The sequence below is a fragment of the Rutilus rutilus genome, assembly GCF_951802725.1.
Source record: "Rutilus rutilus genome assembly, chromosome: 4".
In the NCBI taxonomy this organism is placed as follows: domain Eukaryota; kingdom Metazoa; phylum Chordata; class Actinopteri; order Cypriniformes; family Leuciscidae; genus Rutilus; species Rutilus rutilus.
Window position 1 is genome coordinate 26,262,882 of NC_140212.1, and position 72,089 is coordinate 26,334,970.

The 72,089-nt window shown below is 39.4% G+C and overlaps 4 protein-coding genes and 1 long non-coding RNA gene across 6 annotated transcripts; 2 read left to right on the forward strand and 3 right to left on the reverse strand.

Annotated features, from left to right (window-relative positions):
- Positions 1–22,851: 22,851 nt before the first annotated feature.
- LOC311290079 (uncharacterized protein) lies at positions 22,852–36,322 on the forward strand. Its single transcript, XM_084408373.1, has 7 exons — positions 22,852–22,940; positions 34,521–34,718; positions 34,806–34,892; positions 35,096–35,349; positions 35,450–35,578; positions 35,980–36,120; positions 36,306–36,322. The coding sequence occupies exons 1-6, from the start codon at positions 22,922–22,924 to the stop codon at positions 36,058–36,060; spliced, it is 768 nt and encodes a 255-aa protein (XP_084264499.1). The 5' UTR covers positions 22,852–22,921; the 3' UTR covers positions 36,061–36,120; positions 36,306–36,322.
- Positions 36,323–37,409: 1,087 nt separating this feature from the next.
- On the forward strand, positions 37,410–39,104 carry LOC311289800 (putative nuclease HARBI1; the record flags this gene model as incomplete). The annotated part of the gene is made up of 3 exons (XM_084408046.1): positions 37,410–37,478; positions 37,977–38,810; positions 38,901–39,104. 3 exons carry the CDS (start codon positions 37,410–37,412, stop codon positions 39,102–39,104), a joined length of 1,107 nt encoding a protein of 368 aa, XP_084264172.1.
- A 152-nt stretch (positions 39,105–39,256) lies between these two features.
- On the reverse strand, positions 39,257–41,251 carry LOC311288677 (uncharacterized protein). Of its 2 annotated transcripts, XM_084406190.1 has the most exons (3): positions 40,833–41,251; positions 40,417–40,504; positions 39,257–40,332 (listed from the first exon to the last, which is right to left on the reverse strand). In XM_084406190.1, the coding sequence occupies exons 2-3, from the start codon at positions 40,486–40,488 to the stop codon at positions 39,907–39,909; spliced, it is 498 nt and encodes a 165-aa protein (XP_084262316.1). In that variant the 5' UTR covers positions 40,489–40,504; positions 40,833–41,251; the 3' UTR covers positions 39,257–39,906. The 2 variants fall into 2 exon arrangements, with proteins under 2 accessions (XP_084262316.1, XP_084262317.1); XM_084406191.1 differs by lacking the exon at positions 40,833–41,251 and having other exon boundaries at positions 40,417–40,599.
- Positions 41,252–43,560: 2,309 nt separating this feature from the next.
- LOC311289636 lies at positions 43,561–46,026 on the reverse strand. The gene is made up of 5 exons (XR_014627182.1): positions 45,859–46,026; positions 45,179–45,312; positions 44,601–44,748; positions 44,247–44,495; positions 43,561–43,806 (listed from the first exon to the last, which is right to left on the reverse strand). It is a non-coding gene; the product is annotated as an uncharacterized lncRNA (long non-coding RNA).
- Positions 46,027–49,967: 3,941 nt separating this feature from the next.
- LOC311289968 (membrane-spanning 4-domains subfamily A member 4A-like) lies at positions 49,968–52,953 on the reverse strand. Its single transcript, XM_084408241.1, has 7 exons — positions 52,916–52,953; positions 52,025–52,205; positions 51,663–51,788; positions 51,502–51,558; positions 50,743–50,880; positions 50,211–50,348; positions 49,968–50,018 (listed from the first exon to the last, which is right to left on the reverse strand). Exons 2-7 carry the CDS (start codon positions 52,190–52,192, stop codon positions 50,010–50,012), a joined length of 636 nt encoding a protein of 211 aa, XP_084264367.1. The 5' UTR covers positions 52,193–52,205; positions 52,916–52,953; the 3' UTR covers positions 49,968–50,009.
- Between the last annotated feature and the right edge of the window lie 19,136 nt (positions 52,954–72,089).

The following is a 72,089-nucleotide window of genomic DNA, read 5'->3' on the forward strand; positions in this document are numbered from 1 at the left end:
CACTGGAAATATTGTTAAAATTCTAATTGTTGTAATTGTATAACCTTTTTAATAAAATAGCTCAAATATATACAAGGATAGATGTAAACAAAATCTTAAAAGGTCAATATAAGCCTTCTCTTTAAATAATTTTTTATTGTGTTTTATTAGTGACACATTTGGATAGAGAATATATTCCAAAACTTTCTGAAAATACAGCATGAGAATTAACTGCACAATTACTAGAAATGTTTACCTTGAATATTATACAATTTGCAAGCACAATTTGTGAAAACAACAACAACAACAACTGCGTTTCCAACTGTGAACCAACTATATATAGGGTAAGTGTACCCATTAAGCCCACCAAAATCTAAGTCTAGGTTTTTTTCATAGATATTGACATAGTTTATAAGAAAAATTATTTGTTAAAATGCAAGATTAATCTCTCATTTGAAATTGTATTAATTAGTTGATGAACATTTTCGAATATAAAATTAAGATAATTTAGGAATAAAGTCAGAAGTCTGGCATGGGCTTAATTGGTACTTTTGGCACCATTTAAGCCCGCATGTGTTCCAAATAAGCCCACATCATCACTGATTCACAAAATATAAAAAAATGTAATGATTTTAAAGAAGTAAAACATCAATATATTTATTTAGTGACAGGGAAGTATTAAAAAAAATCATTTTGCTAATGTTTGATTAGAGCCCTGGGTATGATGGGTTGGTGTTAGTGGCCGGTGGTCTGGAGCTTTAAGTCGGCTTGACTGGAGTTGTAGCTGGAGTCAAGCTGGAAGTTTGACCGGGTGTATCTCGGGAGCCAAGCCGAGTAAGGGCACCATACTCTGGGCTTAGGGGGGCCTCCTAGTGGGCACCCCACACAGGGAGTCTGGAGCCTTAAGCCGGCTTGGGTCCCGAGTTATGCCTGGTAAAAGGTGGAAGTTAAACATGGTGTATCTCGGGAAGGAAGCTGAGTTGGGGCTCCAGACTCTGGGGTTTCAGAGGGTCTCCTAGTGGGCCCCCCACACCGGGAGTATGCAGCCTTAGGTCGGCTTGACTCCGAGGACTGTGGGGAATATAGGGTCCCTCTGGGAGCTCTCCATGCCCGGAATATCAAGCCTTAACTCAGCTTGGCTCCCGAATTATGCCCAGTTATACATAAAGGACTTTAGGACAAAACGGGCTCTATCTCATTTGAATGAATGTGTGTAATTTGTGTGTAAGTAAGGTAAGGGTAAAAGGTTGGTAAGATAAAAGCACACAAAGACACGTTATCATTAAACACTTTCAGAAAATGAATCAGTTTGCAATTAGAGGGATTCCTCATTGAAACGCATAAGGTGGGCTTAAATGGCTCCACAGTGAGTAATGGTGAAAAAAGACAATGTTTTCCTTTAAAAATGTAAGATATGTTTACAAATACATGCATGGAGCTTAAATATACTGTGGACTAAGTATCATAGTAATTTTCATTGTGCCCACATTGAGAAATGTTAAGTTTTTTTCATTCAAGGTTAGCTTGTGTTGGCTCTAGTTTGCATGCGTTTTGTGGCACTGTACCATTTAAGCCCATCTTTAAAAAAAGTTAATTTATAAAAGAAATCTTCTCTACAAAACAACTTATGATGTATTTATTAGTAAATTAATGTAAAATGAATCACAAAACATTTATTGTTTGCAGTTCACATGCTTAATTCTTTGGCAGTCTATCTTTCTGTAAGGCTAATGGTTTGACCTAGAGATTAGCTTTGAACGCAAGCTAATAAAACTCATCTTTCAATTTAAAAGAAAATGATATAAAATGATGAAGTACTATTTGTTCATACACAAAAAACAATACATTTATCTCTTATTTTACATAATATCAATGTAATTTCCAAAGAAATGGCTGAAAATTGCAGAAATGTGTTGATTTCTGAAGGGTCCAGAAACACCAAAGTTTTGGGGTGACTTTGTGTGAGGTCACCTGAGACAGCATGCACATGGGTGGGGCTAACTCAACATTGCCAAATGTGATTGGTATGCAATAAAAAATGTCAGGGAAGTAACAAATCACTGGATTGGTTAAAATAATAAGCAGCATAAAATATTATTTTCTCTTTTTTTTATTTGACTTCAGAGTTGAAAGTGGGCTTAAAGGGTACATGGGCTTAATGGGTACACTTACCCTATATATATATATATATATATATATATATATATATATATATATATATATATATATATATATGTATATATGTATGTATGTATGTATGTATATATATATATATATATATATATATATACATATACAGTACATATATATATACACATACATACATACATGTATACATATATATATATGTATGTATACATGTATGTATGTATGTATGTATGTATGTATGTGTATATATATATATATAGTCCTTGCAATCTTTCCTGTGGCTCAGTGACACACCTGAATGAAAGGCTCATTATGGGTGTGAACTTCTCAGGTGTGAACCACTAAATATTCATGATGGTGTTGGATCATTTACGCCCATCCGCATATTGCCTTTCCAAACTAAAAGTGTTTCACAAAATTTAAATCAATGTAGTGTTTTATGTGAATGATTAGGCAGGATGATTTTCACATCATTTTGAAGAAAAAACTCTAGGCGACGACATCCATTAGTCAAAAGTCTTGTTGAAACATATTTAGTATGTGTTTTGTGGCCTTATTTCAGAAACTTTCATTTTTAGTTTTTTCAATAACCATGCATAAACATTATTCTCTCAAAAATGAAACCATGTACATACATGTTGCTCACATATTATGGTAGCCCTGTTTGTGCTAAATAGAGTGTAATTACACCTTTGCCATTCATATGTTTATAAGCAACTGAAAAAGCACAAATGTCAGGGCATGTCAGAACATCTCAAGGACCCCAAAAACACCTAAACGCGCCCGCGCGTTTTGCTCGTTTTTTTTTTTTTAGCAATGCAAAATAAACACTTAATGCTCTGTTAATTTTGATCTTTCATTTTCATGTTATACATCAAAGATCCTGTTCAGTTTCTATTTTTTTTCTGTATACTCACAATAAAAATAATTTATTTTGCTTTTTGCCAAATAAAGAAAAATTACCATGATGCGATTTCTGCACTCTCTCTGTCAGTAAACTCCAATTTGAAACGCGTTCGAAAATGATCTATAACTCCGCGAAAATTCAGTCAAACAGGCAAACATACCCACGGGCATAAAGCTTGAGATCGCATCTTTTAAATGAAGTAATTTATATAAAAAACAAATATTCTCAGCTTGTGAAATCTGTATTAAAAGAGAGCGATACCAGTCGAGCTCATTTGAGTAATGTGACCACGCCCAGGAGAGCGCGCGCTATTCAAACGCAAATTCTGAGACCCATTTCAGACCTGTGAAACTCCCACATCAACTGTAAACACAGCGCGTCGCGAGTGAGGCATAATATAGCCTACCTTATGGAGAAAAGTTTCCTCAGAACAGTGCTGATATGAGGAGCAATAGATCCCGCTGGGGAGTGAGGTAGGCTGTTATCTTTTCTCAAGTGTTAATGTGGAATAACGTTATGGAATAACGTTAGTGTAGGCCTATGTAAACCGCAAAAAGATGAATCGCGTTTCTATAATATGAATCGCGTTTCTGTGAGATGAATGAAGGGTACATATTTGTAAAGACTGTTTAGCCTAAATATGAATCGCTTGTCTGTGTGTGAAAGAATAAACCGCTTTAAGGGTGAGGTTCCAGACTAAGTGCGATCCAAATGGGCCTTAGCTGAATAAAATTATATTTTGAGTATAATTACTTGATTTTGTCTTTCTTGATCCTTTTATAACGATAAAATATTGTGTGGCCATTACATGCAAAATGATCCATTAGAAAAATCTGCCGGACAAACATATATATTCTATTATTGTCTAATAAATTGACAAATTACCTACCATGGTAATGAAATATGAATCACAATCACATTGCTCAAAAATACATAATGCAGATACAAATGTGCATATTATTTTTCTTTGTACTTCAGTATAGATTTTCATACTATGGAAACATGTATCTAAAAAGCTCAATAGCATTCAGTTAGACACAAACATTTAAAAAGCTCAAGAGCATTCTAGATAAGAAATAATAGAAAAAGAGATTAGAAATATTAGATAATTTAGATTAGATAGATTAGAAATGATAGATTATAAATCATAGATAGCAGTTTGATTGTGTCTAGGGCTTCAAGGAGTTCAGATTTTAATTTTTGACAGTTGGGGAGTTTGATCTGAACATTCTGTCAATGCAAGTCAATGGGAGATTTTCCGAGTTTTAATAAGGGTAAACATAAGTCCAATCAGTTAGAAAAGATAGCATACTGAGTCAGAACAGTCTGAAGGTCTGAGCCGAGTTTGGAGTTTGTACAGTTAACCCTTCAAGGTCTAAGGGGTTTTAAGTCCGCCAGGCACTATGTTAATATTTTGGCTTCTGGAAGGGTCAATTTTCATGGCAGAGTGAAGAGAGTCATATTTCTGGATTCTATAGACTCTCAGCTATAAGGTGCATGCATTTTCAATACACTTCTTGAGACACTTGTATGGGTTCTGATGTGATATATCATCAAGAAATACAAAAACGGAAGTTCAATTTTTTGTTTTTTATTATATAAAAATAGCTAACCATAATGAATAAGGGATTTTACATCAAATATTGATTATTCAAAGGGTTTAGAACACCTGTAAAAAATTGGGTGAAAAAATATAAAGAAACAAAATAAATATTTACATTTCTGTGACTGTAGTCACCATACGTTTTTTGGGAAAAAACACAGAATATTAGGTTAGGTTAGGTTAGGTTAGGTATACTTTATTGTCCCAACGGGACATTTTTTTGGGGCTCACGAACACAGCCACTGCATTGCCAAACATATAAAACAAACACATTACATAATGACAGAGTAGAAAGATACACTTTTACAATCAAGTAATTGGCCTCACGCTACTGTATACACTGGAAAGTAATTGACATCAAGCCACTCTGTACACTGGAAAGTAATTGACATCAAGCCATTCTGTACACTGGAAAGTAATTGGCATCACGCCACTCTATACACTGGAAAGTAATTGGCATCACGCCACTCTATACACTGGAAAGTAATTGGCATCACGCCACTCTATACACTGGAAAGTAATTGGCATCACGCCACTCTGTACACTGGAAAGTAATTGGCATCACGCCACTCTGTACATAATTGCACTGTATTAGATCATTATTCTTACATGTTGTGCCACATGTGAAAGCAGTTACGCTCTGGCTGTAGGCAGAGTGGCACATCACACTCATTACATTTCCATGAAGTGTCCTTTCTTGGGACCCCATCTGCCTTACATTTCTCACACCTCAGCCTTGCAATTGGTTTTGAGATTGGCACAGGTGTATGTCCAGTTCTCCTCTGTACAGGCACGGCCCCGACTGTGACACCACACAGCTCAGCCACAAGCTGCTCCACGTAGGCCCTGTGGGTGATGAGGTGGGTGGCTGGTGTGTTCCTCAGCTTTTGTATTTCTTTGAACATTATAAAGCCATTGGTCACAGCAATGTCAATAAAATGAAAGAACATTGTTCTGTACCATCTTCTGGTTGTGTGATGAACTGAGTAGTACTGTATCAGCTGGTCTGATAAGTCCACTCCCCCCATGTACATGTTGTAATCCACAATAGGCTTTGGTACTGGTATGTTTGTTTTCTCCCAGGATCCATCCCTATTTTTCTGCTTCCTCTTGACAGTGTCCCCATCATAAGCAACATGGACACTGCTGCACATTGCCACCTCCCTGTTGTCCATCCACTTGGTGAAGACAAGGTTATCTTCTCTTATCCACCTGAGAGATCCTCTGGGGGATTTCTTGGTCAGTTTATTTATTTTTGTTTTTGGCGCCTCCTTCCTCCCTTCACGAATGGTAGCACAGGCTCCAAATTTGAGGGACAGCAGGTGCCTGAAGAGTTTTGGGCTGGTGTAAAAGTTGTCACAGTAGAGGTGATAACCACTGCCTAGGAAAGATGGCCTCATCAATTTCACCACAGAGTCAAATGAAAGCCCTAGCCCAGAGGCCAACCTGCTTTTACCTGTGTATATGTTGAAGTCACAGGTATAGCCATTGCTGGAGTCTGCCAGCACAAACAGCTTTATCCCCCACTTGGTGGGTTTGGCTTTCATGTACTGGGTCATCCCAGTTCTTGCCTTGGTGGCCACCATCCTCTCATCAATGGAAATCTGCTTCCTGGGATGGTAGGCAGACTGACAAGCGGCCTTTATCTCAGTCATCAGTGGCTTCAAACGAAAGAGTGTGTCATACTCATCTGGCTGAGTCTGCTTCTTTCTGTCATTTACCACATCTTCCTCTGGGTCACTCATATGGATATTCCAAGATATGGTACGGAACCTATCTCGTGTCATGACTGTGTTTGGAAAATTCACAGAAAACATATTTTTTTCTCTTCCAATAGTCATTTACTGCTGGCAGCTTTAGAACTCCCATGTACAAAACTAATCCAATGAATTGGAACATCTCTGCAGGGTTGATGGTGGTCCACTTGTACTTTTTCCCAGCAGCAATGTTTCTCTCTGCCAGCTTGTTTGTGTTGGCACACAATGTCCTGATTGAATCAGCACTAAAAAAGTGCTTGAAAAGGCCGAGGGGGCTTTGCTCTACAGACGTGTCCAATTGCACTCCAGGTTCCAGTCTGGGGCAAAATCTTTGTGGAATGGGAGCCACATCAGGATCCTTTTCTGTCTTCCATCCTTGTTCTGGCTGGTCTGGTGGTGCTGGACATCTGACAGGTGAAAGTGACTGGCTGCATCCTACAGGGGAGCCAAACTGACTCTGTGACACAGAGGGCCTCCTTCCTCTACGACGTAACCTCAAGGTAGGGGTCGCAAACCGTCCTCTTGGTGGCTCTGTGGCAGTGCTGGAGGAGCCGGGTCGAGGAGTAGAAATGGATCTGTGGGCTGCAGGAGGAGACCTGGATCTGTGGGCTGCAGGAGGATAAATGGATCTGTGGGCTGCAGGAGGATAAATGGATCTGTGGGCTGCAGAAGGAGACCTGGATCTGTGGGCTGCAGAAGGATAAATGGATCTGTGGGCTGCAGGAGGAGAAATGGATCTGTGGGCTGCAGGAGGAGACCTGGATCTGTGGGCTGCAGGAGGATAAATGGATATGTGGGCTGCAGGAGGTGAAATGGATCTGTGGGCTGCAGGAGAATAAATGGATCTGTGGGCTGCAGGAGGATAAATGGATCTGTGGGCTGCAGAAGGACACCTGGATCTGTGGGCTGCAGGAGGATAAATGGATCTGTGGGCTGCAGGAGGATAAATGGATCTGTGGGCTGCAGGAGGAGACCTGGATCTGTGGGCTGCAGGAGGATAAATGGATCTGTGGGCTGCAGAAGGAGACCTGGATCTGTGGGCTGCAGGAGGATAAATGGATCTGTGGGCTGCAGGAGGAGAAATGGATCTGTGGGCTGCAGGAGGAGACCTGGATCTGTGGGCTGCAGGAGGATAAATGGAAATGTGGGCTGCAGGAGGTGAAATGGATCTGTGGGCTGCAGGAGGATAAATGGATCTGTGGGCTGCAGGAGGAGAAATGGATCTGTGGGCTGCAGGAGGAGACCTGGATATGTGGGCTGCAGGAGGATAAATGGATATGTGGGCTGCAGGAGGTGAAATGGATCTGTGGGCTGCAGGAGGAGAAATGGATCTGTGGGCTGCAGGAGGAGAAATGGATCTGTGGGCTGCAGGAGGAGACCTGGATCTGTGGGCTGCAGGAGGATAAATGGATATGTGGGCTGCAGGAGGTGAAATGGATCTGTGGGCTGCAGGAGAATAAATGGATCTGTGGGCTGCAGGAGGAGACCTTGATCTGTGGGCTGCAGGAGGATAAATGGATCTGTGGGCTGCAGGAGGAGACCTGGATCTGTGGGCTGCAGGAGGAGACCTGGATCTCTGGGCTGCAGGAGGAGACCTGGATCTGTGGGCTGCAGGAGGTGAAATGGATCTGTGGGCTGCAGGAGGTGAAATGGATCTGTGGGCTGCAGGAGGAGACCTGGATCTTTGGGCTGCAGGAGGAGACCTGGATCTGTGGACTGCAGGAGGTGAAATGGATCTGTGGGCTGCAGGAGGAGACCTGGATCTGTGGGCTGCAGGAGGTGAAATGGATCTGTGGGCTGCAGGAGGAGACCTGGATCTGTGGGCTGCAGGAGGAGACCTGGATCTGTGGGCTGCAGGAGGATAAATGGATCTGTGGGCTGCAGGAGGATAAATGGATCTGTGGGCTGCAGAAGGAGACCTGGATCTGTGGGCTGCAGAAGGATAAATGGATCTGTGGGCTGCAGGAGGATAAATGGATCTGTGGGCTGCAGAAGGAGACCTGGATCTGTGGGCTGCAGAAGGATAAATGGATCTGTGGGCTGCAGGAGGAGAAATGGATCTGTGGGCTGCAGGAGGAGACCTGGATCTGTGGGCTGCAGGAGGTGAAATGGATCTGTGGGCTGCAGGAGGAGACCTGGATCTGTGGGCTGCAGGAGGATAAATGGATCTGTGGGCTGCAGGAGGAGACCTGGATCTGTGGGCTGCAGGAGGATAAATGGATCTGTGGGCTGCAGGAGGAGACCTGGATCTGTGGGCTGCAGGAGGATAAATGGATTTGTGGGCTGCAGGAGGATAAATGGATCTGTGGGCTGCAGAAGGAGACCTGGATCTGTGGGCTGCAGAAGGATAAATGGATCTGTGGGCTGCAGGAGGAGAAATGGATCTGTGGGCTGCAGGAGGAGACCTGGATCTGTGGGCTGCAGGAGGTGAAATGGATCTGTGGGCTGCAGGAGGAGACCTGGATCTGTGGGCTGCAGGAGGTGAAATGGATCTGTGGGCTGCAGGAGGCGAAATGGATCTGTGGGCTGCAGGAGGCGAAATGGATCTGTGGGCTGCAGGAGGAGCAGAAGCGGTGCTGTGTAGAAAAGGGCGAGCAGTCTGGGTCCTGGGTTCAGCAGAAGATGTACTCGGCTGCTCTGGGGTTTCCTGATTTAGACTAAAACACACAGATTTTTTAATTAGTTTACATTCCCACATATCAAAAGTTGTACAGCCTTTATTTCAATGTGGTAAATAAAGATTAGCTATTCATCATCATGTGTGTATTTTTTACATCAAGTAAAGAGTCATAGAACTTCTAACTACAAAATTACTATTATCATAGTAATGATGTAAAGTGTGATATTAGTATCATGTAAATGATACTACTTTATCATAGTAAATATGATGTAAATAAGAAAATATGAGTAAATACAATGTCTAAACCAAACCCCCTCCCCATTTCATCTTTATGTAGACAAATAGTATAGGCCTTAGATAAGGCTTACTGCACCATTATTTCTGAAAAGCTACAATAAAATTTCCCTAAAAGCAATACAATAAAATAGACAAGTAAAGTAAACGAAATATAGCTTATTACTATGCAAAAAATGAAGATGGACTATGTTACATGCGACCTAATCTGCAATCTCATTTTAGCAATAGGTTACGTACTACCGTTTATGTAGCAGACAAAGGCCCATGAATTTTTAACTTACTAATATAGAAATGGCACACATTATTTGATTACTGCACCGTTATTTCTGACAATAAAATAATTTTACAAAAAAAAAATGACACAATACATATTAGACAATATATTATCAGCAATATATTGCCTTCATACTTACTCCTCAAATGGATCGATTCCGTCCAGAATTTGATCCTCTTCATCCGAATCAAATCGGTCTGGATCAGATCCGTTATCACTCTCGTCGCTCTCCAAAAAAATCATTGCAGTAGCTTGCTCGGCAGTGAATTTTCGTTTGGCCATGTTGAGTTTATGTACAAAACCAGTGCAAAAACGTCTATCTCCACAGTAACGTAGTACAAAAACGTCTATCTCCGCCTATAATTTATCGTGTCCAAAGACCGTAAATATAAAAGATTGTGTCTGAGGAGAAGACGCGCGAAATGTATTCATAACCCCTCCCTTTTTTACGTTCCTAGGACACCTGATAATGTCCCTGTTTGTTTTATATTGGTCTGTGATTGGTTCACACACCAACAGCATTATATATCATTTGATGGGGTAAAGTACCAGCTCTCTGTTTTGCGGTAAAATGCTACAGATTTGCACTCAAATACGGAAGGCTTTTTTTTTTTTTTTTTTTTTTTACTAAATGCTTGTAGAAGATCGGAAGGCTTATCATTCGCGGAAGCCAACACAGTCTACTCATTATTACACAGACGAATGTCAGCTTTTTCATAGAAAAAAAAGTAAGTTAATACCTTAATCCATTCCAAAGCTATTAATAGATATGTCAGACATGCACACTTTGACGCTCTAGAGCGTCAGTCGACTTTGAAGGGTTAAAGCTAGGAGGAGATAGAGTTCTAAATTTAGGGTCAAAATAATAATAATAAAGATAGTAAAGTATTACTTTTCAAGAAAGAAAGACAGATAGATAGATTAGTTAGAAATAAAGAAATATAGATTAGTTAGAAAGATAGATAGATTAGATAGATCAATTAGTTTGAAAGAAAGATAGATTAGGCAGAAAGAAAATATAAAAAAGAAATATATAGTTTGAAAATGGATAGATGGATATATAGAAAGAAAGATGGATCAGTTAGAAAGAAAGAAAGATTGGTTCGAAAGAAAGAAGGATTAGTTAGAAAGAAAGATGGATCAGTTAGAAAGAAAGATGGATCAGTTAGAAAGAAAGATAGATTAGTTAAAGACAAATATAGATTAGTAAGAAAGAAAGATGTGTTGGTTAGAAAGAAAGAAAGATAGATTAGTTAGTTAGTTAGTTAGAAAGAAAGATGGATTAGTTAGAAAGAAAGAAAGATGGATTAGTTAGAAAGAAAGATTAGTTAGAAAGAAAGAGATGGATTACTTAGTTAGAAAGAAAGAAATATTAGTTAGAAAGAAAGAAAAAAGATAAGTTAGAAAGAAAGATAAGAAAGAAAGAAAAAAGAAAGATTAGAAAGAAAGAAAGAAAAATATTAGTTAGAAAGAAAGATGGATTAGTTAGAAAGATATAGATTAGTTAGAAAGAAAGAAAAATTAGTTAGAAAGAAAGAAATATGGGCTAGTTAGAAAGAAAGAAAGAAGATTAGTTAGAAAGAAAGAAAAAAAGATTAGTTAGAAAGAAAGATTAGTTAGAAAAAAGAAAGAAAAAGAAAAAAGAAAGATTAGTTAGAAAGATGGATTAGTTAGAAAGAAAGAAATATAGATTATTTAGAAAGAATAATTCGTTTGAAAGAAAAAGAAAAAAGAAAGATTAGTTAGAAAGACAGAAAGATTAGTTCGAAAGAAAGAAAAAAAGATTAGTTAGAAAGAAAGATTAGTTCGAAAGAAAGAAAGAAAAGATTAGTTAGAAAGAAAGAAAGATTCATTAGTTAGAAAGAATAGATAGATAGATAGATAAAGGTTTGAAGATAGATAGATAGATAGATAGATAGATAGATAGGTTTTGAAGATAGATAGATAGGTTTTGAAGATAGATAGATAGGTTTTGAAGATAGATAGATAGATAGGTTTTGAAGATAGATAGATAGATTAGTTATTAGTTAGAAAGAACATATATAGCTTAAAACTTAATTGAGTATCAATGGCTTCTAGCAGTTTACATTAAACATAGTTCAAACAGACATGGACTTTTGGGATTTAAGTCTATGGGATTTTTATGATATTTAATATTAATTTTTAAGAAAACCGTAACTCAAACCAGTCTGAAAAGATATAGCACACTAAGTCAGAACAGTATGAAGGTCTGACCCGAGTTTGGAGTATGTAGCTTGAACGGTCCAGGAGGAGTTAGTGTCTAAAAATTTGCGGTCAGAAAAAGAAGAAGAAGAAGTTTAAGTACAATATCAGTAAGTTGGCTTTCTCAAGCCAACTTAATCAAAGCCTATAATGCATTATAAAATAACATTTAACATTATCAGGAACAAACAAATATTCTCAGAAAGAATTGGACATTATTCATTATTATACAGTATTTTAATGTAGCCTACTACAATTATACCTCTAGACATTCATTGTCTCTCGCGCAGACAAATACTGCTCCTGAAAGCTTATGCTGACATAGTAGAAAATAAATATAGATACAATTAAAAACAAAACTCCTAACTTTAACAAAATTAAATGGGAAGCCGCTTACATACACTCATGTGTAAACACAACACTGACGTCTTCACTTCCAGGTCAATCATCTATCAATCAAAAACTCAGTAGCCAATGAGAACACACCGCTGATAGCCCCGCCCCCACGAGAGTTATGTGCCTGAATGGCGAACGAAAACTCAGGGAGTGTAAACGAAAACTTCAGAAGCGTAAATGAAAACTCTGGAAGTGCATTTGTATGTGGGTCAATGACATGACATGTATTTTTTGTGTCCAAATTCATTATTTTCCTAAAAACAATTTGAATAAATACATGTCATATATCAAATGGATCTACAATATGTCCTTTATAAGAAACCCTTTTCATTTTATTGAAATTCAATAGGTTTTTTGAGCTTTGGTGTTTGAAAGACCAAAAATGTCAGGTGGTGCGACCGTCCGAACATACAAGCAGAGAACAAAACTGAGATATAAATGTTAATTTTCTCAATAAAATTCTTAATCAAATATTTTGGCATGATTTTATGTTAAATTCCTTATAAATGAGGGGAAATAGTGTATCTGTCCTATTTCAAAACTATTCTATTACTTAAAAAACTTTTGTCCGAAAAATTTACTTCTACTAATGTCAGGGAGGGCGACCGACATAAAAATGCAATTTTATGCAATGTTCCTTTAAGAAAACCATGTGACAGCATATGACATCACACAGAAGACTCCAGAGGACCCCTTTGATGCAGTAACAAGGTTAGTCACCCTCCCATAAATATTAGATAATTTGACATTTTTGAGTAATGATGAGGTTGATTCAACTTATCATGTCAGGTGGTATGACCCCTGGAAAACTTTGAAAATGTGTTGTTATTATAAAAATGTGTATTTGATTTAAAAAATGTATGTATAACCTTGAGCACATGGTCAAACATTTGTATAGGCGTCCAAGTTAATAGCCTGTTAGATTTGAATTGAGTTTGAAATGTCAGGTGGTGCGACCAATATGTCAGGTGTCGCGACCAGAGTTACAGTTAAACCAACTAAAAAAAGTCATGTTAATTCATGTTTTTCAAAATATTAAATACATTTTAATAAATATATAAAGCGTTTAAGTTGTTTAAAGGTGCAATCTACATATGTATATATATTTTTATTTTATTTTATTATGGTATGAGTGACAATTTAAAGAGCACATTGTCCAATCGTTCATTGTTTAAAGGTGCAATCTACATATGTATATATATTTATTTATTTATTTATTTATTTTATTATGGTATGAGTGACAATTTAAAGAGCATATTGTCCATCTTAAAGTCCTATTCTTCAAGAATATAGGACTGTATAATCAACATTGATACTAAAACAATTGCATCTTTAAATTAATCTATTTTAGATTTAGATTAATTTTTTAATTAATCTATCTTGTTTTTTTTGTAGATGCCATTATCAAGCAAGGAGAAAACAGCACGACATAGAGCTCGTTTAAAAAGTGATCCAGTTGCAAGGGCAGAGTACCTTGCCAAAAGAAAAGCAAGGTATTGTGTTCATTATGTATATCTAGATACATTACAACTTGAGTTAATATGGTGTTCTAATTTTTTTTTTTTTTTTTGGTAATTACAGTTATTACATGTTAATAATACATACTTGATAGCAGTGTCATACAGCATTACAGAAAAGCATAATTATTAGTCATGAATTCAAATGATTAACAAACCATTACCCATTCTATTAAATATTTAAACTAAAATAATTTATTTTACAAGTGATATAGTACAGGTGAAACTCAAAAAAATTGAATATCATGCAAAAGTTAATTTATTTCAGTAATTCAAGTTAAAAGGTGAAACTAATATATTATAAAGACTCATTACATGCGAAGCAAGATATTTCAAGATATTTCATTTGTTATAATTTTGATAATTATAGGTTACAGCTTAAGAAAATTAAAATTCCCGAATTCAAAATTAGAATATTGTGAAAAGGTTTTCATAGCTTGAAATATCTCACTTTGCATGTAATGAGTCTATATAATATATTAGTTTCACCTTTTAACTTGAATTACTGAAATAAATGAACTTTTGCACGATACTCAAATTCTTTGAGTTTCACCTGCATGTCCCATATATTTTCATTTAATTAAAATAGAAGGGGTCTGAAACCATGTATCTTTTATAGAGATAGGTATGTTGTACATTGCCATTAGTAAGCTTGTTTACATCTTAATCACCCACTCATTCTTCTTTTTTTTAGTTATGAAAAAAAGAAAAATGATGGAAAAATAATGAAAAAAACAATAAGTCAGCTTTCCAAAGCACAACAAGAAAAAACGAGGCAGCAATGGAGGGACTACCAAAAAAAGCACAGGGAAGGGACAAGGACACTGGACAAAATAATGAACTTTACACCTGAATCTATGAATTCATCAGCAGCAGATGATCCAGTCGATCTTCCAGTAGAGGCTCAGCCTAACCCTCCTGATCAGGAGTATGCAAACATGTTTGTGCAGGATGGGAAGCAACCACAAGCATCCTCAACACCAGAGAAAGAAATAAGGGTGAAAAAACGCTGCAGAATTTTGCAAAAAGAGAAGGCAAGCTTACGGAAGGAAATGCTAAAACTAAAAAGGCAATTGGCAGCTACAAAACAAACTTCTGAGAAATTGCGGAAGAGCTTGGAAAGGTTTAAGAAAGGCAAAAAAACAGTCAGCGAAAGAAACAAGCCAAGGGGTACAAAGAAACTTGCCCTGGAGAGAAAAGAAGAAGTGGTTAAATTTCTCTGTCGGGATGAGAACAGTCGCCTGCTACCCGGGAAAAAGGACACAATAACCAAAAAAAAACAAAAACAACAGAGGCGAATCTTAACGAAATCCCTGACTGAACTTCATGTTCAATATAATTCTGAAATAAAGAAGCCTTTATCGCTATCATACAGACAGTTTGTTCGCCACTGTCCCTTTTATGTAACACCACCCAAAGCATCAGATCGGAACACATGCGCATGCTTGGACCACGAAAATGTCAAGCTTTTAGTAGACAAGCTGCACCAGAAAGGTCTTCTGCAAACTGCCAGAATTTCAGAGCTGCTGACTTCAATTGTGTGTGATCCACAAAGCAAAGACTGCATGTATCGGATTTGTACGAAGTGCTGTTACAATGAGATAGAGGTGGCAGTACCTCAGGAGGAAGTACCTGTTACATGGCAGCAGTGGTCACGAGAGAAAAAATCAGATGGACAGAAGACATTCACAAATTTTGCTAAGACGACTCAAAGTGGAACATGGTCTAACCTATTCGAGCTGTTCAGCCAGAAACTTGATTCTCTGGCAAAGCATCACTTCAATTGGTTGCACCAAGCCAAAGAATTCAGAGCATTAAAAGAAACCCTGACAGAGGATGAAGTTTGCCTTCATGTAGACTTCTCAGAAAATTTTTCATGCAAGCTGAACAGCGAAGTCCAAGCTTTTCATTTCGGAGGAAGCAGGAAACAGGCCACAGTTCACACATGTGTGGCCTATACAGCACATGGATGCCAGTCATATGCCACCATCTCTTCATCCCTTCGGCATGATGAACGTGCTATATGGGCCCACTTAGAACCGGTGCTGAAGGATGTGAGGGAGAGGTGCAATCCTCCACCAACAACTTTACATGTCATGAGTGATGGGCCTGTCACTCAGTACAGGAATAAAAAAAACTTTTATCTCCTTAGCACAGTACCATTTCTCTCTGGCATCAAGCGCGTGACATGGAACTTCGCCGAAAAGTCCCATGGCAAAGGGGCTCCTGATGGAGTTGGTGGGGCTGTGAAACGTGTTGCAGACTCCGCTGTTCAAGGAGGAGCAGATGTGCAGACCCCAGAGCATCTCTACAAGCTGTTAAAGGAAAAGGAGTCAAGCATCAAGTACTACTGGATCTCTGATGAAGACATTGAGAGATATGACGAGGCTCTTCCAGACAGTGTTCTAGCTGTGAAAGGAACACTAAAAATCCATCAGGTGACCACTGCACAACCTGGCAAAATCCAGCACAGGGAGATCTCCTGTTTCTGTAGCAGACCAGACATCTGCCAGTGTCACAATCCCTCAGAAGTGGACTTCCAGAATACTACCAAGGTCCCTCCCACAAGTCCCCAAGCCAAAGAAAACCCCAAAGATATGAATGGGAAATTCGTACTTGTGGAGTATGATGGCCAACCTTTTGTGGGGCAAGTTCTCAAGGTGGTGGGCAATGAGATTGAGGTGAGCTGCATGCAGCAGTCAGGAGGGAAGAATGTGTTCATTTGGCCTCACCCTCTTGACATTGTATTTTATTACATCTCAGATGTGCTGGAAGTGATTTCTAAGCCAGAGCGCCTCAATACACGCCATTCAAAGCTGAAAAGTACAGATTGGGACAGTTTGTGCTTTCTGAAAGCATGATTTTGAATTATATTTGAAAAGAGTTGTTTTTTTATCTTGACTTACTGTTACTACTGAATCTATTGAACAGTAGATTGAATTCTGCCCTTAATGTTTGTGGGCCCAATATTTGCACTAATTCACTGTTTCATGATGTGATATTTTATAAAAGATGTTCTCGGTTTTGAAATGTGTTCCCAGAGATGTTTGAAATTTCTAGATTTATTGAAGCGATGATCAAATGTTTTTTTTTTTTTTTTTTCATGACTTACTGTTACTACTGAATCTATTGAACAGTAGATTGAATTCTGCCCTTTATGTTTGTGGGCCCAATATTTGCACTAATTTACTGATTCATGATATGACATTTTATAAAAGATGTTCTCGGTTTTTAAATGTGTTCCTGGAGATGTTTTAAATTTCTAGATTTATAGAAGCGATGATCAAATGTTTTTTTTTTTTTTTTTTTATCTTGACTTACTGTTACTACTGAATCTAATTGCATGAGCAGTAGATTGAATTCTGCCCTTAATGTTTTTGGGCCCAAAATTTGCACTAATTCACTGTTCCATATAAAAGATGTTCTCATTTATTAAATGTGTTCCTTGAGGTTTCAAAGTTATATTTTTAAAGAAGCGATGATCAAATGTTATCTTAACATGCAGTATTCTTTTGCACTTTCTTGTTAATGAAACTTAATTATATGATTGAGATAAATAAATTGGTCAGAAGATTAAAATAAAAAAGCCAATTGAAACCTGAATAAAATTCATTGACATATCTTTCTTTTTATTTTGTGAATATCAATCATTATTGATCACAACGTCAGGTGGTGCGACCGGTCATGGTCAGGTGGTGCAACCAGCAAATTTATATTTAAATGTATCAATTCCCACTGCAAATGCAAAATGAAGTAAGAAATATAACTGTAAGCCTTTATATAACGTATATAAATTGTTTTTACAGTTAAAAACAAAACATAAAAAGTCCTTATGGAAAAATGGGTGTTTGAACACACAGAAAAGCAGCCGTTTACATGATTTGGAATAAAAGGGCAATAAATAAAGAAATAGAAAGGGAATTTACCATGTGATATGCATTTTAGCCACTACAATGATTCATATTTACAAGTCTCAGTAGTGCTAAGTACATTAAATGTATATTATTTTAAATTAATATATGGTTGCACCACCTGACATTTTCTGGGTGGTAAAATCAGAAATCTTGTTTAATAATGAATTAATGCTGCCTAAAATGCTGTAAAACAAATATAACTCAACACCATACATTTTTTTGGACATAAAAATGCATTTTAAAACTGTTTTGCTTAAAATATTTTTTTTTTCTTCTTGAAAACCTTATTTGTCATTGACCCATGTACAGATCAGCGAAAGAAAACAGTAGAACATGCAGTGTATTAAAAACAAAGTCAAAATTTTTGCCTGCGAGACATTTTATGAAGTTTCAATTTATATTTTCATTCATTTCTTGAAAAGTTCATTCAATTTTAAAGGCACAAAAATAATCTCATAGAAAGAAGAAACATTTTATGGAAATGGTGCGGCCACACTTTCCACACGTTTTTAGACGCGATATGTGAACGGCCCCTTAAAGTGGTATCGGGTATATTCTATCGGAATAGTTTTACGAGTAAGAGTTCATGAGCACAGTATTGGACCGACACCTGAGTACTGGTATCGGTATCAGTGCATCCAGTGGTGGAAATGGGCAAAATTCACTGGGCGGACTCTATTTAAAAAAAAAAAAAAAAAGAGGTCATCTGGCTTTAGATGACCTTTCAGATGTTTAAAACCCTTTATAATCTATAATAACTAAATTATATAAATTATTTATTTTATGTTTCATTTAACATTTGTTTCATTCATTTGTCGGCTATTGCAAATAATAAAAACAAAACGTTGTGTTTTTCGTACAATAAAATATAAATAAACATGATGCGTTGTCCCATCTCTCTCTCATAATATCATACTGATATTAATAATATGACAATATCTGCAGTCAATATTGATTAAATGGGAGGGGAAAATCCTGCCCATACCGTAGCTATGAAAAAAATGATAAAAGCACTTATGTTCATCTACTTAAGTGGTATTCTGGAACTGTGAATAAATTGAATAAAACAGCAAAATAACGACAACAACATTAAACATCTTCATAAAGCAAAAAAGAGATTAAGTTTGATTAATATGTACATACAGTACCAGTAAAAAGTCTGGACCCATTACTATTTTTAATGTTTTTGAAAGAAGTTTCTTATTATGCTCTACAAGCCTGCATTTATTTGATAAAAAAAACACAAAAAAAAAAAAACACAGGAATATTCAGCAAGGATGTGTTAAATATATAAAAAGTGATAGTGAAGACTTTTTTAAAACAACTTTTAAATAATCAAAAAATCCTATATTAAGCACCATTTCTAACATTTGATAATAAATCAGAATATTCTAAAGTTTTCTGAAGGATCACGTGACACTAAATTCAGCTTTGCATAACATAAATATATTTTAAAGTATAGAAAACCATTATTTTAAATTTTAATAATATTTCACTATATTATTTTTCTGTATTTTTGATCAAATAAATCCAGGATTGATGAGCATAAGAGACTTCTTTCAAAAACATTAAAAATAGTAATGTGTCCAAACTTATGTAGTACTGTGTAAGTAAAAATATACTAAATTTAAAATTAAATGTTGTATAAATAAAAAGGTTAGGAATCATATTTGTTTCAAGTGTTTTTTATTGGGGGTGGGGGGCCTCCAACATGAATTTTGCCTAGGGCCTCCTAATGTCTAGAACCGGCCCTGTGTACAGTATTACATTACCAGTAGATTGTATTTAATAGATTTCATTTTGTAACTGTTAAACACATTTGCAGTTGGTTTGTAAAAGGTATCATCATTACATGATTTGCCTGTATTACATTTACAGTTTTGACCAGCATGTGTCGCCATTTGTGTGTGTTTTGTGCATCTCACGCATGTATTTCTGGATTAGCCTACAGTGTGCATTTCTGGATCTGTTACTGTTTTTTTTTTTTCACTCTATACGTGTAACGGAAATTCGATTTCGAAATCCAAAAAGCTCTTTTCGAACAAAACAACCGGTTAATTTTAAGATGGCCATTTTTTTATTATTTTAGACCGGATCATTTCAGCTATGTTAATACTATGGAAGCATATGTGTAGCAAAATTCAATTTGCAATGCAATATGCAAAATGGCAATACAATATGCAAAATGACAATGCAATATTCAAAATGGCAATGCAATATTCAAAATGGAAATGTAATTCTGTATTTAAAGGTCCCGTTCTATGTGATCCCATGTTTCAAACTTTAGTTAGTGTGTAATGTTGTTGTTAGAGTATAAATAATATCTGTAAAATTATAAAGCTCAAAGTTCAGTGCCAAGCGAGATATTTTATTTAACAGAAGTTGACTACAAAAAAACGGCTGGATTGGACTACACCCCTCTACATCCTGCTTTAATGATGTCACTAGAACCGTAACCTCCGCCCACAGGAACACAGGCGTATTGATGGCGAAATGTCAACAGACGTGGTTGATGTTTATCTATAATCGGATACCGCAAAAGTTTAATTCGAAGTTGTTAGTTTGCTCTGTCCATTTCACCACGGACTGTTTTTCTAACCTGGAATAATATCAAGCAGACTTCTCTCAGCGTTTCATACTGACGAAGGGGACTATTTCAACTATATTCCAGCAAGCGGTAAGTAGTGATTTAATATGGAAGTAGCGATCACTCTTCACATCGTTCGTTTCTCTTAGTAGGATGAAAATAATCTTACTTAAACTGTGATTAATATACAGAAAGCGATCAAAGAACAATCCCTTTCCAATCGCCCAAGCTATCAATCACACAGCGCGAGTTTATCTGGACACTTGCCAAAACTCGTTATGAAATCAATGACGCTGTTACACTGCACAACGAAGCTCTTACTGTATTTATATGCCTCATGTTTGCATTGGTGAAATCATTAGTGATAGTGCAGAAACTGCGTTGCAATGATAAGATCTTTCACGCGATCAACAGGCTGTCATCTGCTCAGTGCTCATCACTGCAACCTTTTATGTGATGGTAATAGATCTAAATACTTAAAAAACTTCTCACGATTCGTTAATCCAGATAGCTGTAATAGTAAAAACGTATAATAGCTGTAATAGTAAAAGTTTTCCAGATAGTTCCACATGTAATGCCAGATATTTCATATGCAAGCATGTCAGCCAATCACAGCAGAGGGCGTTTACACTGAAGTCTCACAGCAGACACGCCCCTTCAAACAGAGTGTTCAAACCAGGGAATGAAATCAGGCTAGGAAATATGCCTTTTATTTCTAAATTATAAAAAAATTTGATCTAAAAAACATACTAACATTATAAGGGCACCCCTGGAAACATTATAAAATAATAAAAATAATCCATGGAATGGGACCTTTAAATTTACATTTTCCATCAACTCCATGCATGCAAAATTTGGTGCAGAATGAAATTGAAAATTAAATTATATTATTTACATTTGCCATTTTCAACAGTAGTCTTAAATTGTAAAGTGCATACTATTTTAATGCTTTATAAGTAGCAAAATGAAAATGAAAATGTATAACCAAATTGATTTGATATGTGAAACGTGTCCAAGCACAAACAGTAGCAAAATGATCATTTAAATGTTATTTGTCCTAAATGCATTTAGACTAACAGTTAGGACACGTACGATTGCATTTTCATCATGACGCCGTGGGATATTTGTAGCAAAATTCAAAGCGGCTTTGAAAATGCATTCCGAGCTGACCACGCCCACCCTACGTCACTCATTGCGTCAAGGCGGGGCTTACTTTGCGTTGTCGTGGGTATTTTGATAATTGGCGGTAAGGAACATGGCGAAGTCTGTTCCACAGCTTCTCCGAGAAGCTGCCCAAGCACTGGAGCGGCAAACTGAAAATGTTGGCCCTTCAGAAAACCCATCGTCTGGTCTGAGCACGACGCCTCCGGATCGAAGTGGCGGGACACGGGGTAAGTTGGCAGATAAAGACCAAGGCAACAGTTTGACCTAGGGTTGCCAACTTTCACTCGGGTCTGGCGAGGTGGGTTGTTACTGACGACGATCACATTCGTTAAAAATCGTCTGTATGAGAAATGCTCGTTTTTGACAAAACAATGGGATGACGGCTTTAGCCACGGTCACACTACACTTTGAGCAGGCGTAGCTTACTTAACAACAACAACAAAAAAATAAATATTCAACCCAAAAAGTACAAATATTTAAAGCTTCACTTTACTGCAAAAACTTTATTATTATTTTAATTCAGTTAAAGGTTGCGTTGTGATCGGTATTGGTCACGACATACAAATTCGCAGGTCAGAGTTTACCATACAGTTTGCAGACCAGACACTGACTGTGTAATTGAATTTACAAACTATAGTGTTCATATTCTATGATCATTTTCTTGCAGCAGAGGTTTTAAGATTGTTTGCACCATATTCAAATCCACGGGGCGGGCCGTGTGCCGAGACGTCCCAGCACTGCTGGACCTTCAGCAAAGAAATCTAAAAGTGTTTCCTACACCCATCGTTTTTTTTGCCTGTCCAAGAGAAAGGAATGTGAGGTTCCAAGTCCATCAGTGAAAAACAAATTAGAGAGGGCAGGAATAGGAGAGAAGAGGATCACCATTCCAGGTCAGTTTTTTTTTTTCTCTTTCTAAGGGTTTGCTTAAATCATGCTTACATTAATGTATTATCCACCTGAATTTAACTTGTATTTTTATTTTATCTTTGTTTTAGACAAATACTGCACTCCTCAGGAGTTTTCAGACCATCTCTTTCAGCATTTCCCTATGTTGAAGGACTGTGGCGGTTTCCAGCTGTTGCGATCCAGCGGATCAACACGTTCCAAAAAATTAGAGACAATACCCTGTCCAGATGATGGGTATTCCCCTGAGTACCTCTTAAGTGAGTCTGTCATGGTTGGGCAGGCTCTCATATATATCCGGCCACTCCAGAAAGATATAGATCTGCAGGTAGGTAGGAAAAGGTTAAAATCTCTGGTTAGTAATAATACTGTGGTTGTTTAGACAGTTTAAACCACTAAAACTAAGTAATACACTAGTTTTAAATAAAGTGATTTAGGAAATTCCTAAATTAATATTTCTTTGTATAAGCTAACCCTACTATCTATCTGCTAATGTGACTTTTTATGTTCTTACAATGATTCAGACTCTTTCAGCCTATGATGATTCAGAATGATTCAGCCTATATCCTCTGGACCACTGACAGAATGCTTGTACTGCAACGAGAAGTATAGCCTGTCAGAAATACAAGACCATGTTGATGTTTGTGAAAAGTAGGTAACTTAAAAAAAAATGGTGTGTGGTGGTGGTGTTTATCACTCAACAATGTAGATACATAGATTTATTTTTTTATGTAAAATTATTTTAAATTAATGTGGGCAGATATCCCACCTCTTTGTCTCTCTCTCACTGACTCGCCAAAATTCTCGGCATTTGTATATTATTTGCACCAGGGAGCCACTGTTAATTTGTGGGAGACTTCCGCAACTTCTGTGAGAGGTGGGATATCTGTGTGGAACTCTAAATCTCTTCATACAGATTTAACATTTTTTGCTTGACCTTTTTTTCATAAATTGCGGTGACGCCTGTCTGCAATAATTGATTTATTTATATGTTTCGTAACTTAAGTCAGGTACAAAACATTTGATGGTACTGTGGGAGGGTTTAATACAGCTGCAAAGAGAGTGATGTTGAATTTTATATCTTTAACTAATCTAGCTGCTGTACTGTCGTGATCACCGCGGCGAAAATAAACCAGCCGCATTTCAAAGTCGTTCCCGAAATGACCGCCAGGTGGCGCAAAGGGACATTGTGCAAAACAGCAGCAATTGCCGTATTTTAAAATGTAAGTGGGATAAATATAAAACCCTAAGCCTAATAGGCATATTTTTCATATATATAAATAGGCCTATTAGGCTACAACAGAATAGAACCAAAGATAGAATCAATTTTAGAACTGAAAAAATAGAATCAAAAGTTAAAAATAGAGACGATATTAGGAGCAATGACGCTGAATATTTTTACTATTCTATTGAGGAATTAGATAAATGAAGAGCTCTCGTGAGCGATACAATTGCATAGTAATTTATAGTGATTTCAAAAGCAGTCCTTAAAAAAAATAATAATACATGGAGTAGTGTGGCATAATTTTTGAGAGATTACACGGAACGCGTTTTAATTAAGATCTTGGTTTCAATGCCCTTAATGTATATAGGCTAGGCTACTGCTTTAAAAAAATGTCACAACGCGTTTTGAGATTGTTTTGAATCAAACATTGAATTTAAAATGTAGTGTTTTGGCACACCGGGCCGAGTGGCGTTACGCATTGTTCAAAAATCAGGTTTTATTCTGGCATGTTGAACTGGCGTTAGATTTTTTAGATTTAGATTTTAGATTTCGTTAGATTTATTTTTCTCATAACAGCTAAAATAACTAATATATGCCTTGTCTTAATATAACTTACTTAATATAAGCAATCGGCATATAATAGCCTATATAATAAATTAGCAAAACTTGGCCACTAAATAGGCCTATTTAATTTTCAATTATTTTAATTATCACAATTAAAGTTTTAATTTTATTAAATTGAACAAGCGCAACAATCAGCATTTAATCAAATATTCTAAAAGATGTATTATTAATAATAATGTTATTTCAACATAATTTCACGAGTTCACACTTACATATAATTTGAATGGGTAAGTTTAATGCGTATATGGCGTGCTGTCCGGAGGGAGGGCTCCGAGCTCGGAGTTCAGCCCGAACCCAGAGTACTCCCCCCGTATGTAAGTGTTTAGTACTAGAAGTGTGGAGAAGGGGTGGTGGAGGGATGCTGCAAAAACTGTCAATGGAATGAGGTGAGACTGCTGAGTATTTATACCTCTCACCATTGATTGCTGAGTGCTCTCCACTTGTGTTAATTATCTGAACGTGCTCCTCCCGAACCTTGTTAATAAAACATCATTTCACGAGTTCACACTTACATATAATTTGAATGGGTAAGTTTAATGCGTATATGGCGTGCTGTCCGGAGGGAGGGCTCCGAGCTCGGAGTTCAGCCCGAACCCAGAGTACTCCCCCCAAAGCTAAAGCAGAGGACAGCCGCCGGACTAAAGATCCCCCAAATGAGTGCCGAGTTGGCGGGCTGGTATCTCAAGAAGGCCTGGATGCTTGACCGGGAAGGCCCGTAATGGTGGCTCCCTGCCCGGCTGACGTCCCCTGTTGGTCTGTAAACGGGAGCGGTTTGTAGTTTACAGAAACAGGAAGGTGGGTGCTTGCCTCTGAGATTTCCTCGCACTGCGTTGCTGGAAGAAAAGAGAAAACATTAGTACTCTACTGGGGAAGTTCTCACTCCGTCCACTGTGAGACCAATGCTCGCTGGACGGAAAGGAAACAGGAAAGTGAGTGCTTGCCCGGGAGATTTTCTCACATTGCATCATTGGATGAAAAGAGAAAACGTAAGTGCTCCGCTGGGAAAGTTCTCACTCCGTCCACTGAGAGACCAATGCTCGCTGGACGGAAAGGAAACAGGAAAGTGAGTGCTTGCCCAGGAGATTTTCTCACACTGCATCATTGGATGAAAGAGAAAACGTAAGTGTTCCACTGGGAAAGTTCTCACTCCGTCCGCTGTGAGACCAGTGCTCGCTGGACGGAAAGGAAACAGGAAAATGAGTGCTTGCCCAGGAGATTTTCTCACACTGCATCATTGGATGAAAAGAGAAAACGTAAGTGCTCCACTGGGAAAGTTCTCACTCCGTCCAATGTGAGACCAATGCTCGCTGGACGGAAAGGAAACAGGAAAGTGAGTGCTTGCCCAGGAGATTTTCTCACACAGCATCATTGGATGAAAGAGAAAACGCAAGTGCTCCATTGGGAAAGTTCTTACTCCGTCCGCTGTGAGACCAATGCTCGCTGGACGGAAAGGAAACAGGAAGGTGAGTGCTTGCCCAGGAGTTTCTCATACTGCATCGCTGGATGAAAGAGAAAATGTAAGTGCTCCACTGGGAAGTTCTCACTCCGTCCGCTGTGAGACCAATGCTCGCTGGACAGAAAGAGGAGACAGTAAAGAAGAGAACGATTTTTTTTTTTTTTTTTTTTTCTACTCGATGAGGGTTTGGTGAGCTTTTTTAATATGGAACCGGTTGGTCCTGATGTAGAACCGGTTGGTCCTGTTTGGAAAGCATCGGAGGACCATCTCCCGAGGGCTTGAATCTGCTGTTGGGAGAGGCCTTTTTGGGCTGCTGAAGTTGCTGCCCCGATGCGGAATGAGTGACTTGAAAAATTCTTTGCTGGAACGCCTGACTGTTGGAGAACGGATTTGAGGTGTTTCTGGAACCAAAAACGTGTCACGGGTTTTTTGGATTCATCTAAGAACAGGGGTTCCAGAGGAGATTTAGCCTGAGAACTTCTCCATTGCAGATATGCCAGAATTGACTGGTATGGTTGGATTTGCGAAGCGAGGTTAAAAATGTAGATTAATTGACCTTTTTTGGTTTGGTCAGTCTTACTTTGTTTGATCAAATATGAAATGGTTTCGCCATCTAGTACTGATAAGTCTGAGATGGTGGGATGGATTTTTGGGTCAAATTTGGAAGTGATGGCGAGTTCTGAACATCTAAGAAAGCCGAAAAAGGCTAAGATAAACATGGCGTCGAGTGTGCGAGCGATATCAAGAGTTTGGTAGCCTGTGCGAAGGGCGCGAATACAAATGGTGAGAATGTCTAGCGTTATAGGTTGCCTGGCGTCGGGACGGGTAGGCTGGGATCTTTGAATCCCTTTAATCAGGAGTGAGGTTTGTGAATTGTTTATCTCAGAGGAGGGAGCGCCGTACATCAATTTATGAAAAAACTGGATGCCGCTTAAATAACCTTTGATGGACCCAACTTGCAGGCCCTTAGAGATATTAAGGTAGGAGATAAAAGAGGTGATTGAGAGAAGAGAAAAATCAGGGAAAGGCAAGTTATAAGAGACATGGAACGTTTTAAAACATCTCCAAGCAGTAACATAGGATTGAAGGGTCCTGGGAGATACTGCTTGGAGGATAGTGTCGAGTGATGCGTCAAGCAGAGGTTTTAACGGATGGGTTACGGGAATATTAGTTCTGAATAGCGAGGAACTGGAGTTGGGAATTGATCCGCCTCTGGAGCCAGCATCCTGAATTTCTGAAACAGAAAACGAGACAGAGAGTCAGCGATTTGGTTTTTTGACCCAGGGATGTGTTTAGCAATGATAATGAATTGGTCGCAAGCCGAAATCCAGATGAGACGTCTTAAGAGTGGCATCAGAGCGGGTGAATGGGAACGGCCTTTGTTAATGCAATGCACTGTTGCGTCGTTGTCGCAATGCACTAAAACGCTACTTGCGGCCCATTCTTTTCCCCACAGGAAAGCTGCTACCACGAGAGGGTAAAGCTCGAATAGAGCTGAGGATTGAGATATGTCCTGGAGCTGAGGTGGCCACGGAGCCGCGAACCAACGACCTTGGTAAAAACCCCCGAACCCTATAGAGGGGGCAGCGTCTGTAAACAATTGGATGTCGGTGGGGGATGAAACAAGGTTGTTGTAGAAAAAAGAGAGGCCGTTCCACTGTTTAAGAAAAGTTATCCATAGCCCAAGTTCGTCGCGACATGCTTGGGTTATAGAAATGCGGTCTTCTAGTGAGTGGACGGAGGACGCGAGTGAGAGGAGATGCGCAATGAAGGGGCGGCCCTGCGGGATGATGCGCATTGCGAAGTTTAGATGTCCGAGCAGGGACAGGAGTTCGCGTTTTGAAAAATTAGATTCTTCGAGGAAAGTAGAAGAGACGAGGATTATTCGATCGATTTTTTCTTTGGGGAGGGATGCTTGGAGTTTGTCTGAATCCAAATGAATTCCTAGGAACTCGATAGATGTTGCAGGGCCCATGGTCTTTTCCTGTGCGATAGGAATTCCTAGCTCTGAGAAAACGTTTTGTACCGTGAGGAGGTGCGCAGCTGGGATAGCATCGGGAGGCGAGATTATTAGAAAATCATCTAACAGATGAATAAGGTAAGGAATTGCGTAGTTGTTCGACAAGATCCAGCAAACGGCTTCTGATAGCATATCAAATATTTTCGGGCTGCTTTTGCATCCGAATGTTAAACGTACTGCGAAATAATATTTCCCAAGCCAGCGCACTCCAAAAAGATGCCATGAACCTGGATGGATGGGCATTACTTTGAAAGCAGATGTGACGTCGAGTTTTGCGAGCCAAGCACCCTGACCTGCGATTTTGATCATATCGATAGCTTGATCTATGTCGTGGTATTTGAGCGAAAATTCGTCGAGAGGGATCAAGCTGTTTATGCTTGGGAACGGGGAATTATGCGGGGCTGATAAGTCGATTATTAGACGTTTTTTTTACCCGAGAATTTCCTTGTAGCCACTCCGATGGGGCTGATACGAAACAGATTAAATGGCGGTTTGTCGAATGGACCGATCATGAAGCCAGACTCAACTTCTTTTTTGATCAGTTTGTCTACGACTTCAGGTTCTATAAGGGCGGATTGGAGATTTTTACATATGATGTTTTGGGAAAGCGGACATTCTAAGCCGGGCTTAAAACCATTTTTCAAACCTGACAGCAGATAATCAGTAAATTCGGCATCCGGGTGATGAGCTAGTTCGAAGTGCATGCGCAAAATATTTACAGGAGTCTCCCAATAATTTTTAGATTTTTTATTCACAGACTTGAAAACTGGACATACAATGCGAGCATGAGCGCCACCACAGAAGCTGCAGATGTGCATAAACCTGCAGCGCGATCTTTGGCATTTGCCTGCATTGAAAAAATTACAAGGCTGCCTGCTTTCGTCAAAAGCAGAGTCCTGCCTTGCGCTGGTGGTTGCAGCACGCGGCACATAGCTGGTGGATCTAGCGTTGCTTTTTTCTGGGTAGGGAAGAGAGGAAGAATTAACCTTCGGGCACGACGTGGTCGTGTGTGTTACTGACCTGCAGACTGCGCAAGTGATGTTTTTACAGCCCAGAAACACCCTGCTGTGAAGATCCTGGTCGAGTGCGCCCCAGTATGTGCACTGGTTCCACTGTGCGACTCGCACGGCACTTTTGGCTGAAAAAAGTCGGTGGTAAGTATAAAAATGCCCACCCCCATAGGACAGCGCGAGTTCGGCTATGATAGATTGGTAGTCATTCAGTTCGCGCCGCCTGTGGGGGAAAGCTGAACAGATTATTTCAGTGTAGCGGGAAAAAGCAATTGAAAACTCAGAAAACGAAAGAATGCGAGATGAGTGAGTGTTTGTGTTTTTCAGGGTGACCGAGAAATCCCCACAATCTATTTGATGGTCAGGTTTGGCTGAGGGGAGTAGAGAGAGAAGAGAGGAAAGATCTACATCCGCACCTGAAAGGATCTGTGCACGAATGTTTTGGGATACTGGTGGTGGTTCCATGGCGACTGCGTTGGACGGCACGGGCATCGGTGTTGCTGTGAACAGAGAATAAGGTGATTTTTGTAACATAGAGCTGGGAAGGGCGTGAGCCGGGTCTGCGAATGTCGGCGGCGGCCTCACGCTTGGATGACCTGTTGTGGCTTGAAAAGGAAAGTTAGTTGCAGGATGCGAAGGATTGTGTGAATGAGCTGCAAACGGAGGCGGGCCAGTGCTTGATTGAGCTGCTGGAGCTGCAGGCCACTGAAAGTGGGCGGGGATGTAACCTGTTGGATGAGACTGTTGAAATGGATGTGCCTGTGCTGCTATCGGTGATAGCCCCGTGCTAATGTCTGCGACGGGAGCTGGAGGCCACTGAAAAGGAAAAGGGTTAGAAACAGCTGGAGTAAAAAACTGAGTGGTTGTGGGGAGGCCGCTGGGCCCGGCTACTTGCTGCGCTGTGGCAGCAGAAGCCATGGTGGAGGGCTGGGCCTCATCGAGAGGTGGGAATGCCATAGCGGAATCTGGTGCGCGGCCCAGGCTCGCTGAAGGCCTGTTGCTGCGTCTTGGTGGACGAAGCGATCCGGATCCTGTGCGGGAAGACGATAGTGGTGACTGGGCAGGCGATTTTTGGGCCCTACGGGCTTTGCTCTGCCTGTGGGTCGTCTTGGGAGTTGACTGTAAGGAAACGAACAGATCATACAGCTCCGCCTTGTTCATTTTCCGCGAAGCTTGTATGTCTGAATTCCCCAGTGCTTGTCTTAATCCGGCTACGGTCCATTTCCCGATAGGTGGGATCGTCGGAACGGCCGAGCGGTAGGAGGAAGCTGGAGAAGTAGATGGAAGTCTTGCCGGGGGCGGTGAAGACCGGCCACGGCGCCTTGGTGAGCGCAGGGCTGTTCGGGCCGGTGTGCGGCCACGAGAAGAAGCCTGGCGCTCAGGTGCAACATCCGGCGTAGGAGGTATGGTCGTGGGACCGGTGGAATGCGCAGGTGCCTCCCTGGCAAAGTTTGCTTCTTCGTCAGAGGAAGAGCTTGGGCGTTGAGACATGGCTGCAGAGCTGAGAAGAAGCTACTAAACTGCTGCAAAAACTGTCAATGGAATGAGGTGAGACTGCTGAGTATTTATACCTCTCACCATTGATTGCTGAGTGCTTTCCACTTGTGTTAATTATCTGAACGTGCTCCTCCCGAACCTTGTTAATAAAACATCATATGTCGTTTTTTCGACATAATGTGTGCGTGCAACAAGCAAGATGTGTATTTGTAAATCCGGTGATGCGTGCATTGATTTTTATCAATAAACTAGTGTTTTCTGACAGTGTCGACTGCAAATATGAAGTTGACGATCGCCATATTTGTAGTGAACGCACCTAGAGAGAAATGCACATAAAGACATAATCAGAGTAGCCTTTTTCTTTTCGTTTTGAATTATTTCGTTTGAAGACATTTCAAGCTTTGTGTATTTGATGTATTTATCATGTCTGTGTGAGGCATACGCTGAGTTTCGTTAAGTTAGGAGGATGAGATGCGCTCCAGCTGACGTGCAATGCAAGTGACCGCGCGGGCGCCTCCATGATTAGTGTCTGTTATATTTGCTTCTCTTACTTATTAAATCCAGGCAATTGGTTGATGAAAAATTGATTAAAATTAAGATACAATTTATAGAAAACGAAATTCACTTTAAAGAAAGGTTTTCTACGAAACAAAACTTAATGAAGTGGTCAAAATCATGTCTGACCCACTCCATATCCATCTCTCGATATAATGCATCCTATCTTACTCGTGCTGTTCACTTTTCATATTCAACATAGATGGAAAAAAATAACATTATAATATTTTAACAAATATGATACTAAATGAGATTATTTAATGGCTACAACAGTATAGTAGGCCTATAGACTCTATTTGTACAAATTGCTGCACATTAATTTAATTAAATGAAACCTTGTAACGAATTCACATTGTAGGGTAGACTGTGTACAGTTGAGACACCTTAAATAACTTGCGTTCGCAGCAAGCACAAGTTGTGATTTTTGCTGTGCACTTGCATATTAGTGTCAGCTGGGAAGGAAATATAGAGACCAGACCTCTTGGAACTTTAATTGAATACATAGCGTTGGTAAAGCATACTGAAATTACATCCCTACAAATTTATTAGGCCCTACTGAAAATAAATGTATCGAATTTAAGCAAAGTAGCCTAAATGTTAAGACTGTAAGCCCTTTGCTTTTTTACGTAGCCTATAAAGGACTCTTATAGCCGACTTTGTGTTAATTTAATTTGTAGAGGATTTTTTTAACTCAAACATTAACACTGAAATAAATGAAACTAAATTATTGTAAATTTTTTGGCACACCACGACGAGTGGCGCTATGCATTGTTCTAAAGCTAGGTTTTATTCTGGCATGTTGAATTAGTGTTTGACAAACGCGGCGGCGCGTTCATTTGAATGAAGAGCGCTTCTCGCTCGTTTGAGCGAACAAACACTGGAACGTTAGGCCATGTCACAAAGAGTGAATCGTGGCCGAGTGGTTGAACTTACGTTACGATCATTTAGATGACACGGGTTCAAATCCCGAACTAACTTGGACTACTGATATTTTTATATTAGCCTATTAATGTCTATTGTTGATGCAGAGAGATTTGTCTAGTTCTAAAACATAGTTTTTTGCTTATAGCCTATTTACAAAATAAAATCACCGTGCATTTCCATTTTACACTAAGGAACAAATATTATACAATGACTTTACTTCTGTAGCCTATAATAATTCCAATCGTAATTTCAAAAGCAGTTCTGTTAAATTTTTTTTTATATATATACTGTATATATATGACGTTTAAACGACAAACAATAAAATCAGAACCAGTATTCTGTTGCGTTCATGGTTCCAGTGGCAGTAATGCATCCACGGCTTTTCAAAATGTCACAAAGCGTTTTGAGATTGTTTTGAATGAAATATTGAAGTTTATAATTAAGTGTTTTGGCACACCACGACGAGTGGCAAACTCTTTGTTTTGTTTTGCAAACTCAGCTAGCCTGTGGGGGGTTTGGAGAAGTCAATAGTTGCTTTATCGTGGGGGTGCAGGACAGAGGTGTTAATGTTCCGTCTTTCATATGGAGAGTGTCGGAGCCAGCCTGATGAGCAGGCAAAGGCAAAATTCTTCTAAGGATTAATCTCAAAATCTCCAAAAGTCCATAGCCTATGTACAGTAGGCCCTATATCTTATTAAATTATATATTGTAGTTTTATTGATTGTATTTAAAGGTTTTCCACACACAATTTCAATTTAGCAGATACAGAGCTCTTTAATTCGCGACCCACCTCGTTTTATTGTACGGTGAATTCAGCAAGGCATGTTGTATCTTTGAAGGAACAAAAGCTATTTGTTAAAGTTTTTTCTTTCGTGATTTGTGTGGATGACACACAGCGACATATACAGTATTATCAGCTGTATGGTGTTTTTTACCGCTGAAATGCTTAATTTCGAGAAAGACCCGCCGCGCGCAGTGAGGGAGACCAAACTTACTAAAAAAAATATCCAGCGCGAGAGAGGCAAAGAAAAACGCCTGTTCTTAATTTATGTTGCTTTGAACTTTTTTCGTTCTGTACCGTTTTAATTTTTTAATTTAGCTGCAATTTCTTTGACAATAGAAATTTAAAATGTTGCAAGAATAAGATTCTGTGTTTCTTATTTTGCATCACAAAGGGAATAAACTCTATCGCGTCAACCCTGTTTAAATAAATAAACTGTCCCGACACTTTATTCATACCTTGAAATGTGCGATGGGTTTTCAAACTAAATTAATTTTCTTTTTCTTTTACATTTTCATTGTTTATTTTGTAATTGAAAGCAATACTGTAGGCCTATTGAAAGTATTTTTCTGATTTGTTCGATCTGTTTTGAAAAATGTCTTCTGTTGCTATGGCCGGGTATCACTGTCAGTCATCATGAATCTCAATCTCGTGAATGATTCACACACACACAAAAAAATAATTTAGCAGAATAAAGAAGAGCTTCATCATCTTCATTTTCTGGTGCAGCAAATTGATGTTGTAATGTACAATTGATAATTAAACAAGATGATTGACTTTAATAAACAGATGCATATTTAAGCATCAAGAACGGAAAAACATAAACACTGTCGGCTACACTGAGATTCGATCTCAGATCGTTTGAAGCTCCGAGAGGATATTGTTAATGCATTGACCACAGAGCTATCGTCTGAATAGCCTAGGTCTATTACTGTTTGTTTGGGATTTGAACCGATTTGAATTCGGCCACGAATTTGTTTTGTTTTATTTTGTTTTAAATGTATTTTTACATATTTTGCTTTCGTTAATGTTAACCAATTCTGTTGTAGCATAATAGGCCTATATTTTTTCCCTAAAAGTTTGTTTTATTCTCTGCTTTTTTTCTTTTTTTTTTACAAGATCTTGCGCCATGTTTTTTTTTTTTTTTTTAATAAACAGATAGGAAACTTACCTTTTAAAATGCAGCAGTTGCTGCTGTTTTGCCCTGTCACTTGCGCCACCCGGTATAGCCTAGTCATTTCGCGAACGACTTTGAAATTCGACTGGTTTATTTTTGCTGCGGCAGTAATAGGCATTGTGGTTGATTATTTATTAAATAATTCAATTGATAATCATAACAACATGTAAGCCTATTTAATTCTGAATATAACAAAGAATGCTTAAACCGACTAACATCGGTTAGCAACTGCAAGTCCTAAAAAATGTTTTAATTTTACGGTAAATTATTTTAATTTATTTCACTGTTATGTTTCAGTTAATAAATCTACAAACACATTAAAATAACACGAAGTAAATGACAAGTAACCTATTGACATAGCCTTTCTAAATTATAGAAAAACTGGGCACACAATGTTAACGTGTGTCTACTTTGTTTAAATTTAATGAATTTGAATTCGTTTAACCACAATATTTATCTTGAATTTATCTGTGGCCTCAGCTCAGATTACTGCCGCGGCAGATTACGTCATAAAGAGAATAAACTGACACTTTTCAAAGTCTGTGATTACAGCGCCACTCAGCGGTAAAAGGCAGCAAATACACATCCCAATTTTGACGCCGCAGGAACGGCGGCGGTAAAAGTCTCATTCTGGTTGTCCACCATCTGTATATCAGGTTTCATGAGTTAGGCGAAGTGATATCAGATAGAACTGGCAATACAAGACAGGAAGAAATGGCTCAATGACTCAATACTGTTTTCTCAGCCAGTGCCAGCACATCTGCAGAGCCTGCCACTGAAGGTGTCCCTATCATATTGACCATACCACTGAGCACACCTTTCTCTGTATTACCTTTTTTAGCATACAAATAATTTTTCTCATACTACAAAACAACAGGACATCAATCAGGGATGTTAATTATATCAGTTAATCATATATTTTTTATATCAAGAATTGTTATCAGTAATCTGTGTTTTCATAGAGTGGAAGATTGAACCGGATCTTGAATCAGCTGCCCGGATGTATCGAAGACAGATCTTAAAGAATGCAGATGACAAACCAGACCTAGTTGTTACACTAGATCTGCACAGCTGTGAAAAGGATCGTGAACGAGAAATGTTAGCTTTTTATAAACGTCCAAATGTTGATTGGACAAGTCCATTAACGGTAAAACTTAAAGGTATGTATTTATTAGTGCAAAGTAGCTCTGCTTGTTTGCATTAGTACTTAGAGATTACATACAATTTAATAATCCTCAATTAAACAGGTGATGCTGCATTAGGGGACGGAGTTAAACGGCACTTTTTCACATTGATAATGGAAAAGCTCCACCATGGATTTGAACTTGACATTGGTGAGTTATAATTGTAAACATTTTGAAATGTTGTGCAGACTTTCCTTCACCTCCACTTTTAGTCACTATTAGAAATACAGACATACTGGATATAATACATTTAAACTTTTTTTTTAGTAGATTTAATAGTTATGTGCATATTATAGGAAGAGATGATTAAGTATGTTCATCTGAGTGCATTATACCTGTTATACATTTTTCAGATAACTATGGCAAAACGCTGTTCTTCAATGGCGAAGATGATCACAAGGTTCCTTCAACATCTAGAGCACTCTTGGATGGTGATCTGTTCAGAGTTGTGGGACGAATGATAGGACATACATTTATTAATGAAGGTCCACTCTACTCAGGACTTAGTCCAGCTTTCTTCCCCCTTTTAAGTGGCGTTAAGGATGATACTCCAGTTTTGGAATTGAAGGACTGTCCTGATATGGATGTGATTGAAGTTGTGTCCCTTGTATGTATATATTTATTTTATATATATACGTTATATAAATATATGTATATGAGTATACATTTAAAGTCCTTACCTTTTTCACACTTTGTGTAAATCTTAGCTGGAAAGCCAGAATGAACTGAATCAGAATGAAATAGACAATATAAACAACCTGGCCATCAACTGGGACTTGCCAGCAATGAGCAACAGCAACAGGTGGTGGTTGGCAGAAACCATTCTCCACCACGGGGTATGTATGTCTTATCATATAAAGGTGAAAGTATGTTAATTGCAGTTGGGTATGCAGTTTATCTTTTTAGTTTAACTCTACATAAGCCTCTTTACATAACCATTAAGTTAGGATAAAAGCTTAGATCTTTCGTCAAGGCTTGCATACCACCGGTTTCACAGACATGGCTTAACCCTAGTACTAGACTAAATGTAAATCTGAGCTGTTTCAACTGAAAGAAACTTGCACTGACTGACCTTTAAACATGTCAGTGCCTTTGTTTTGTCTTAAGATGCACACAAGTAATGTTTTTTTTTTCTAAGGCAAGTTTCTAAAAATTACTTAAATGTCCTTTTTAAACCATGTCTATGAAACTGGGCCATAGTGTTTATAATTTTTTATGGTTTGTGGATCATTTCTAGGTTATTGGTCGACGTGAAAAACAGATCTCTCAGCTGCGGAGAGGACTCAAAGATACGGGTGTTTTGAGAATGATAAAATAACGACCCAGTTTAACTGCAGTACTGTTTCCTAGATCTTCAACACTGCTGATGGAACCAGAAGTAATTGGTCTATTTTACTTAGAAGAATAGACTGTATGGAAGCCGTTGCATTAAATCAATTATTAAATTTTCTGTATCTAATCATACAGTGGGTTGTTTCTAATAAAACACTAAGTCAGTGGATGAAATACATTGTTGCAACTCCATATTAAGGCTTGTATTCAGTGCTGCTATCTTTGTATTAGATGATACTTAGGAGAGTTGTAACAGTGGTGGTGGCTGCCCTAACTTAAATTATTATTTTTTAACGAAAAATTCTAAAAACTGACAAAAATCAAACACCCAGGATAGCAAAGAAAACCACTGATTACACACAAAACCAAAGTATTCTCAATTTAACTAGAATTTATTACATAATGTCCATAAACATTATTAAAAAAAATACTTATTTCGAAAAAACAACCAAACAACTAAACAAACAATAAACAAATAAAGAGATAGATATAGTTCTTAACGTAACATTCAAATTTCACAGTTCAAAATCAGTGTTCACACAATCACATAAACGCTAAACGAAATCCCAGGTCATACTGGTCACACTCTAGCTGGGCGTCAACACTGGCAGATTCGTGCGTTCATATTCACGCCAAACAATTTTGGCGGACGGAAACGCAAACTGGAGAGTGTAGTTGGACCTCGCCTGGCTCCAGGAAGGAATTTTAACGGCCTTGGACTCGTTTGAGAGTGAACCGCTCACCCACAACAGCCGGTCTTTAAGGTGCGTCGCTATGGAATCGCCAGACTCCACGTCGCATCAGACAGCGTGCGCGGAAAGCCTCAGTTCAAACAACCGCCGTCTTCCACTCCACATGGTAACCATTTACTTCACTCTCCTTCTCACGAATCGAAACATACCCTGGTGACGTGTCCTCCTTCCACCTTATTAAATAGGCCTAACCTCCATTTCCCTTTCCGCCATTAATTAATCACTCCAGACTCCACCCTTTCCGTTAAAAGTGAAAGTAAACATAAACATGGCCGTATAGTTTACTGCACTGTCACAGAAGCTGTGTCCCAAAGTGAAGGCTGCGTCCTTTGAAGGACACGTCCTTCGAAGGACCCAGCCTACCCAGCCTTCCCAGCCGTTGAAGGACCCAGCCTACCCAGCCTTCCCAGCATTCGAAGGACGCTCCGAGTTGATTGTAAATGCCACCAGGTGTTCCCAATTATGCTGTCGCCTAGCAACGGTGCGATAGGAGAGCTGCCATCCTACGCGGCATTTATTAAAAATAAAAATGGAGCGAGATTTCGTCATTTTATTTTTTTTATTTTATGTTTTATTGGAGGAGATGGTGGGGATGTTTCATCCCCGGCGCCGCCGGGTGATGTATCTCCGGCTTTGTCAAGACCGTGGCCAGGTAACGTTAAAGGAAACTGGTTTGCTGCATGCCAATTCAGAAGTTGCGTCCTTAATTGCTGGAGTACACAAGTATTGGGTGTACTGTCATGTTATGATAGGCTACAAATACAAAATACACAATTACACATAAACCTGTTCAAATGTTTAGTTATAGGCAACCTTACGAAGATGCGATTTTTATGGAGTTTATTCTCTTGAACATAGTGATCTTATTCAGGCATGTTTGCGCGTGCTTTGTTTTAAAGCAGTTGAAGCATAAAACACAAAATAATACATAAACACAGTGAAATATACCTCTTAAATAAATAAATACATACATGTATTTAAAAAAAATATAAAAAAATATATATATATATGGTAGGTTACTCCCGCTCGCCTTCGGATGTATATATATATATATATATATATATATATATATATATATATATATATATATATATATATATATATATATCCGCTCTAAACAATTTCTCTTTTGTTTGTTTCTCTAAATCAGACCAGACCCCTGTACTGCAGGATAAACCTGAATGTCCCAGTGCTGGACAGGTTTTTTAATGACATGGACACACGACCTGATTTTCGTCTGAGCAGGGAGGCCCTGAGAGTGCTGCTGGACCTGTTGAGAAGTGACCGGCAACACGGATGGGGTTCCACAATAGAGACCCTGGTATTTCTTTTCTGGCTGGCGTGTGGTACATCCTACAGGGTTGTCTCCAGAGCATTTGATATACCTCGTTCCACTGTCCACCGCATTGTCCACCGAGTCGCTGAAGAGGTGGTGGCCATCCGCCACCAGGTCATTCGGTTCCCCAACACCCCAGAAGACCTGGAGGCAGTTTGCCGTGGGTTTGCAGGGCTGGCCAGACACAGGGCTTTCTTGAAAGCTGCAGGAGCAATCGACGGCTGCCATGTCCGCATCAAGCCTCCAAGCGGCCCTGATGGTCAATGCTACAGGAACAGGAAACTGTTCCCGTCCATCATCCTCCAGGCTGTTTGTGACCATCAGGGCCGCTTCATTGACACCTACGTGGGCTGGCCCGGGTCAGTGCATGACGCACGGGTGCTCCGGTACAGCCCACTGTACAGGAGGTCAGTGTACCCTCCTCCAGGGCACTTCATCCTCGCAGACGGAGGGTACCCGTGTCTCCAACACCCACTCCCCCTCATCACTCCCTACAAGAGGCCAGTACGGGGTGTGGGAGCCCAGCGCTTTAATCTTCATCATTCCAGGGCACGCTCCATTATAGAGCGTGCTTTTGGGATGATGAAGACCAGGTTCAGGGCCATCTTCCTGCAAGCGCTGGAGGTGCACCACACCTTTGTACCTCATGTAAGTTAAATGAAAAATACATTTGCAAAAAACATAATTAACTTCTTTCTTCCAGACCATATAAATTTTTGTTTTGTTTTTTCATTTCAGGTCATCACAGCCTGTGCCATCCTCCACAACATCTGCCTTGGGGTTGGTGACATCATGGCCCCGGAGGATGAGCACGAGGAGGATGATGCGGAGGATGAGGGGGAGCATGTTTTGGAGACGGTCAGTGGGGCTCCCTGGCGTGACCAGCTGTCTGCAGAGGTGTCTGCCCTGGAGGAGGTTCCCATTGACCATGATTATTTGTAACAGGCAAGTCAGAGAACTTTAAAGCTATAATGGCCAAAACCAAAAATGAATGTCCATAGAATGGGTTTACATGTTGAAATTTTTGATGCTTTGATTTGAGGATGTGAGTTAATTTATTTTATTCTTCCCTCTTTTTGAAATGATCTCAGTGAGATGGCAGCCGTCGATTGAGTCAGCCCTGCAAACCTGCTGTTAGACAATGCAGTGGACAGTGGGAATTATGCAGTCAAACACTCTGGAGACAATCCTAGATGATGTCCCACCCACCGGCAGAGAGGCCTTACCAGGGTCTCTATTGTGGAGCCCACCCGGGTCCAGCAGCTCCACCAGGGTCTCCCTGCTCAGCTGAAACCTCATTTTATGTACTGTTCATTTAAATTGTTGTCAGATGATATACAAGTTATGTTGTAAATGGTTATTTATTATTTATAAAATGTTATTTATCTATATAATTATTTATTTTTTCCAAATGTTATTCCAAAATATTGTTTGTTTTCAAATTGCACCTGTCATTAAAAAAAATAAGCACTGTCAATAACTATTCCTTTTTATTTCATATCCCAACAAGTTATTTAAAAAAATAATGCACAAAAATGGAAAAAAAAATGTTTATTATTCATTTTAAATAAACTGTACACAAGTTTGAAAAAATAAATAACACTTAGATTACAAAAATAAACGGTTCACAACTTAAATTTCCTCTTTTAAATATATATATTGCCTCATTTAATGTAAATAAAAAATAAACTGTAAAGGAGGAAAGTTTTCTCTTTTATATACATAAAAAAAAAGAAAAAAAAAACTATTTCTCTACAATACGCTCAAGAAGAGCAAACAGCCTGTCCATCCTCTCCCTGCTCTCTCGAGCTCTCCTCTCCTCTGCATCCCTCTGTAGTGCCATGTCCTCTCTAATGAGGTTCAGCATATCCTCCTCAAAGTCCCGCTTTCTCTGTGGTGGTGCTGCGGGTGCTCCTGCTGGTGGTGGTGCTTCTGCTGGTGGTGGTGCTGCGGGTGCTCCTGCTGGTGGTGCTGCGGGTGCTGGCTCCTCACTGTGGCCACCCACTGCTGAACTTGACCCTGGTGTGTCCTCACGGATTGAGGCGATGAGGACAGGGGGATTGACAGAATGCCTCTGTCCCAACACCTCATCCATGAGGACAAACCAGGGCCAAGTTTCAGCAGTGGGTTTCCCATCCACTCCCTCTCCTGTCCCAGGACACTTGCAATCCTAAGGCAGAGCAAATTAACCATGGCTTGTTAACAACAACAGCACAATTCATTTCAGCAAAGATGTGTGTATTAACTTTCTTACTTTATATTTTGTTTTTAAGTTATCCCACTTTTTCTTTGCCTGCATGGGTGTTACCTTCCCCTGCAGCCTCATTTTCTCCAGAATTGCTCTAAAAAAGCAGAAAAGGGTACTTATGAAACATTATAACACAGGGGTGCAAATGAAATATTAACATTAGTGCATTGTTAACATTGAAAAATGACACATCAGGACATGCATTGAAAATAGTTTAGAAATCGTATTTCTGGATACTCGAATGTGGTTAAAACCTTTTTAGACATAACTTGCATGACAACACTACAAAAACACATAAAAGTGAAACCCATTGTGCATCATCTACTGCTTTTCTTAATGTTATGGGTTTTCTAGGGTGAGTGATATTTATTATAATACACAAGTGAGACAGACTACTGCAAATTTTACAACTGTTGTCTTACCTCCAAGCCACGCTGGCGGAGTTTTTTGCCCCAGTAAATAGATGGTCATTTTCAGACCGCAATTTAATAAATTGAGCAGTCTGCTCCTTGCTCCCTGAAAGTTATTAAAGTAATTAGCACAACTTTTGCGTCTAACGCATCTTAAGGAGTTAAGATGAAGTTTATAAGAAAGAAAAACGTGTGGCTTTTGACTGTGGTTTCGCTAGTTATTTAAGTAAATGAAAACATAATACTTACATTTAAAAGTGAATTTTCCCTCCACCACCGAACTCGAGGACGCCATTTTTTCAAATGAAAATCCTGTCGTCACCGGCGCGCAATGACTTATGGGGTAGGATAGGGTAGGATAGGCCACTAAGGATCCGTTTTTGTATCCTTCCTCTCACTGGGAAACGAAGGGTGCATTTGGCGTCGCTTTTAGCCTTCGTCGCGCCGCGATGACGCAAACGGCCTTCGAATATGGCCTTCGGAGGATGCCGAACTGAATTGGGACAGCCTTCATCGCGCCTGCGCCCTTCAAAGGATGCAGTCTTTGAATTGGGACGTCCTTCGTCGCGCCGCTGTGACGTTTCGTCGCGCCGCGGTGACGCAATCGGCCTTCAAATACGGCCATCCGGCCTTCAAATCCGGCCTTCGAAGGACGCAGCCTTCACTTTGGGACACAGCTTTAGTCATCTGGCCAGAACCTGACAGTGATGAAGATGAAGCCCCTTCGAACCTGGAGCAATCTTGTGTTGTTACGGCTTTCTTGCGTGAATATATTCAAACAGGTAAAATGTGCTATTGTAAATGTTAGATTTTAAAAACATAAAATTAATGTGCATTTGAAATTTAGTTGCAGATGTAGGAATTATGTTATAAAATATTATTTTACCCAAACTGATGCAGGATCACCTGCTGAACTGTGCGAGTTGCTGAAATTTTGGACTGGCTGGGCTGTTCTCCCTCAACACCTGTATGTCGAAGTATCACCTGACCTATCACTCCCAGTGGCTTCAACCTGCCTCACAACACTGAAACTTCCTTTAAAGGGGTCATATAATGGTACAGGCACTTTTACAAGTTGATTGCACTGAAATGTCTGTTGGCAGTGCCTGTACACAACCATCCTATCATGATAAAAATCCATCCAGTGGTTTTGTTTTAATCTCCTTATATGTTTGACCATCTCTGAAATCAAGCCGTTCGATATTGTGACGTCATAAGATCGTACGCCCCTCCCGCTATTGTGATTGACAGCCGTGTTTCAACACAAGACCCGCCCTGAGCAAGCTGTGACAGCCGTCATCATAGTAGTCCGCCATTGTTGATATGCTGGAGTAGAATGGCGTCTAAGCGATTGTGGTGTTCTGTTCTTAGATGTAATAAGGAACACAGCAGTCATTTGGATGTTCCTAAATCCGAGCCGTTGAAGAAGCAGTGGCTGAGTTTTGTTTTTGAAGCAATATGCCCAAAGGATTGACGCGGGGATTCCCTCAAGGGGATTCCCCACGATTGTCTGTGCTTTCATGTTTGCATGAATCATTTCACACCAGACAGCTTCACAAACGAGAAAAAACGGATCGGTACCAACGTGTTCCTGCTGAACCTCCAGAAGATGTGAGTGTAATGTTTTATTAACCTTTATATTAGTATTTATATTAATCTTTGCGAAATTTGCAAACCTTGCTGCAGGCTTCACGATGAATGCGTCTAAGGTTTACACTCAGGGTACATTACGGCATGTTTTCTATGTACGACGTTCTCAATATAATTCATAATCCCACGTTTATAACGAATAACATGTGGTTATTGTGTTAGATACGGTCAGAGAATGTCTAATACGGTGTACCCACAGAACAGAGGGGCGGGGTGAGCAAAGCTCATTATCATTTAAAGACACATGCACTGAAACGGCGTGCTGAAAACAGAGCTGTTTTTGACCAGGTAAAATTAGTGTTTTCTTACAATACTAATGAGAATTTTTAATTAAAGTATATTACAAACTTTTAATTTAGACCCTAAAGAATCATATTAGCTTGTACAAAAATGGCATTATATGACCCCTTTAAGATGCAAAACCTTTATTGCATTTACACAAGCAATGAGAGCAGCGGTTTCATCCACAAGATTTGGCTTTGGCCTTATCTGAGTTGTAATATTTAAGTGTTCATGTGGAGAACTGCATTTTCAAGAAAAAAAATTAATTTTATGTTCATTGTCTTTAGTATTTTTCGCATTTCTTGCTTAAAAAAAATGCATGTTCCTGACAGGAAGTTTTAAAGAGCTCTTATTGCAGTGATGGAAAGTTAACCTTATGAGTTAAGTGAAAAACAAATTAATTACAAATGTTAAAACTACTTGTTTCACTCACTTTTTTTTATTTTGTTTATCGTCATACATTGTCATTCATCAATGACAGATGCTTTTAAATTATCTACCAAAACACCCAGTAAATATTACAAGCATTTGTCGCATATACTTTTTGTTCTGATGTAGGTATGAGTGAGGATATTTTATAACTTTTGTCAACAATTCTTTAAAATATCCTGAACAGTTCTGGGGCACCACTGACTTCCATAATGTTTGTTTCCATTACGTCAGTGGTGCCCCAGAGCTTTTTGATTACACACATTCTTTAACGTATCTTCCTTTTGAGTTCAGTAGAACAAAAAAATAACTTGAGAGTGAGTAAATTATGAAAGAATCATTTAAAATGTGCAAACATACAGCTTCCAGATCATCATCAGCCTCTCTGTTTTGCAGCCAGAGTTGGTATGGAGAGCAACCATTCTCCGTTCTCAGCCTGTGCAAGTTCCATGCTTCTTTAAAAGTGTTAAGCTGACGTTGTAACTGGGGCAAAAATGCCCAATGCAGAGCAAAGAGGTGGATCTCATCATCAGGATTCAACGGTCCAGTCACTTCCAAATGGAAAAACAACATGTGGAACAAATCGAGAACTTGTGTGTAAACATCTCGCCAGAGACGTTCAATTCTAAAAAAAGAAATAGAACAGAACAAGTATCAACATCAAATATTAAGGCTAAAAATAATAAAAAATAAAAAGGTGAGAATGAGGGGTGGGCGATATGACTATACACAGACACTAGTGTGTGTGTGTGTGTGTGTGTGTGTGTATATGTATATATATATATATATATATATCACATTGTAGTTATTTTAACTTTAAGTAAGGTTTTTGTAATAGCAAAATTTTAATGCCATAGAAATTCCAGAGTTCTTGTCACAAATTTATCTATATTTATACTTTTCTTCAGATTCTAGTTCTTATTTAATGGATACTAGTAATTATTAGATACCACTGAGCTGCACTGACATGGGTCATTCATCATATCTCAGCAAACATGTCAAGTCACCATAAACATAGAAATGCATGAGTATTATTTCAAACCATAAAAGTAATTTTTCATTTACCTCTGATTATGCACGCTTCTTCCAGTGATGTGAGAGTTGCGGTTTTCTCCACGGTGCTGTATCATAACATGGGCCACCTCAATGTTTTCTCCACCTTTATCTGAACGAACACGAGAGGGCAAGCCAAACTGGCTAACAGCACGAAGGAAGGCATCAAGCACAGTGGTCGCATTATTGTTAGTAGCAGCATTCAGATACACTATAAGACGACTAAATCCATCGATACCTCCATGAATCACAAATCGCCAGCTACTTTGAAAAAAAATTACAAGAAAGGTACATCAGAGTTTGACCACATTTTGACTAGCAAACTTCCATGCCTTTATCCCCCCCCCCCCCCCCCATCAACATTACCGTATTAATTTATGATTTCCATCAATATGCCACATGCAGTTCGGAGCAGGAACTGAGTACTGTCTGCGATGAAGTGTCCGGTTAGCCAGTGCTCGGAGTCGAGTTCCCTCTGGTTCCACTCTTTGTAGTGAATCACGAACCCTAACAACTTCAGATAATGAGATGTTATTACACTTCTTGTAATGTTACATTACGTTAAAGTAAATTTAAGTAAAATCTACTTCTACTTGATATGAAGTATATATATATATATATATATATATATATATATATATATACACATACAATTTTCAAAAAGACTTATCAATAAAAATGAATGACTAATGGCTGACATACCTTCCATAACTCAATTGACACTTTTCATAAGAATAAATCCTCCAAAGTTTTTTATATTTGCTATTTTTTATAAAATGCATGAACATTTATTACACTATACTTTGTATTATATTACCCTTGCAATGCTGTAGCCCTCCAGAAACATGTGTTGGACCTATGGCAGACCTGCATAGCCACTATGCCAGGGATCACTAACCCTAAGTATAAACAAGCCTGCAAGTATGTAACAAAAACAAACTTACACTGAATCAAATGCCCACTTGCTTGGAGGAAAGCTCTCATCATACGATATCCACACTGTGGGTGTTCCCTTTGAATTTCCAACACCAAACGGTCCAGCTCTGTATCATTAATGCCAGAGTACAACTATGATACTCTGTGGAACAGGTGGATAATTGTGTGGTAAGTGGCATTAGATGTATCAGATATTTGTGAGATGAACAAAACAAAACAAAACAATACAATAGAAGCCCAATTGAAATCATCACAGAAATTCTAATGGTTTCCATTAAAATGCCATTATTAACCATTAACTTTTTCATGTAAAACCATTACAAAATTCCTTTTTGTAGTGTGTTTTGGGCTTTTTTCCAATAGGATTTAACACCAATAAAATCCATCACATACCAGTATACACCATTAAAACCAATGCAATTCCCATTGTTTTCTATTGTGTTTTAGGCAGGGATCTATTGGGGTTTTTTTTGTTGTTGTTTTTTTCAAGCAGGGAAACATGCCTCTGAATTTCCTAGTGAAATTTATATCAGATTATTCAAGTCAGCCTATGTGTTTCTATGATGCTTCAAAAAAAGAGGGCATTCATGACCTAATGTTTAGAGTCAGGGCGTTTAACGTTACGTTCTATGAAACCATAAAAATAAAAATAAAAAATAAATAAATAAACATTTAAGTTGATGTTTACCTTAGTCCACATTGTTGCATTCGTCGATGTACCGTCCAGCGACTAACTCCATACAAGGCCGCGATGTCTTTAACTTTAAGACCATACATAAGATACCCCTCTATGGCCTCGTCAGGGATCTCCACGGCCGGTCTTCCCATTCCCCTTGACAGAGACGAAGATAATCGATCTTCCACCACTCTCAAGGGTTCAGCAGCCAAACGAGTGTCGAGGCCTGTTAAGGCCGACAATTGACCCTTCGCTAAGCCCCGCCCTCCTTAGTTACTGTTGCTATGCCTGTCAAGCTTTTGCGCCTGGCACGTCTATTACAGTATGTATGCACCGGTTTCAGACATTCCCAAGGAGATAATTAGTCATTTTTGGCGAACAGGTGAAAATATGAGAGAACAAGACTGCAGTATGCATTCGAGGGCTATATCCACGACATAATATGCAAACGATTAGAGAATAATTTCATCAAAATTGAAGCTAAAGCCTAGATCGTTATGTCCCAGCGCAAGCAGCAGCGCCTCCTACGCTGACCATTCAAATGGGAAACACACAAATTGAGGAACAGCTATGTGCATGCACAGCAGGGTGAGTGAAATTTGAAAGTCTAATATAATATTTATAAATCAAACAGCTTATCCATAAGTATTGTGGAATAAACACAAGACATTAGCCTGACCACTTTGCAATGATAACATTCTCCCGCTTATATTTTTAGTGCGCCAGGCTACTGCTCACACGTCGTGGGTCACATAAGTGACTAACGTTACTGTTATGAACTGATTAAGTTTGCATACCAACCTTTTCCTTGGAGATCTCCGGCAAGCCCCCTGATGTTCCCTCCTTTTACTAACTACCTTTTACTTATACTAGAACTAACACCGGGAGAGTCGCGATCGGATTGGGGTACTAGTTTAGCCGTCGATTAACAAAATGCTGAAATATATTTTTAAGTAACGTTAAGTTATGTCAGTGAGCCTCCGTCTTGCCTTTAATCACACTGCTTGATCCACGAGCTGGACAATAACTTTATTCTAGAGCTGCTATAAAGCCAAAACACTTTTAATTTCCTATTATCAATGGAAAGCTGCTTTGGAACAATCTACATTGTTAAAAACGCTATATAAATGAAGATGACGCCCGGCATTTCTCCCCTTGGGTTTTAGGTTTCGGGAAGGGAACAAAATCCACCACCCCGTCCAAACTTTTAGGATACTGGGTATCAGATTTGCACAATCCATACGCATAACGCTTGGGCATGTTTCCCTCGCTCGAAAGCTTGCCAGACCTCCCGCGCCTAGTTACGGTTGCTAAGCCACGATTGGCCAGTGGTGGTTTTCGGGCGTGGCTTAGCGAAGGGTCAATTCTGCAAGATGCTCCAATATTGATCTTGTCCTGTCACCTACATACGCGTTAAACTCTTCTGAAACATTATTTCTGTGTTCACGCTCCACTTCATCTGCCAATGCATTCAACGATCTTATCAGATCTCCGGCCGCCATGTTTTCAAACGATCTAAACGGAACACGCTTCCGCCAATCCCCGCCTTGACGCAATGAGTGACGTAGGGTGGGCGTGGTCAGCTCGGAATGCATTTTCAAAGCCGCTTTGAATTTTGCTACAAATATCCCACGGCGTCATGATGAAAATGCAATCGTACGTGTCCTAACTGTTAGTCTAAATGCATTTAGGACAAATAACATTTAAATGATCATTTTGCTACTGTTTGTGCTTGGACACGTTTCACATATCAAATCAATTTGGTTATACATTTTCATTTTGCTACTTATAAAGCATTAAAATAGTATGCACTTTACAATTTAAGACTACTGTTGAAAATGGCAAATGTAAATAATATAATTTAATTTTCAATTTCATTCTGCACCAAATTTTGCATGCATGGAGTTGATGGAAAATGTAAATTTAAATACAGAATTACATTTCCATTTTGAATATTGCATTGCCATTTTGAATATTGCATTGTCATTTTGCATATTGTATTGCCATTTTGCATATTGCATTGCAAATTGAATTTTGCTACACATATGCTTCCATATAATACAGCTTACCCATACGAAAGTTTCTGTTATGACATCTGTTAAAGTAATGGTTTCTACTCAGATTTTCGAACAATATTACAGGTCATCATCCAAGATAATTTCTTTACCTCAAGCGGTCTGTTTTGAAGTTCTGTGAGTAGTAAGAAAGACGCGAGAAGCATTTCCATTGGCTGCAGTCTGCAGGCATTGGCCAATAACAAAAGATGACATAGTGCAGGCAATTTTACAGAATGCCATTGATAAATATCAATATCCTTCTAAGTTTTTATTATCATATATTGTGCTACGTTTATGTATCTATTATATTGTAGATAAAATATAGTAATCGTTACAATGTCCACAAAAAAAAAAAAAAAAAACGATATATATATATATATATAAAAAAAAAATTCTTTCAACTGGAACGCCGTCCCCGCTCGAAATTCACTCCCCACACTCCGTCCCCCCGCGAACAATTCGAGTAAAATGTGGCTAATTCATACGATTTGTCTAAACCCCAGTGATGGGTAGGTTTAGGGGCAGGGTCAGGGGTAGTCATTCGTACGAATTCATGTGAATTGAGCAACTCATATAATATGTACGATTTAGCAAAAATCATATCAATTCATACGACCTCACTCCTATGAATTCGTACTGAAGGGGGTGGATTGGAATCCACTGCTCCTTCAATGTATATGTATTAATCAATATTTCTCCTTCTAAATATCAAATGAGTTTAATGACTTCTCTGGAGATTTTACTTTGTTATAGAAGTTACCAGTGTGATTACTGAAATGTTCTCTTCATGTATTCTTTAATGTCTGTATTTGATATCTGAATGCAGCTTGCCTATTTATTCCGGCTTCTAGAAATGAAATAGGGACTGGTTTTGTGTTTGAGAAAGGTCTTCAACGTGTTAAAACATATAGGGGTCATTGAAGTCTATAGTTTAAGGGACCATTTGTCAGTTAAAGCCTATATTTTCCATTTAGACCATTTCCATTTTAAAGTGTCCTATCCTGAGAGAAAGAAATTGTTATCTTGATGTTTTGAGACGAGACTCCTGTTTATAGTTAGAGCCTGGCCAAATCCAACCTTGGAAAAGATGTGTGTCGGTGTGTGTGTGTGTTAGTCTTATTGCTTACAGGTTAAGGAACCACTGGCATTGTTGGAGATTGACTGAGTTGTTGTTCAGGACATGCTGGCACCCAGCTTCCCAAATCTGCGACCTGGAAGGTCACGACGTGCCTAACTTCAGGGTCCGAGTGTCAGCTGCATAATCTATGGAGATATGCTTCTGTCTATCTGTATATGTGTGGAAAATGACTATGTTTATCTATTTCTTAGCCAATGAGAATCATTCAACCTGTAAGCAATGACGTAGCTTAGACCTTGGAAATAGTATAACTGCTGTGTTCTTTGTAACTGTAAGTGGGGCGGCCTACGAACTCCTGTGTGAGTCTTGAAGCTGACTTCTGCTGATGAAACTGCAAACTATCTTCAGTAAAACTTTTCTTCAATTTTTTATAATTCTGACTCCGGGTCTTCTTTCAAACATCTGGTCCTTGGGTCCTAAACTGTTAACCCCTAACAGTACGATTTTTGCTAAATTAGCCACCTCGTAAAATTCGTAAGATCAGGCCGTGAGATTGGGTTGGGTTGTCACAACACCGCTACCAAAACCATTTAATTTGTTTAGTGAAACATTGGTCACTGGTGACTTTGCAGACACTGAGACCAGATATAGAGACTGAATTGACTACAAACATTTACCAGTGATGCATTTTCTTTTCATGCACAACTAATTGTTCATACAACTGAAACCTGGTTTTAAGTTGGTTAGACAATTAAAATAAAATTGTATGTCTTTGTTGTCATTTTTATTTTATTTTAGCTTAAAACAAAAATGACACACCAGAGACACAAACGTGTCTTTGTGTCAACAAGCATTAAAGCATTAAAGTCATTTGATGCACTTTCAATTTTCAGTTCTCTTTTTTTCTGTTCAGTTCCTGTAACACTTGAACAGATTGAAAAAGAATAATAAGGAAGCTTGCTTAGAAGCAAATATAAGAGATATAAATTCCTTGCAATGTTTAGATGGTAGGATCTCCTCACTGTGACTCAGTATCCCTGGGAAGTAACAGACAAGATATGTTAGTACACAAGAGACTAACAAGATCCACACACCATAAAGACTGTTTTATGGGATCTATTTTGATAAAAAATGAAGTGAAAAGTTACACAACACTGTTACACAATTCAATAATTTAGCAGTAGAAAAAAGGATGTAGTGTACAATGAAGCATGTTGTAAATCATTTACCTGGTTTAGTGCCACATTGATCACTGTAGAGTGAGTGTTGCAGGTGGCTTTGCAGGCAAATCCTGAGATACAGATGGAGATGATGAACTGAAGGATGGAGAACACCAGCAATATTCCACTGATCCCCAGATTATAGATCTAAAAAATATTCAACATGATCATATGAAAGTAGTTTCACATATAATATTCCATTAATTGTACTGAATGAGTTTCTAAATATTATATTGCATTATACTGAGGCATGGCTTTTGAACACTTGAAACATAGCACACAAGTCGCATGGACTACTTTGTAATTTTTATGATACTTTTATCGTGCCTTTGCATCATTTTGAAATCTCCAGTCCCTGGTTGTTATAATTGTATGGAAAAGAGAGACCATCAGTCTTTATTTATACAAATAATTTTAAATGATGACACAATTGAACTAAACTAAGGGTGAACTAAAGTTAATAAAACAACAATCAAAGTAAAAAAAACAAACAAAGTTGTTGTTTTTTTTGTTTTGTTTTTTAACATTGTACATTTAGTACCTTTGAATTCAAACAGATTTCCTCATTGTAGCACCTTTGATAGACCAATGAGCTGTGCGCTATCTCCATGGACATCAGAACAATGGAAATCCCTGCAGTTATGGCACTGATCACATTCATTCCAAGAGAGGCTTTCACCTACAGAAAAAAAATGTGAAAAGTGACAGTAATACTACTTGTAAAAACACCTCTTCAACTCTGTAAACTGATGAGTCATGTCTTGATTTTTTAAGCTTCAGACCATGTGGTCTGATGAGAGCTTACCATGGAAAGTGTTGTGGTTGTAGAAGAACTGTTTTTTTTTTTGTTTTTTTTTATGATGCCAAAATGTATGATGCTTGCAAAATATGTTTTGTGAAAAGAAATAAAGGTAGCAAAATCTAGATTCAAGAAAGTGTTATGTTGTTTTTTGATGTTGTTTGGTGTTAAGGGATGAAAATAAAATCCCAATGGCCCTTTTAGCCCCAGTTGTACCCTACGGCATGCAGTCTTTACTCAAATAACAGATGACTGAAAGTGATCTGTACTCACAGAAACTTCACACAAATTAGGTCAGTTGTGCACCTGAAGCAGCTTCTAATTAGAGGTCCAGTTTATTAAATATCTGGACTGATACTACAATTTGAAAGCTTGTAATGGTTTAAATTGCACAACAATTACTTAGTGTATAATGGTGAATGTATACATTAGAAACAATATACATACACTACTATTGACAAAAGAAGAGTTATCCCCACAGATTTAAGCAAATGTACGTACCACGCACAAATTCAGTTTATTCTGCGCTGCGACAGATAGAGATCCAGCACTGATGTACTGAGAGAAAAACACAGGACATTTCAAGCTCATTCTGGTCATTAAAATCAGTTAAAAGCAAGTAATTAAAATCATTAAAAGCAAAACAATGAATTGAAACTTACAATAATGGATCCCCAGTAGGTTATGCCACTAATGACAAGAATACCTGGGAAATAATGGTTGTTGAGAAAGCTGGTGCATACGATGCCAAACAAGAAACAAACCACTCCAATCATTATTTGGACAGTCTAGAGAGGGTAGAAATGGGTCAAGTGTTTATATTTTTGCATGATGGCATATCATTCATGTTTAGACACACACACACACACACACACACACACACACACACACACACACACACACAAAGAATCTATATTAATCTATATTAATGTTATTATGAATCTGATCATTTTATCACAGATGGAAATGAGACACTAAAAATATTCCACAAATCATAATAATAATTCATCATTAAATGCATTACCCCCAATGCCTTTGGTTGTGCTTTGAAAAATCCAGCAAGAGCCATATTGTGATATACTCCTCTGGTCTGCTGTCCATCATCACAAATAACAGCATTTTGTGCCACCTGTGGATTTACTTGGATGACAACTGTAGCTTTATCAGTTGAGATGACCTTGCTGGTTTCCATTGTAAGTTTTCACCTGTAATAAATTATTTACATTCTGCAGTTCACAACTCTTAAGTTTGCCTTTTTTTTTTTTTTTTGCATTTCATGTACAGTACAATATTTATATGTAAAGCATTAGCTAATGCCCTTGTCCAGAGTGATATAAAACTGAGACTGCCTTTTTTTTTTTTTTTACACTGTAATAAATAAAGTAAAAGTACAAAAAGCATTGCACAGTTAAAAATGTTGTCACTATAATATATACTCGTATCACAAACACTTGATTTTCTGAGATAAAGAGTTAAGATATACGTATAGAGTATTTTTTTGACAAAGATGCCTTTGGAGTTTCTCCTCTCTTCTGAAAGATCAGAGGATAAAATCTACATTCTTCACAAATATTTTGCCTGATTGTATCTTTTGTAGCCTAATATCCAAAAAAATAACAAAACTTGAAGAAATGGAAAAATGTAATGTTATGAACCAAAGTATAACAATAAATAAGCAACAAGCAACACTAAAACTATCACTGGTGTAAAAAAAAAAATCACAAAAGTCAAAAGATTATATATATATATATATATATATATTTTATATATATATATATATATATATATATATATATATATATATTTTATATATATATAATTATATTTTTTTATAATTGATGTATATCAACATGTGTATATAAATACATATATATATATATATATATATTGTTAACTGATGCATAAAATATTTTACCTGATATGAAATGAGAGGTTGAAGTGGCTGTCTGATCGCTCTTATGGCATATCTTTGTGTTTGTGGACTGTGAAGAACCACTGAGGGAGGAGCTTGCTTCACATGAGTTTGCTTTATACTTATACTATAGGATTATGTTGATGCCCTTCCTCCTAAAATTCAAAGGGCTTTGGGTTACACTTTATTATTTTTTTCAAAACAAGTAAAAAAAATAAATAAATAAAAACATTTACAATGCATACTCATCCTTGCATACTCTTGTGTACACACAAAATGTATATTCCGAGCAAATACACACATACATAGACATACACTGGTCACCGGGGATAGTTTATATTACATTCATGACCACATGATTCGATCAAAGTACGGTACAGTACAGTAAAAAGCTGTACAGTTATGTTAAGGGCTACACATCCAACACAGTCCATTAATGAAAAGTCAAAAATGGGTCAACAAGGTCTTTTTTTTTTTTTTTTTTACTTTCTACCTCATATATACATGTCATGGGGGACCTTAGGTAACCAATGTAATATTTTTCATCTCTTTTCAACCATTTCTGCCAGTATGAAGACATTCTTTTAGTTTGTTTTCTTAATGAAAAAGACAGAGATTCCATATTGTACACATCATTTACAATTTCTTGCCATTCGTATACCTATGGGGGATCTTCTTTGAGCCATTTCCTAGTAATGGCCTTCTTACTAGTTGCTAGTAATATATTAAAAAGATATATGTTCTCCTTTGTTATTTTTGAAAGAATGATGCACAAGTACATTGTTTTAAAGTCACATACCAGATTCAACCCCATTATTACATTCATCTCTCTATTCAGATCCTGCCAATAGGTATGCATTATGTTACAGTCCCAAAAGATGTGAAAATGGTCAGCGATTACATATCCGCATTTTCTCCAGCATTAACTTTTCTTTCAAGTCTTTCAATGCTTTCAATGCTTCCATCGTCGTATTATATGTAACTGGGCCGTTCTCCAGAAAGACTTTCAGTTTTGCAGGTGGTGGCGTTTGGAACTTGATTCCTTTCTCTTTGAGAATTTTCCTGATCGGTGCGAATGCCTTTCTTTTCTGTTGGATCTCAGGTGGATAATCTTGGTCAAAGAAAATCCTTTTTCCGTTGCAGTGCACTTCTTTCTTACTCCATGCAGAGTGGAGAACGAAGTTGTTCGTCTTATATTCCAGAAAAAATACCACTACCGATCTGGGGTACGCATCTGTGGGTTGCTTGGATCCGAGTGCTCTGTGACACCGCTGAATTTTGAGGTCCAGGGGCCTCATTTATAAAACTTTGCGTAGGATTTGCGTCAGAAGTGGCGTACGGATGAAACATAGGACGTGCGTACGCACAGAAATATTCGGATTTATAAAACCGTGCGCACGCACATCCTACATAGTTTTCCCTTAATAAATCACAATCAATTTTAAATGTAGCGCAGCTTTTGCGGCTTCATGTCACGCCCATAGTTGCCCATAAATAGTCTGTGAAACGCCCACAAGTTAATATTCATCAATTGCGAAATCATGGCAAACACAGAGAGGAAAACCAAGAAACGTAGCTTCACGTAACTGCCACATCTTCTAAGAGCGCAAGATCAGCCATTGTGCGTCATTACGCATTGTGATGGCATCATGGCATTTTATTACCATCCATTTGATTGCATCTGACAAGCTACAGATGTGTTATGAGGATGAATTGCATAACATGCCAATATTATTGCAGAACATATTTCACTTTTCTTTTTGCAAATATGTGTTAATTTGCATTTCTGTTGTAATCTTCGTTTGATTTTGTTTGTTTTACACTGCAGATCGATCAAACGGGTGTTCGTGTTGATAATTGTAAGACTTACTTTGTGAAGTCTTCATGTTATTTATGAGAGGCAGCATTGCCATTTCTTTTACACAACGGTCTACAGTTTCACACACTTTCACGTGTTTCTTCCATCTGCCGACGGTGTCGCCATTTCTCATTTCTCCCATTTTTGTGCGTACCCCTGGGTCAGAGTTTGCGTGAAGGACCGCACATTTTCCCGTCAAGTTTGCTTTTTATAAATACCAATTATTGCGTAGAGAGCGGCGTACGCATTCTTTTGTGAGTACGCAACGTTTATAAATGAAGCCCCAGGTCACCAAGTGAAACTCTGTTTTAATGATCGATTCCACAAATTCTTGGGCATTATTCCCTTCACATCCTTACGGAATTCCGGGTTTTCCTCTAAATCTGCCACTCACTGCTCTGCTTCATCGATCCTCTCTGCTGTGGCACTTAGGTCTGTGACAAGCCCGTTTTACTTTTGGTTGACTTCTTGCTTAAGATTGCACAATTGTTCTTTCATGTCTTTTGCAAGAGAATCTCGGAAGGCCGTTAGTTCAGTTTTAATATCCACATGATGTCATCTCTTCTGTTGCTTTAGTTGTGATTTAATCCTAGCCTTTTTTGCTTTGTCACCCTCCATGTTGTTTAGTTTCAGTTTTGGTATTACGAAGTATAAAAAGGGGGATTAACACCAGACCATCTAGGAGCACTTACACTAAGCTGCTACATGTGTCGGTGCCATTCCGGAAGTCTTACACTTTATTTTGACAGCCAACTTTAGACATTCTACTAACTATAAGTAACTTTGAACTAAAAAATAGATAAAATGTAATATAATATGTATGTAATGTATATAATATAATGTAGATGTCAGACAATTTCAGCTGAATGACCTAGTTTCACACCAAAAAAAAAAAAAAAAAAAAAAAAGCCAGTTTACCTTTGTTCTTGTCATTTGTAGAGATTGCTTTATCTGACATAAGACAGCAGTACTGCAGTAACTTACAGTAACATAATAAGAGACACACAAAAAAATACAAGTACATGTCTTTGTGTCACCAATCATGTCATTTGATTTTCAGTACTAGTGCATAAAAATAAAGTAAATTTCACAAGTTCACATCTACATATAATTAGTACAATAAGTTTATGCGTATTTGGCGTGCTGTCCGGGGAGAGGGCTCCGAGCTCGGAGTTAGGCCCGAACCCAGAGTACTCCCCCCAGTTGGTAAGTGTAGATAGAACTGGAAGTGAGGAGATGGGGTGGAGGAGGGATGCTGACAAACTTTCAATGAACAGAGATACTGTAGGTCTGCTGTGAATTTATACTCTGTCATTGAGTTGATTACTGATTAATCTCCAGCTGTGCATAATTTGGTTAATTATCTGAACCTGCTCCTCCCGAACTTTGTTAATAAAACATCATTACGTTTTTTTTATTGTAAATAAAATGCATAAAGTTTTCATTTTGCTCCACTGTATCACAACAAACAAGATACAACACACACAAAAAATGCAAAACCAGGATATATTCATTCAAAATCTTGAATCTGAAAATACATGACAAAACACTGGGCCACTGAACTTTCTTCATGTAGAAGCGCAATAAGCATACTTTTTCAGTAATTATAAGATATGTACAAATATTCTTGCACAATTATTCATTGGAAGTAATAGACAAGATATGTTAGTAACCTAACTATGAGACTCTGACTTATATAGGTTTTAATTGTGCTGACAAGAACCACAGACCATAAACACCATATTTTATAGGCTGTAGAACAAGAAATTCTACAAGAAGTGTTGCATCCTCCTGGGCGCAGGCACGTGGTGCCTCGCTGACAGATATTTGTAAAGCTGCGGGCTGGGCGACACCTACCACGTTCGCTAGATTCTATAGTCTACATGTAGAGCCGGTATCCTCCTGGCAATTGCAGCGCAAGATGTACAGAAGAACGCAAGAGCTAAACTTCTACAAGCTCAAAAACATCCACATAAAAAAGAAAAAAAATAAAGTAAGAAAAATAGTCAGTCATAACTTTGCCCATTAATTAGATGTGCAAGGCAAGCAGACAAGTTTTTGGGTTGTTATGGACAATTAAAAATGTGAATATTCACGTTGCACAGTTGCGGTGGACTTTCAGTGAGTTAAAACATACAGTGGGTACGGAAAGTATTCAGACCCCCTTACATTTTTCACTCTTTGTTATATTGCAGCCATTTGCTAAAATCATTTAAGTTCATTTTTTTTTCCTCATTATTGTACACACAGCACACCCCATATTGACAGAAAAACACAGAATTGTTGACATTTTTGCACATTTATTAAAAAAGAAAAACTGAAATATCACATGGTCCTAAGTATTCAGACCCTTTGCTGTGACACTCATATATTTAACTCAGGTGCTGTCCATTTCTTCTGATCATCCTTGAGATGGTTCTACACCTTCATTTGAGTCCAGCTGTGTTTGATTATACTGATTGGACTTGATTAGGAAAGCCACACACCTGTCTATATAAGACCTTACAGCTCACAGTGCATGTCAGAGCAAATGAGAATCATGAGGTCAAAGGAACTGCCTGAAGAGCTCAGAGACAGAATTGTGGCAAGGCACAGATCTGGCCAAGGTTACAAAAAAAATTCTGCTGCACTTAAGGTTCCTAAAAGCATAGTGGCCTCCATAATCCTTAAATGGAAGACGTTTGGGACGACCAGAACCCTTCCTAGAGCTGGCCGTCCGGCCAAACTGAGCTATCGGGGGAGAAGAGCCTTGGTGAGAGAGGTAAAGAAGAACCCAAAGATCACTGTGGCTGAGCTCCAGAGATGCAGTCGGGAGATGGGAGAAAGTTGTAGTAAGTCAACCATCACTGCAGCCATCCACCATTCGGGACTTTATGGCAGAGTGGCCCGACGGAAGCCTCTCCTCAGTGCAAGACACAGTCCAAAAGCACACCTGAAGGACTCCAAGATGGTGATAAATAAGATTCTCTGGTCTGATGAGACCAAGATAGAACTTTTTGTCCTTAATTCTAAGCGGTATGTGTGGAGAAAACCAGGCACTGCTCATCACCTGTCCAATACAGTCTCAACAGTGAAGCATGGTGGTGGCAGCATCATGCTGTGGGGGTGTTTTTCAGCTGCAGGGACAGGACGACTGGTTGCAATCGAGGGAAAGATGAATGCGGCAAAGTACAGGGATATCCTGGACGAAAACCTTCTCCAGAGTGCTCTGGACCTCAGACTGGGCCGAAGGTTCACCTTCCAACAAGACAATGACCCTAAGCACACAGCTAAAATGGAAGGAGGAGCGAAGGAGTGGCTTCACAACAACTCCGTGACTGTTCTTGAATGGCCCAGCCAGAGCCCTGATTTAAACCCAATAATTCCGTGTTTTATCAAAATAATCGTGATTATCAGTTTAACCATTATCGTGCAGCCCTATGTTAAAAAACATTCAAATAGAAATTGTCTTTTTCCAGGTGCATATAGTTTTGTCTACCAAAGGGGGGCCCAGCAGAAAAAGCTTGGGAACCACTGGGTTAAAGACTTGACTCGGATTCAGCTAAGGTGGATTCGAACCCAATACTACCTAAGAGCCTAAAGGGCCCTACACACCGGGACGAATATCGGCGCGCGTTATTCGCCAGCGTTTTTCAATGTGTTTTTTGTGTTCACACCCAAGCGATTTTCGCTGACGATGAGCCGAGTGAACATGCAAATTCATTCCCTGACATTAGATGGCGCTTAATGTAAAACAGAAACCACTCCATAACAATTCTCTTTTATCAAGATTTTTGTAGTCGCTGTCGCGTTTGTCATATAGTTCTTTATGTTCCGACACCAACGAGACCAGCAGCTCTACACTCATCTTGCCTTGCATCTTCCTCGTCTTATTTCTTCCCGGCAGTGTAGACACTACTTGGTGTATATCTTCTTCGCCGTTACGTACGTGTGCACGGCAAGACCGTTTGTGTTTGAGCGCCCCCAAGTTGTGTTTTACTGTAACTTCAGAAGCTCCAGACACGTGAGCAAAAGCGCCAATCTCATTGGTCGGATAGTTTTTGACGCAGCGCGTAAAAAATTACGCTTTTACGCGTGCCGTTTTTCGCGCCGGTGTGCACACTCACATTGGCGCCCTTTGTTTAGTCACGAGGCATTAAACGTCGGCGAATATCGCGCGCAAAATTCGTCCCGGTGTGAACAGGCCTTAAGAAGATTAATCCTGAGTTTAATTTGATTAAAGAAAACTGCATCCAAATAGATCCAATTCTTTTATTTCTTCAACTCTTACGTGACAGTGCAGCAGAGTGAATGACACTTGAGTCTACTGTATGAGTGATGCATAAAGGCAAATTTCTGCTGCTTGCAAACTGACTCTTTTGAGGAGAAAACTGTTTGTGAGTGATTCATTTGTCACTCTGATTGGGCTTTACTTTCTGAACAAGTACAGACCCAAGATCGAATTGCTTTCACATTCACTTGAATCGCACCACAGTACCAGTGCAACCAGACCATCTCTTATACAGGTACCCTCGGTTTCGGTATCGCGGTGCACTCCCCGGTCAGCATGACAGCTTCCACCGATTTTCATGTGAACTGTTTCAAACTAAACTGTGAAAGCACCTTTGATCTCAAATCTTTAATGTGAAAGCAATAAGAACCTATGTTCTGTTTTCTAATATGCACCTTGCAGATTGAAAGCCCCCTGAGGGATATTTTGTTTTTCAGTAAATGGAAATACAAGTTTACTGTGTATTGTTCTGTTATGTTTGACATTTAGAAGAGTTTCTGTACTGTTTTGAATCCTGTGGTTACCATTGTGCTAAAACGTAGTTCTTGTGCATAGGCTGTGGGAAGCAACATGAGAGTTGTGGTGTGAGTTTAGTTGCTCAGTGAGTAATATCGATACTAATGTCAGTAGTGACAGTCTTTTCTTGTTTGTTCATTCTATACATTGTGGCAGGCCCGGCTCCAGATATGAGGTGAAAGGTGGGCCAAGTGATATTCCAGGTGGGCCGGGTGGATTGGGGATCTACCTGCTCCCGAGAGGGAACGCCTGTTAAACGTGTGCACGAGAGAGCATGCATGAGCCTAGTTCTCCTCGTGCACGCTCTGTTTACAAGTTGCTGTTGGCATGGCTCATACAAGCCTACTTTCCTTTACCTGTTGAGTAGAAACTTCGCAACTGAAGCATCAGTGGGAAGCCCAACCTGTGCTTTTAGCGCACGCCAGCGTGTGAAATATTCTCCCCAAAACACTCTAACTCAAAAATATTCATGCAAGACAAAATGTCAAATGCCCTTCCGTGTTTTATTTACTTATTATACTGATCGATTGAGTGAAGACTCAAGACATGATCTGCAATGGAGAAGTAGCTTGTTGCATTTGTGTAATAAATACTATGGTGAACACATTGGAATTATCAAAAATGAACACACAAGGTTTTAGAACATTTCAGCGTGATACCTTTTACCATTTGGTCATAAGGCTACTTTAGACAAATTGAGATGTTTACCATGTCTGCGCGGTGCGTGACTTGTGCCAGGGCTAGCATCGCTAATCATAGCTTACATTAACTTTTAATAGCAGTGATTTTAAATGGATTTCTCCAAATAGCATGCCAAACTTTACCTGTTGAGTAGAAACTTCGCGACTGAGGCATCAGTGGGAAGCACAACCTGTGCTTTTAGCGCACACCAGCGTGTGAAATATTCTCCTAAAAACACTCTGGTCTTGTTTCTTTCTTCAGAGGCCTTTCTCTTCTTGTCATACAATTCGTAGACACTTTTTCTCTTGCGACCCTCAATCATTTGGAAAAAACCCGGTGAGAACGGCGAGCTTCAATGAATGGCTGAAACCGTAGCTCACCACACATATACACCTGAAAGTGCGCATGCGCAGAAAGCGAAAACTACCTAGAGACGAGCACGTACGACGGCCTTACGTAAACATATCACCAGAATGATTGACAACTAGGAGGACCAATAGTCTTGATGATCCACCCGGAAAAAGAAAATCCTCCGCAATACCTTTAATGCTTTAGTCTCACATGTCTATTGATATAGTTTTAATATAAATTTAAGGCAATTCTTAGGGTTGTTTGTTTGTTATTGTTGTGTTTGTTTGTGTTTTCTTTATTTTTAATATTTTTTGTATATATTTTGCAACTATTTAGTAACTTTATATATATGTTTAACAGGTTTACTTTTTCATTCTCTCTTTTTGCATTTGTAATATTTTTTTTTCTACCCCTTAACCCTTAAAGACCTAGAACATTTTTGGGGCGCCTGACTCACCTGTACTTTTCTTTGTTTTTCTAACCCATTCTAGCAGCAAGCATCAAGTGCCATATATCATTTTAAACAGGAGAACCTAAAGTTTCCAGCTAGCTCATTTAAAGTCCCAGTTTTACATTTCTTTTGTCAGAGAATTTATGAAATTAACAGGATTTTAAGAAAAACAGCAGCAAAAAATGTGGTGTTTTCAGTGTGAACTCAAACAGAACTTACTGAAGTTTTGTTTTTTTCTTTTAGAAAGTTAGACTTGGTTGTTTTAGACTTCCAGATGAAATTTTGTCTACATGTAACAATCCCTCAGCAAGTTATAGCCATTTATTATAATATTATTCTAGGCGTTTTTGAATAAAAACAGATGTATTACATTTACTGACAATGTAGATGTGTCCAAATAAGTTCAGGAAGTAAAGTAAATAGAAAAGTTGTTATATTACAACAGAACACTGAAGCAAACATTTTTCTTCAGAAAATTATATTATAATTTGAACATGAACAACAAATGCAAACAATATAACAAGTAGTGACAACTGTGCAATATAAAAACTAACAATACAACATTGTGTAAATGAACAAATGGTTCAAATAATCTTCACAAACTAAATACAAAAAGAAATAAACAGTGCAAATTAAGAAATGGTTCATTGAGGGTAATATACTGAGTGCTAATGAACAAATAGTGCAAATAATCTTCACAAACTAAATACAAATAGATAAATAAACAGTGCAAATGATTAAAACAATCTTCTGAATCGGAAGGTTCCACCAGGTCTAACGACTCGTTTAAAAAAATCAATTCTAACACATCCTCCGATTTGTACTGCTGTTTTTTTTTACATACTCATGCTCTTTCGTGTTTTATGCTCTTTCATGTTTTGCGCTCTTTCGTGTTTTGCGCTATGGTCAAAAACTTTGCATCCGTTAGTTTTCATGCGTAGTTTTCAATGCATTGCGTTTGTTAAAAATGTATAAAGAAACGTGATTGGTTGTTAAAACGTCTCAGGTTACGTATGTAACCCTGGTTCCCTGAGAGGGAACGAGACGCTGCGTCGAGACGTGGTGGGAACGCCCTGCGTGATTGCGTCGTGAAGCACGTGTATAATCAGTCCAATGGAAAGACGAGACGTCATAGGCGGGTGACGTCATCGACCAGGAAGCTATAAAGCACCCCTGAAAACAGACCGCGACAGCTTCTGAAAAGCCGAAGCAAGTCGATCACAGGCATGCAGGGAGTATGGCAAGGCGACGCAGCGTCTCGTTCCCTCTCAGGGAACCAGGGTTACATACGTAACCTGAGACGTTCCCTTTCAAGGGAACTCGAGCTGCGTCGAGACGCGGTGGGAACCCTATACCCACGACGCCATATGACAAATGCCTGTTCTGTATGAAGACCATGCGCACACTAGGAAACAAGCACCCTAGACCCTGGAGTGGAGCCTAGGTCCAAGTTATAAATCTAACAAATGTATGCGGTGAGGACCAGCCTGCCGCATTACAGATGTCATAGAGTGAAACTCCTGATAATAAAGCCTTAGAGGCCGCCATACTCCTGGTAGAATGGGCCGGGACAGCCAAAGGTGAAGGCTGTCCGGCCGCTTCATAAGCAAGTGAGATAGCCTCAACTACTCACTTGCTCATTATCTGTTTAGATGCAGGGCAACCCAACTAGGTAACCCGAAGCAGACAAATAATTGCTCTTATATATACGCCACAGGGAGCTCTGTGGACATAAGCATCCAAAGCCCGGACAGGGCATAACAGATTAAGTTTTTCCTGATCTGGGGTATTAAGGTGGAGGACAGAAGGCCTGCAGCACAAAAGACCCACAAATTTAATAGGGACCTAGGAATACAACCCGGCAAGGGGTGAGGAAAGACTACCACCATACCAGGTGCAAATCCAAGTACGTGCAGGCCTCAGCCTCATGTACCACGGAGAAGATGAAATAAGGATCTCTCCTCAGAGATAACCCAGCAAAGAAACATTCATTGCAGAAATCAAGTACTGTACCATAGGGCAGATAGCAAGATTCAGAAGGCGTTCTCCGCACCAGGCAGAGAACAGTTTCCATTTCAATGCATATTCAGTCTTCTCGTGGAGGGAGCTCTAGACTGGAGTATGGTCTCCACGACCTCAGTCGAGAGACCTGAATCTATGAGCTGGGCCCCCTCAGAGACCGAGCCCACAGTATCCATAACTCCAGATGAGTGTAACTCCCGGGAGCAAAGATATCGGGAAATGCGTACAGGTGAAGCCTCAACCACACCTAATACGTTGCATCCAGTTCAAGCAGAGCTGGACGCGTCAGGGAGAACCACATAGAGCAATGCGTTGTATAAAACGATGCGAAAAGTAGACTTGAGTCTTGACCGAAGTTCTCCCAAAGGAGCTCCACCACCTCGGGGTGAAGTCTCCATTCCCCGGGCCTCAGCCCCTGCCTCAACAGGATATCTGCTCTGATATACGAGACCATCAGTGCGTTGTCCAGAAGGACAAGCACATGGTGACCTCTCAGGTCTGGCAGGAAGTATTTGAGAGCTCGAAATACTGCCATCATTTCTAGCCGATTTATGTGCCAAGAACGTTGATGGTCCCAAAGACCTTTCGCCGAGCGGCCACTCATGACCGCCCCCCATCCCGTGAGGGAAGCATCCGTCGAAAGCATACGCGTCGATAAGAAGCCCCCAGCACTGGGCCCTGGGCGAGGAACCAAGGTTTCTTCCACATGACCAAGGCACGAAGGCATCGCCGCGTGACCTTGATCATGCGAAACGGATTTCCCCTCGGAGAAAACCCCTTGGTCCTGAGCCACCACTGCAGAGGTCTCATGTACAGAAGGCCAAAAGAGATACGTTGGACACAGCTGCCATGAGCCCCAACAGTCTCTGAAACTGTTTCACAGTGAGTGACTGGCCTAGTTTTACCCCCTTTATGGCTGTGAGATAAAACACCCGGAAAAGTGGTCCTCTGAGCTGGGAGGAGCACACTCTTCTTGGCGTTGAGCCACAACCCCAACCTCTTTAAGTGAGACAGAACGACATCTCGATGCCGAACTGCCATCTGCTCGGACTGAGCTAAAATCAACCAATCGTCGAGATAATTCAATACGTGAATGCCCTGGAGTCTCAGAGGAGCCAGAGCTGCATCCACGCATTTTGTAAAGGTGCGGGGTGATAAACCTAGGCCGAAGGGAAGAACCTGATACTGGTATGCTTCGCCCCCGAAAGCAAACCTCAGGAACCTCCTGTGATGAGGATGGATAGATACATGGAAGTACACGTCCTTCAAGTCTATTGTGACAAACAAGTCCTCGGACTGAGACTGTGACACAATCATATATAGCGTAAGCATACTTTGAACTTGAGATTCTGAAGCCTGTTGTTTAATTGACGCAGGTCTAGAATAGGACGCAACCCCTCATCCTCTTTCGGAACAATGAAGTAATGGCTGTAAAACCCTGACTGTCTGATGGGAGGAGGAACCCCTTCTATAGCTCCTTTTGCAGAAGTGTCAGTACTTCCTGCTCCATAACCAGAGCCTGCTCGGGGTCCACCACTGTGGGGAGGACCTCTAGAAATCTGGGCGGACGAGAACCAAACTGAATTCTGAAGCCCTTTTCTATAGTGTGCAGGACCCACTGAGAAATATGTGACAGTAGTTTCCACGCTGCCAGAAATTCTAATAGGGGAACCAGTCTCTCGAGACTGGCCTCTGGATTTGGTTGAACAGTCACTTTGGTGCCCTGAAGCGGCGAACCGGCAGGGAACAACCGAACTGACCGCTCTACGCCCCTCCTCGGAGGATCGTATGGGGACGCTGACACCTCGGTGCCCTGAACGGAGAACCGGCAGGGAACAACCGAACTGGCAGCGCTGCGACCCTCCTCAGAGAGTCGCACCCCAGAGGGTGCCGAGGAGAAACGATTTCTCAAAACCGTCCCTGCCCCGGAGGAACCTTCAGAAGCCTGATAGCCTCAGCGTCACGACTTCTAGTCTAAGTTTTATTAGAGATAACGACAGTCCTCAGATCTTGCCTACCTCTAACTAGCTTTGTTCCTACGACCCTCCTCGGAGGATCGTTGGAAAAAGCAGGCACCTCAGTGCCCTGAAACGGCAAACCGACAGGGAAACCGAACTGACTGCTCTACGACCCTCCTCGGAGGATCGTTTGGGGACGCTGACACCTCGGTATCCTGAAACGGCGAACCGGCAGGAAAACCGAACTGGCAACATTGCGACCCTCCTCAGAGAGTCGCACCCCAGAGGGCGCCGAGGAGAAACGATTTCTCAAAACCGTCCCTACCCCGGAGGGGACCACCCTCAGAAGCCTGCAGCCTCGGCGTCAGGGCTTCTTCTTCCAAGATATTTTAGAGATAAAACAGTCCTCAGATCTTGCATATCTCTAACTGGCTAGACTGCGACCGCCACCCAAGTCACCTTCGATTGTGGATGAACCCGAATGGCGAATCTCTGTTTTGCCGCACTCTATGCTGCGAGGAGCTTTAGTAGGCTGAGACTGCTCCCGCCCAGCAGTCTCAGGAACATTAGATCGGTGAGGAAGAAACCTCTGGAACGCCGCTGAAGAGTTATTTCTTCGTTTTTTTGAAAGCGGAGCGTCCAGAAGAACAGACATATTTTAATTTCTCTTTACATCAGAAAAAACTATACATATATATATACATATAAATATATATCACTCCGTGGCCACCAGCAGGAAACAACCGAACTGACAGCGCTGCGACCCTCCTCAGAGAGTCGCCACCCAGAGGACGCCAAGAAGAAACGATTTCTCGAAACCGTCCCTCCCCGGTATAGTTTATCTGTTGCACGACGCAATTCTCGAATAGCGTCAGTGCTGTTACATCCTCGCATTCATCCATGTCCTTATATACTTTACCTACCAGTGCTACCTAATAATATTTATCTAATATTTATGATGGCTGGTGGGTAACATCGGGGTTCTGATGACGACCCGGGAGAGAGATAGCTCGCAAGCGTCTCTTTAACCCGAGGCACTGTCATACCATGATACTTTATACCCATAACATTACTATAGTAGAAGTTTAGGGATAAACACAAATAGAAACCGGTTTATTCCACGATCTCGACACCTCAGTGTGGAGATAGGGAAAAAACGGCACTCCCCGACGAGGAGGCTGAGATATAGAGTTTTCCTTATATTTTCACTCTCATATATGTTTGGCTGGCCAGAAATATTTAACTTAGCAACAGCACAGGATAAAACCTCCTTTATAAGCTCCTCTTTATTCAACAGAGTTATGAGCTCACTTATTTATTTATTTATTATGAAAACTCAAAAACATCTGCCTTATTTTCTTTTATTTATTTTTTTATTTTTATTTTTTAAAACACACTAATGATACCAATTCCTCGGAACTGGAAATCGCAGGATGAATGCCTCATCCCGGGGAGGAGAAACCGCAGAGCGTGCTTCTCCCCGAGATAAAACACTGGATCTAACAGGTGTTTGTAAGAACCATTTGCGATCCCCAAGATGCGCGTCGACGCCGTGCCTCGGCAGCAGCGGGACCCGCGTCTCGGGGCGCGCGCACCGAACCGTCCTCCTCGAAGAACGGCCGGCGGGAGCGGAGCGTCCTCACGGACAGCTTCTCGCAATGCTCACAGTCAGCCCCCTCGAGAACTGACTGTTGGCATGCTCCACTCCCAAACAAGCAACACAAAGCTTTTACTCTGGAGTGTGTGTCCCCATCCGTGATATAACGCGGGCAGGGAACAACACAATGCTTGCTTGCTCCTTTTCTTTTGCCATAATATATATATATATATTGCAACTTGACAGACAACAATAAATATGACAAGGACAGAATACACAGATCGCTTGCTGAAGGCACAGAAGCTGTCGCGGTCTGTTTTCAGGGGTGCTTTATAGCTTCCTGGTCGATGACGTCACCCGCCTATGTCTCGTCTTTCCATTGGACTGATTATACACGTGCTTCACGACGCAATCACGCAGGGCGTTCCCACCGCGTCTCGACGCAGCTCGAGTTCCCTTGAAAGGGAATCACCAATCACTATGTTTGTTGGTTGAGTTGATGACCGTTTGGACGAATCTGGGCATGGGGGTGGGACTAAGCATCAACAATCGTTCCTGTTTGGCTCAGAGAAAGAAACCACATGTGTTTCCTTGACGAATCACTGCTGCAGATTTTGATGACGCAATCACCGGCACTACGGAGCCACTGAATGACCAATAGAGACACCCGTGATAACACGGGAAAGCTGAGAATCTCATCTTTATGGTGCATTTTAAAGCATACAGATTGGATTAGCGACTCAAAAGTTATTAAACATTTTAGAACGATAGTTATTTTATGCCGCGGGCGGCTGTATCGGTCTTTAAGGGTTAACAGATCTTGTATCAATTAAAGCTAGGGTAGGTAATCCTGTTCAGAAACACTTTTTTTTATACTGGGTGAAATGGTCCTTCCATCCTGAGAGTAGTCAATACATTATGTGTTCAGAAAAAGGAATGAAAACAATCAGACCTCTGTAGCAGCTGCAGGACAGTAAAAACTCTGACCAATCACTGCCACTCGGTCCGAGTGTAAAGAACCAATCAGATGCCTTCATGTCTCGTGCCCGCGCCCCACTGCGTGCACTCATCACATGTCACCGTTCCGGGAAATATTCAGCTTAAAGCACCTGCATATGCAGTCACCAAAGGCAAACAAGGCAAAAACTACTTCCTCGGACCCTGCCCGCACTCTTGAACGACCTCCTCTGCTTCGCCCTCAACCCCGGACCTGTCCTCGAACCGACGATGCGGTACTTGTCTCCGGACTCGGAGTGTACGTTAGTCTTCATTAGAGTCAACAATGTTTTCATCATGGAAACTCTTACATGCAAAACACCGTATATGTTATGAATCTTACACGAAATTCACCTTCATCACAGTGTAACTGATGGTAATGGAAAAACGTGTATCAATGCAACCTGTTTTTAGCTTTGCCTTATAAATATAGCTCGTTACCGAATCAAACTTTACCAGTATCGATATGCTTGCTTGATAGTGAGTACTAAAAGAAATCTTATTTGTTTATATTCATAGTGATAAAGTTAGGTATTTTATTACATGTGATTCTGACATGATGTCACTGTATGTACTGCGCTCCTTCCTCTCCACTCGTCTCAGGTAATAAATGCGTCTTCCAGCTGAGCCTGAGTGTTTGGCGTCGTGCGGTCATGTGTTTTGGGGGCGTGGCTTTGGAAGGAGCTCAGAAGGGAGGGGGTGGGAGTGAATGGAAATAATGAGCTGTGTTTATTGCAGATTAAAAGGTCTACAGTCACTCGATTTTTATATTTTCTTTTTCAGAGTACTTACATTTTAATTATGTATTGGTATATAAAGACAGTTTAAACAAATTTGGAATGTTTTTTTTTTTAGAAAAATCCTACCTACCCTGCCTTTAAGTAACTTTAGATTTGATAAAAAAGGGGCAGGTCTTTTAAAATAACTATTTATGTCACTATACCATTTACAACATCAGCTTTTTGCTCATTTTAGAAAATTGTTCCAAACTAAAAATGTACATTTTATCTGAAATGCTGTTTTTCTTAAGAATTATTCTCACGTCTGTTAATATAGTATAACATTACAGATTTTTGGCCATTGTTATTTTTTACATTCTTATGTATATTTAGAATCTTTTTCTTTTTCTTTTTACCACACAACAGATCTTGTATCAGTTTAGTAACTTTAGATTTGAGGAAAACAGGGCAGGTCTTGAAAAAAATCTACTTATATCACTGTAATATTTACAACATTAGCTTTCTACTCATTTTAGATAATTCTGTTACAAACTCATCCATGTCCAGGTCATGTGTTATTGCTTTTCCATGAGCTAAAAGCACAAGGTTTTCCTTTCGGAACACACACACACACACACACACACACACACACTCTTGCGCAAGCCTCCTCGTGGGGCCCACCAGTTTTTTTATGCGTTGTGGGATCCACCCTTTCCAGTGGTCCTACACTGCTGTAAAAAACAACATTAGATCTGAAAAAAAATCTCAATCATTAATATCACTTCAATTTGACAAATTTCTAAAGTTTTGTCGAAAAAGGTATTTGGCCCCTTGTGGGGATCGTTTCTAGGATTGCCGACTTGTGGGGTCCGCCCACATACACACCAAGTTTTTATATGTTAATGGGGCCCAAGGTCACTATCTGCAGCTGCTGACACCAGCCTATTATTACTCCCAGTTTCCTTATTTTGGACTAAAATAGTTATTTTTGTAATGAGTAATTATGTATATATGTGAAACTTTCCATCTGCCTTTACAGATTACAAGACATACTTGGCTTCAAAGACAGTTTTATGACAAAACTGAAATGACCAATTTTATTGTAATGACACAGTTTATGCCACACAGTTGTCAGTCAATAAACTTTTTATGAAATGATTAAAACAAATTATTAATTTAATGTCTAGAGGTCTGTACAATCTGCACTCAATGTTTGAACAACATCAACCTGAACTTTTATGTAAACCCAACAGTTTCTCTTATATAGGCATTGAAATTATATGTTTCATTGGACTGCATCCATAATGTCATGTTAACACAAGTTGTTCTTTCCAGTGAAGCCTCAAATTTTGAAATCATTATACAGAGATATTTAAAGAAATGAAAAATCCTTTGAAATATTTAACATATGCCCCACACACTTTCAGTGTTCAGGCCCTAAAAAAAAAAAAAAAATGTATTAAAATAATTAAGAATATATCAATATCCATCCAACATCCACACATCCAACATCCATCCATATATCCAACATCTGTTCAACATCCATCCATTTACATTTACATTTACATTTAGTCATTTAGCAGACGCTTTTATCCAAAGCGACTTACAAATTAGGACTAAATAAAGCGAGTCATCATGAAGAGGCAAAAACAACAACAACGCAAGAAGTGCTCAGAATACAAAGTTCAGGCATTATTCAGAGTAGCATAAGTCTGATAAGTGATGTTTCAAAGGAAATTTTTTTTTTTTATGAGGTTAAGTGCTCACAGAAGAGATGGGTTTTCAGCTGTTTTTTGAATGTTGCCAGTGATTCTGCATTCCGGATGAGGCCGGGGAGAGCGTTCCACCAGCATGGAGCTGTGAATGAGAATGTTCTGGAAAGTGATTTTGTGGCTCTATCCATCCATATATCCAACATCTGTTCAACATCCATCCATCCATATATCCAACATCTGTTCAACATCCATCCATCCATATATCCAACATCTGGACAACATCTATCCATCCATCCACCCATCCATATATCCAACATCTGTTCAACATCCATCCATCCATATATCCAACATCTGGTTAACATCCATCCATCCAGCCACCATCTACCCTACATCCATCCAACATCCATCCATCCAACATCTACCCTACATCCATCCAACATCCATCCATCCAACATCTACCCTACATCCATCCAACATCCATCCAGCCATCATCTACCCTACATCCATCCAACATTCATCCATCAAACATCTACCCTACATCCATCCAACATCCATCCATCCATCCATCCAACATCTACCCTACATCCATCCAGCCATCATCTACCCTACATCCATCCAACATCCATCCATCCAACATCTACCCTACATCCATCCATCCAACATCTACCCTACATCCATCCAGCCAACATCTACCCTACATCCATCCAACATCCATCCATCCAACATCTACCCTACATCCATCCAACATTCATCCATCAAACATCTACCCTACATCCATCCAACATTCATCCATCAAACATCTACCCTACATCCATCCAACATCCATCCAGCCATCATCTACCCTACATCCATCCAACATCCATCCATCAAACATCTACCCTACATCCATCCAACATCATCTACCCTACATCCATCCATCCAGCCATCATCTACCCTACATCCATCCAACATTCATCCATCAAACATCTACCCTACATCCATCCAACATCCATCCATCCAACATCTACCCTACATCCATCCAGCCATCATCTACCCTACATCCATCCATCCAACATCCATCCAGCCAGCCATCATCTACCCTACATCCATCCAACATTCATCCATCAAACATCTACCCTACATCCATCCAACATCCATCCAGCCATCATCTACCCTACATCCATGCAACATTCATCCATCAAACATCTACCCTACATCCATCCAACATCCATCCAGCCATCATCTACCCTACATCCATCCATCCAACATCCATCCAGCCAACATCTACCCTACATCCATCCAACATTCATCCATCAAACATCTACCCTACATCCATCAAACATCCATCATCTATCCTACATCCATCCATCTCTCGAACATCCATCCATCCATCTATCAAACATCTATTCAATATCCATCCAACATCCACACATCCAACATCCATCCTACATCCATCAAATTAAAAATAAAATTAAATAAGAACTGTGAAATGTGTATATTTGTAGGCCACTGGACAGCCATAAAACCTGAGCAAACCCCTACAACAACAACAAAAAGGTTACAACAGAATACAACCAAAGACAAAACATTTTAAGATCCTACCTCTAATGTTTTGGTTTTACCTCAGTTCCATTAGGTGCTTTCACACTAGACTTTTCTTCTCAGGGCTGTAATGCGATTTTTAACATAATATTTAAAGGAGAAGTTCACTTTTAAAATGAAAATTCTGTCATCATTTAGTCACCCTCATGTTGTTTCAAAGCTGTAAGAATTTCTTTCTTCTGCTGAACAGAAAGGAAGATATTTAGAAGAATATCAGTAACCGGACAGTTTTTGGGTCCCAATGACTTCCATAGTATATTTTTTTCCTACTATGGAAGTCAATGGGACCCAAAAACTGTCTGGTTACTGACATTCTTCTAAATATCTTCCTTTCTGTTCAGCAGAAGAAAGAAATTCTTACAGCTTTGAAACAACATGAGGGTGACTAAATGATGACAGAATTTTCATTTTAAAAGTGAACTTCTCCTTTAACTGCTTTCCAGTCTCTGTTTCTGAGAGCTT

Bases quoted from the DNA above. Each gene is read 5' to 3' on its own strand.
- LOC311290079 (XM_084408373.1), top strand. The intron at 34,719-34,805 runs GTATGTATTTAT...TCAATTAAACAG, and splicing joins ATTAACGGTAAAACTTAAAG to GTGATGCTGCATTAGGGGAC. The intron at 34,893-35,095 runs GTGAGTTATAAT...TACATTTTTCAG, and splicing joins TGGATTTGAACTTGACATTG to ATAACTATGGCAAAACGCTG.
- LOC311288677 (XM_084406190.1), bottom strand. From the start codon at position 40,488: ATGAGGCTGCAGGGGAAGGTAACACCCATGCAGGCAAAGAAAAAGTGG. The intron at 40,333-40,416 runs GTAAGAAAGTTA...GCTCTGCCTTAG, and splicing joins ACTTAAAAACAAAATATAAA to GATTGCAAGTGTCCTGGGAC.
- LOC311289968 (XM_084408241.1), bottom strand. From the start codon at position 52,192: ATGGAAACCAGCAAGGTCATCTCAACTGATAAAGCTACAGTTGTCATC. The intron at 51,559-51,662 runs GTAAGTTTCAAT...TTTTTCTCTCAG, and splicing joins CCTACTGGGGATCCATTATT to TACATCAGTGCTGGATCTCT. The intron at 50,881-51,501 runs GTACGTACATTT...TTTTTTCTGTAG, and splicing joins ATAAACTGAATTTGTGCGTG to GTGAAAGCCTCTCTTGGAAT.